This window comes from Thunnus maccoyii, chromosome 19, assembly GCF_910596095.1.
Source record: "Thunnus maccoyii chromosome 19, fThuMac1.1, whole genome shotgun sequence".
NCBI lineage: Eukaryota > Metazoa > Chordata > Actinopteri > Scombriformes > Scombridae > Thunnus > Thunnus maccoyii.
This window is the reverse complement of record NC_056551.1, coordinates 29,483,332-29,555,420: the sequence shown is the minus strand read 5'-3', so window position 1 is coordinate 29,555,420 and position 72,089 is coordinate 29,483,332. Positions and strand designations below refer to the sequence as shown.

General features: G+C 43.7%; 3 protein-coding genes across 10 annotated transcripts in view; 1 reads left to right on the top strand and 2 right to left on the bottom strand.

Annotated features, from left to right (window-relative positions):
- Window positions 1-1,433: 1,433 nt before the first annotated feature.
- Window positions 1,434-11,019, bottom strand: fsd1l (fibronectin type III and SPRY domain containing 1-like). 6 transcript variants are annotated; one of them, XM_042396250.1, is made up of 13 exons: window positions 9,778-9,837; window positions 8,883-8,978; window positions 8,647-8,778; window positions 8,372-8,473; window positions 8,246-8,268; window positions 7,741-7,862; window positions 7,012-7,272; window positions 6,621-6,719; window positions 5,473-5,602; window positions 4,680-4,768; window positions 3,936-4,190; window positions 2,974-3,062; window positions 1,434-2,646 (listed from the first exon to the last, which is right to left on the bottom strand). In XM_042396250.1, exons 1-13 carry the CDS (start codon window positions 9,778-9,780, stop codon window positions 2,545-2,547), a joined length of 1,503 nt encoding a protein of 500 aa, XP_042252184.1. In that variant the 5' UTR covers window positions 9,781-9,837; the 3' UTR covers window positions 1,434-2,544. The 6 variants fall into 6 exon arrangements, with proteins under 6 accessions (XP_042252184.1, XP_042252185.1, XP_042252186.1 ...); XM_042396251.1 differs by having other exon boundaries at window positions 9,752-9,813; XM_042396252.1 differs by lacking the exon at window positions 9,778-9,837 and adding an exon at window positions 9,596-9,633.
- A 5,149-nt stretch (window positions 11,020-16,168) lies between these two features.
- On the bottom strand, window positions 16,169-60,677 carry apc (APC regulator of WNT signaling pathway). Of its 3 annotated transcripts, none has more exons than XM_042394609.1 (17): window positions 60,430-60,677; window positions 42,398-42,553; window positions 38,258-38,345; window positions 37,945-38,167; window positions 29,697-29,805; window positions 29,287-29,400; window positions 25,825-25,887; window positions 25,660-25,710; window positions 24,875-24,961; window positions 24,091-24,268; window positions 23,763-23,963; window positions 23,505-23,600; window positions 23,252-23,391; window positions 23,084-23,161; window positions 22,585-22,701; window positions 22,277-22,491; window positions 16,169-22,189 (listed from the first exon to the last, which is right to left on the bottom strand). In XM_042394609.1, the coding sequence occupies exons 2-17, from the start codon at window positions 42,530-42,532 to the stop codon at window positions 17,209-17,211; spliced, it is 6,876 nt and encodes a 2,291-aa protein (XP_042250543.1). In that variant the 5' UTR covers window positions 42,533-42,553; window positions 60,430-60,677; the 3' UTR covers window positions 16,169-17,208. The 3 variants fall into 3 exon arrangements, with proteins under 3 accessions (XP_042250543.1, XP_042250544.1, XP_042250545.1); XM_042394610.1 differs by having other exon boundaries at window positions 29,287-29,388; XM_042394611.1 differs by lacking the exon at window positions 42,398-42,553.
- Window positions 60,678-67,059: 6,382 nt separating this feature from the next.
- LOC121886186 (NACHT, LRR and PYD domains-containing protein 12-like) overlaps window positions 67,060-72,089 on the top strand; it is a 281,314-nt gene continuing 276,284 nt past the window's right edge. Inside the window, exons 1-6 of the mRNA XM_042396122.1 lie at window positions 67,060-67,322; window positions 67,488-67,589; window positions 67,673-67,807; window positions 67,917-68,030; window positions 70,528-70,606; window positions 70,768-70,996. Coding sequence (XP_042252056.1) covers window positions 67,501-67,589; window positions 67,673-67,807; window positions 67,917-68,030; window positions 70,528-70,606; window positions 70,768-70,996 — 646 coding nt within the window. The 5' untranslated portion in view covers window positions 67,060-67,322; window positions 67,488-67,500. The remainder of the gene's footprint in view (window positions 67,323-67,487; window positions 67,590-67,672; window positions 67,808-67,916; window positions 68,031-70,527; window positions 70,607-70,767; window positions 70,997-72,089) is intronic.

Below are 72,089 nucleotides of genomic sequence, written 5' to 3'. Positions count from 1 at the left end.
TATACAGAACATCAGAATATCAATCCAGACTGTTCATGTCTGTTTTATATTTTAATATCAAATGATGAAAACATGAATAATTGCAGGAAAAGGACGAGTTGACAGTGAAACATGTTTTCTTGCTGGTTGGATCATGTGACCAGAACAAAGCGTCTTGTTGCTCCTCGTCTGATAAACATAAAGAAATCACTAAGATTGTCTTTTTATGTCTTTACTCTTCATAGTTGACACACAAACTCTAATAAATGTATTTCTGATCTAGTTGGTACTAAAAGTCTAACGAGAACATTTGATTTATTATTTATTGTATTTAACAGTTTACATGTCACCAGGTTATAGTTTAAAGCTAATTTACATCTGCGGTCAAAGAAACAACACAGAGTAAAAACAACATACAGAGTTGTACAAAAAGATGAAATATGAAACTACACAGTTTAACATCACAGCTGAGCAGCTTTAACAGACTGTAAGTTGGTTTTAAACACAGCAGTGAGACAGTCTGATCTATATAATAATAATAATATATAATAATCTGCTGCAGAAGATATTCTGGATCTAATAAAACTCACTGAGCGAGTGAACACAGAGTCACATAGTGGAGGACAAAACATTTAACATCTGAGAATAAACTAAAGTTCATCACACCTGTCTGATCTTCATCATCACACCTGCCTGATCTTCATCATCACACCTGTCTGATCTTCATCATCACACCCGTCTGATCTTCATCATCACACCTGTCTGATCTTCATCATCACACCTGTCTGATCTCCTTTCCTGAGGTTTTGGATCTGGTTCTTCATCCTGTCTCTCTCTGAATGACGTCTTTATCCTTCTCCTGTGTGTGTGTGATGGCGTGGTGTGTTGTCTGTCCTCCTGCCAGGTCTCCATGGTGATGGAGGTCACATGACTCAGGTCCTATTCTGTTGTGGTGGCACCTGGAAGCTGCTCTTCATCCTCCTCATCACATTCTTCATATATATTATAAATCCATTTCATAAAACATGTAGTTAAGAGCTCACAATCTGATTGGTTGATGATGAGGATGAAGTTAATCTGTACAAATAAAACTGACTTGACTTCAATCACTTGAAAATATATAAACTGTTTTTTAAATGTCAACAAAATGTATAAATTGTATAAAACATAAATGATACAAATATATAAAATACATTATAATAAAGGAACTGTACTGAAAATATCTACAGTATATATAAATTGTATACAGAATACATAAATGAAACATAAAATGTATTTTAAACATCTTACAAAATCTACAAAAACTGTGTTTTTAATATTTCTGTGATTCTTGATGAATAAAGATGAAAAGCTGACGGACACTTTGCAAACATTTTGTTTATTTCACAGTTCATCTAAAAAATGTTTCTTTTATTTTCACAGTTTATCAAAATGTTCACGTCAATGTAAAACATTTGATATGACATAAATACAAGATTGATAAATATAATTATGTTTAAATTCTTTTATTTTCAGTCACAGATTATCGTCTTTATAAAAACTGATGAGACATTTCATCCTGATTCTCAAAAACATAAATATTTTTTTTCTGATTCACATTTATATCTTTAAAGGTGCAATATGTAAGAGTTCATCCTCCACATGCTACGCTACGTTAGCGCCGTATCAACAGTGCATTATCAGAGCTCTGTTAGCTAGCAAACTAGGTAGCTAGGACTTTGACTAAGTATGGTAGCAACATCAATTCAGTGCTAATGTTGAGCTAACGTTGAGCTTGAACAAACCTAAACTAGAAGAGGAAGCGCTACTTCTTCTTCCTGTCATGTTGGACTGAGGCAGACTGGACGCTACAGTGACTCACTGTCACCTCTCGGGGTACAAAGTGGTATTACGGGACAGGACGGGCCAGGGCTAGCCAGTTAGCATGCTAACTTCAGTAGATATCTCTGCAATAAAATACACAAAGTAATGTCTAAACTGTTATTTCTTCACATTCTGTCGATCGGTTTAGTTCATCACTGAATGTTTTAAACTGAAATTCTTACAAAATTATACGTATTGCACCTTTAAAATAAAAGTCATGACAGGAAGTTCTGTCCACACCTTCACAATAAAATCCAGTAAGAATGCACAACACTATTTGTAATGAGGTATTTCAAAATAAAAGCCATTCCCACAAATTAAGTTCTTTGTAAACTTCAAAATAAAAGTCAAAGCTAAGAAATAACATTAGTAATTTTTCAAAATAAGAGCAGGTAAGAATAATCAATTTCCACAATCGATCAATAATGTTTCAGATCAAATTAGTTTTGTTATCAATAAGTTCTATGTGTAATTAATAAATATATTAACATAAATTAATGATACTCAATAGAAACTGATCATTAGACAAGTTACTGAGGCTCTGATTGGTCGATCTACTGCGACAAGTTACTGAGGCTCTGATTGGTCGATCTACTGCGACAAGTTACTGAAGCTCTGATTGGTCGATCTACTGCGACAAGTTACTGAGGCTCTGATTGGTCGATCTACTGCGACAAGTTACTGAGGCTCTGATTGGTCGATCTACTGCGACAAGTTACTGAGGCTCCGATTGGTGGAGAGAAACTTTCCCATGAAGCTTGGCACCTGCAGGCCGGTTGTCACGGAGATACCGCCACACCAAACCTGCAACAAAGTTTTACTGCTGTTAGTACTGCGACAAGAAGTACTGCAAAGTACTGCTCCAAACACTAGAGGAAATATAAACAGTAAAACTTACTACCTGGAGTACTAATACACAGAAGTATCACTTGATATATAGTATTTACTTTATATGTGTTTGTGTGTCGTAGTATTGGTTGTAGTGTTAGTAGTATTAGTGGTATTAGTAGTAGAATTAGTAGTATTAGTAGTATTAGCAGTAGTATTAGTAGTATTAGTAGTAGTATTAGTAGTATTAGCAGTAGTATTAGTAGTATTTGTAGTATTACTGCAGTGTTGTGTAGTACTGACAGTGAAGGCGGGGACGAGCGTCTGGCTGAACTTTGTTTTGAAAGAGTGAAGAAGACGAAGACGATCCACGTCGATGAAGGACAAATCACCTGAAACACATCAGATGAAAACAGTGACCCACCAACAGAAAGTTCCGGTCGCTCCTTACACTGAAAACATGACAGACATTAGCGTGAGATACTGTGACGAGCAGTTAAACTGGTAACAGACCAGTCAGCCAGCGTCGGAGCTGAAAGCAGTTAAACTGGTAACAGACCAGTCAGCGAGCGTTAGAGCTGACAGCAGTTAAACTGGTAACAGACCAGTCAGCGAGCGTCGGAGCTGAAAGCAGTTAAACTGGTAACAGACCAGTCAGCCAGCGTCGGAGCTGAAAGCAGTTAAACTGGTAACAGACCAGTCAGTGAGTGTTGGAGCTGAAAGCAGTTAAACTGGTAACAGACCAGTCAGCGAGCGTCGGAGCTGAAAACAGTTAAACTGGTAATAGACCAGTCAGCGAGCGTTGGAGCTGACAGCAGTTAAACTGGTAACAGACCAGTCAGCCAGCGTCGGAGCTGAAAGCAGTTAAACTGGTAACAGACCAGTCAGCGAGCGTTGGAGCTGAAAGCAGTTAAACTGGTAACAGACCAGTCAGTGAGTGTTGGAGCTGAAAGCAGTTAAACTGGTAACAGACCAGTCAGCCAGCGTCGGAGCTGAAAGCAGTTAAACTGGTAACAGACCAGTCAGCCAGCGTTGGAGCTGACAGCAGTTAAACTGGTAACAGACCAGTCAGCGAGCGTGTAACAGTAAAACGTGTTGACAGCATGTAAAATGGCCGCCGGCAGGAAGACGAGTCAGAGCTGCGACAGTCGGCAGCAGCAAAGCAGTGAAAAGTGTAAAAATAAAAATAAATCAGGATGTCAGACTGTGCAATAAACAGGAAAAAACTAATAAAAATAATAATAATAATAATATTTTCTTCGTACCGTTGTCATAGTTACAGTAGATTCCGATTCGCTGAGGCAACGGCCAATCCAGCGCCTTGGCTCGGTTGTTGTGCTTTGCAGCGAGCGAGCTCTGAAGCCATTGGCTGGCGTGGAGACACCACGAGCCAGCGTTCTTCCCTAATTGGTCGAAGCGGCCCAGGCTGGCCCGGTAGGCCACGCCCACACTGAATGACTTCCAGTCAGCCAGGGGGCGGAGCTCCCAGTAGTGACAGCCGCCACTCATTTCCTGGTCGCCTAGGAGACAAAAAAATAAATAAAAATACATTTTAAAAAAATGTTTCAAGGAGAAAATATATTTTACAACAAAATATTACTTCATTTAAATCAAATATTTCCAAAATAAAAGCCAGAGGAAACTGCTGCAGACTTCAAAATAAAAGTCTGCCATTTCTATGGAGCAATGGGACTTCCTGTTACAACTGTCAAAATAAAATCCAGTGATAAAAAATAGCATAGATCTTTTTCAGTATAAATACTGCGTGTATACAGTATAAATACTGCGTATATATATACAGTATATATATACAGTATATATACAGTATATATACGCAGTATTTATACTGTATATATACAGTATATATATACTGTACATACGCAGTATATATATACAGTATATATACAGTATATATATACTGTATATATACTGTATATATATACTGCGTATGTACAGTATATATACAGTATATATACAGTATATATATGTATATGTATGTGTATTAGTACCCAGCACTGTGTACGACTCTCCAGCGAATCGGTCGCGTCCTGCTCGACTTCCTGCGGTCTTATTGGGTGACGGTGTGGCGCTTCTACTGCTAACAAATAATGAAAACAACACATCAAAGGTCAAAGGTCAAAGAGAGAAACAAAGAACCTGCCAGAGGACAAACGACGAGGTGAAACAGCCAATGAGGTCGAGCCACAGTGACGGGATGAAACGACAGCTGATATTTATTATTATTATTATTATTATTGTCTCATCAAATAAAAACACAAAGTCTTTGTTTTCTTTATTTTCTAAATATTATGAACCTGAACGAGAAAACAACAAACTATAAAAACTATAAACATGAAGATCTGACAACTTTATTAAAAATCATCAAAAAAACGCTGACGTGATGTGAACAGTGATGTCAGCAGTGATGTCAGCAGTGATGTCAGCAGTGATGTCAGCAGTGATGTCACTGGCTGCATGAAGCAGGAAATGGATGAGGAAAGTGATTGGTGACACAGTAGTTGCTAGGCAACCAGGCAGTGACGACTGTTTCTACCTGAGAGTCTCGAGGAGGACGCAGTACGGAGACAGCAGAGGGACAAAAGGTCAAAACACACAGCAGAAAGAAAATGAGAATAAACAATCATCAGACGTCGCTATGCTAGTCAGTTCAGTCTCTGCCATTTAGCAGCTTTGCTGGAGCTTTTGATTGTATGACATGATCTTCCTCAGCAGTCATGTTCAGAGGAAGTCCTTCGTTTCATTTAAACACCTGATGACATCATCTGTGACACGTTTCCTCACCTGCTTTTATTCTCTTTGCCCTTCAGTCGGGGGTCATGACCTTTGACCCCCTGTGGCTCCCAGGTCACCGTGTCGCCCTGCACCTTCAGCTCCGGGTGAGCCGTCGCCGCATCGAAGCCAAAGTTATACGCTGGAATAAAACATGAAGAAGAATTCAGAATTTATGATTGGTTGTTTATACAGCAGTCACATGACACACATAATCAATAATAACATCACATGACACACATAATCAATAATAACATCACATGACACACATAATCAATAATAACATCACATGACTTACACACATAATCAATAATTACATCACATGACTTACACACATAATCAATAATAACATCACATGACTCACACACATAATCAATAATAACATCACATGACTTACACACATAATCAATAATTACATCACATGACTTACACATATAATCAATAATTACATCACATGACTTACACACATAATCAATAATAACATCACATGACACACATAATCAATAATAACATCACATGACTCACACACATAATCAATAATAACATCACATGACACACATAATCAATAATAACATCACATGACTTACACACATAATCAATAATAACATCACATGACTTACACACATAATCAATAATAACATCACATGACTTACACACATAATCAATAATTACATCACATGACTTACACATATAATCAATAATTACATCACATGACTTACACACATAATCAATAATAACATCACATGACTTACGCACATAATCAATAATTACATCACATGACTTACACACATAATCAATATTGATTTGTATTGATATGTATTGATTTGTATTGATATGTATTGATTAGTATTGATATGTATTGATTAGTATTGATTAGTATTGATATGTATTGATTAGTATTGATATGTATTGATTAGTATTGATTAGTATTGATATGTATTGATTTATATTGATTAGTATTGATTAGTATTGATATGTATTGATTAGTATTGATTAGTATTGATATGTATTGATTAGTATTGATATGTATTGATTAGTATTGATATGTATTGATTAGTATTAATATGTATTGATATGTATTGATTTGTATTGTTAGTTATATTTACTTTTATGAACGATCTACTAAATAAACAATAAACAACATTCACTCGTTTGTTTACCTATGGTTTCTATGGCGACAGGCTCAGAGAACTCGCCGGCGGCGGCTTTGTTTCTCGCTCGAACACGAACGACGACGAAGCGAGAATCAAACTTCAGACCTGAAACACAAAAACAGACTTTATATTTTATTATTTCAATAAATTACAATAAAAAATAAAATAAATTAAATTAACGATTTTATCTCATAAATAAAAAACAGATTCAAACTGAAGAAGCCACAGAGAACACCTGCTTCACAGTGACCTTTGACCTCTCACCTGTGACAGTGACCTTTGACCTCTCACCTGTGACAGTGACCTTTGACCTCTCACCTGTGACGGTGACCTTTTACCTCTCACCTGTGACATGACCTTTGACCTCTCCCCTGTGACATGACCTTTGACCTCTCACCTGTGACGGTGACCTGTGTCTCTCGGATGTCGTGGATTTTTTCCCAGCATGCCTCTCCTGCAGCTCTCAGCGAGCTGTCCTTGTTTGTTTTTCGGTATTCGAGTTCGTAGCGTTCGATTCGCCCGCCGCCGCCACCGCCGCCGCCGCCGCCGCTGCCACTGTCACCGTCGACAATAACCTCACTGGACGGTTGCCAGGCAACTGTGACAGCGTTGTCACGGACGACACAGCTGGAGGCGTCGATCTCTGGAGCTCTGGGAACTGTGAAAAACATACACCTCAAATCAAGGTACACTTACTCGTACCTTACCATCAATAATTTGTTCAGGAGCTTTTGACTGTGTCACATGGTCCTCCTCAGCAGATGGAGTTAACTCAGTTGCCATGGAAACTGTAGATCTTTGAACTTTCCTTAATTCTGAGAACATTTGGACTAAAAGACACTAAACAAGAGTCTGGAAAGACCATGGAGTCGAAAGCTCTGGAACAACAGAGTAAGTGGACCTTGAGTTCAGATTCTTTGACAAATTTAAAACAAAAGGAGAAGAAGAAGAGTGACGAGATGAAAAACAATGAAAACATAAAAACAAACACGTTAAAGAATAAAATAAAAAAAAAATAACAAAATGTTAAAAAGTAAACAAACATTTTATAAACAACAACAAAACAAACACGTTAAAAACAAACAAACAATCAGAAAACTTTAATAAACACCTGAAGACGACTCACCTGGCAGGAAGTGAAGTCGCTGAAGCCCCGCCCTCTCCACGCTGAAGTCGACGGTAAACTGCGACATGTTCTCCGACACCGCCGGACGAGTCGTCAGCCGGAACGCCGGCGCCATGGTTACCCTGGTAACAAGGGGGGGCGGGAAGTCCAGCGGGTGGGCGGGGTTGAAGTGTTAATTCCAGGGGGCGGAGTTAGGAATGTTAAAGGGGCGGGGTTTATAACTGTTAACTTTTTATTTGTTAGTTTAAATTTGTGTTAATGTTTCAAAATAAATCAACAAAAAATAAAAATAAAAATAAAAATAAAAATAAAAATATGATCAAATGATAAAATACAAAAACAGAAAGAAAAATAAATAAAATATAAAGACAAACATGTGACGTCATTAATACAAATAAAAACAACAAAGAATGAAAAACAGAAAAAAAACATTAAAAACATGAAAATGTGAAAAAACTCAACAGTGAATTATTGAATAAATAATAATCAATAAATAAAAACAAACCTTTCTTTGATTTGTTTTGCAGCCTGAAAGAAAAGATTGAAAGGAAATAAAAACATGTTAATGTTTAGTTAAACTGGAACTGATCACTTTCATTGATTTATTGATGATTTTCACATCCGTTTTAACCTTCAGGAATTCTTCTTCGTTGGTGATGTTCAGTGTTTGATTTGCGAACTCGAGCAGTTCTTCACACGACAGCAGAGCGAACTTTCCCTCCGACAGCTGCTTCTGCAAAACAACAAACGACTCAGAAACACAAACAAACTGGAACATTTATCAGAAAACGATCAATAACTGACAGGAACGACGTCACAAAGTATTTGGACATAAAAATGTTTTAAACAGTTTAAAAGATTTATTTGTTTATTGTTTGTATGTTTACAGAATATTAAATTCTCTACCTGGAGCTCCGCCTCCTTCCTCTGCTTCTCCTCTTTGATGGCGCCGCGAAGCTCCACCCCCTTCTCCTCGAGGGCGGAGCTTAGTCGTTCAAGCTCCGCCTCCAGCTCTGATGTCACCTTCCATGACTCCTCCTGATTGGACAGGCAGAGTTTATTTAAATTATTTTTAATTGTCGCCCCTCCCCCTCTCTAAGCCCCTCCCACCTCCGTTCCCTCTCAGCCTATCAGCTGCTGACCTGCAGTCCCGTTAGCGTGGTGTCAACTGTTTCCAGGAAGGTTTGGAGCTCTTCGTTCTTATTGGCTAACGTGCTGATGATCCTGCGCAGAGCTTCCTGTTTACCACAACAACAATAAAATGTTTATAAACAGAAAAAAATGAATTAAAACTAATTTTACAGACACATCGATTAAAAAACGTGAAACAAAACACACGTTTTTAGTCAAGAACAAACTGCGTCCAGTTTCTGATCCGTTCTGTTGGATCTCAGGCCGACAGGACGAAGTGTTTGACCAGTTCAATCATTTACAGGTTGACATTTGATTCCTACAAGAAACTCATCAATCAGCTCGGTACAGTCAGATGTTCTCATCTGTTCATAAAACCACCACAGCCGACGCTGCAGGGCGCTTTATTATCATTAATATCTCCACTGACAATAACTCAGATGACCTCGGAGGGCTGATGGTCTTTCTGCTCCGCCATCACTAATCTGAGCCATCGCCCAGTAATAATAATAATAATAATAATAATAATAATAATAATAATAATAATAATAATAATAATAACCATCAATAGATTCTGATGACCTGGAAATACACTTCAACTGTAAAACACTTCATGACTGATTATAGTCCTGCTGACAGCAAGCAGCACAGAAAACCCTCTAATATCTAATACTGCACTCATCAATACACCTGATTACCATCACTCATCAATACACCCGATTACCATCGATCATCAATACACCCGATTACCATTGATCATCAATACACCCGATTACCATTGATCATCAATACACCCGATTACCATTGATCATCAATACACCCGATTACCATTGATCATCAATACACCCGATTACCATTGATCATCAATACACCCGATTACCATCGATCATCAATACACCCGATTACCATTGATCATCAGGCCTGTTACAGTTCTGGACATGAACGAGTCGTCGCGTCTCTTCTGTGGGAAACCGGAAACAGAAATATTCACCTTGAAACCTTGGAAACATCACCATGGCAACAGATGAAACGCAGGAACGTTTTCAACGTGGCCATAAATCTGGTGAATATTTGGCAAATCAAATCAAAGCTCCGTCACTTCCTGCAATAAACCAGCTGATCCATTAACTCATCAACCTGCCCGAAACTCACAATCAATAAAAAAATATATTAGTCAATATCTAATATCTATATCTAACAACTAATCACTCGGTCCAGACGATCAATCAGAGCAATAAGGACCAAACTTTACCACCAAGTTACCGATCAATCTCATTAATCAATATACGAAAATCATGGCCACAGGTTATAAACATCCATGATCGATCCAGACCGAACCGGGTTAAAGGCCTCCGGTAACACGCAGAGTATCTAACATCATGTATGTAATAACACACCCTCAACATTCGCGCCAAACCTCTGCTCACTACTGCAACATCCAGTCTGTACCAGGGCCACGGTGGGGCTCCCCCCCCCTGCCCCCCCGGGACAGAACAAACAACCAACCCAGCATCTAACGGGTCCGCAGTGACGTCAGCAGACGGTTACCTGATGTTTAAGGTGAGCAGCTAATTAGCATCTCGCTGCTAACTGATGGTGAATGTTTCAAGCTGCGGGTGTTTAAAGGAGGAAGGTTTCAGGCTTCATATTGTAATTTAATTTAACAAATGAGCTTTGAATGTTTTATATCTTCTAAGATTTTATTTAAACATTGAATGTTGAATGTTGGGCAAAAGTTCCTTGTTGTGTTTTACCGGATAAACAAAGTTTTATTTGTCTTCCGGTGTTTTATTTGCTGATCTGGAACCGAACCGACAGTTCTGAGATCCTCAAACATGTCAATAAAGTTTGTTTGAATGAACAGCTGATCCTCGCTGATGCTAACAGCTAGCAGCTAGCTAACCCTCTCTCTGTGTGCTCTGAGAGTCTCCTGCCCTCGGCACACTGATCAGATGTGATTATTGATCATCGATCGATCAGGTTCAGATTCTTACCTTCTGAGTGTCCATCACCTGAGAGAGAGAGACACAGAGACAGAGAGAGAGAGAGAGAGAGCGAGAGAGGGAGGGGGGGACGGAGACACCGATAGGAAGTGTCTATGTGACACTATGACTTCCTGTGTGGAGTGTCAAAATAAGAGTCTGAATCTTTGCGATGTTTTCCTGATTAATAATAATCAATAATAAAAAACAATAATCTTATTTCATAAATAAAGACAAAGTGTTCAGATGATATTAAAACATGAAAAACAGATAAAGCACATATCCAACAACGTTATTGATTCATTCTAATCATTTTAGACAGTTTCTATAAAGCTTTGACTTGTTTTGGACATTAATGTAGAAAAGTTGTTCTTACATGCTAATAATAACTCTCCATCTATTAATAACAGCTCTATTAATTAAACTATGATGTAAAACGACTGAGAGGAAGCTGCCCGATGTCTCCTCACCTCTTCCTCTTCCTCTTCATCACGCAGCTTTAAACCAATCATATTACAACGAGCACACTGACAGATATTCCTGTCGCAGAGCAAGAGATGATCATTAGCCGGCGAGCACACGACTCTGCTCTTCTTTTAAAAGACTTGATATCATTCATGTGTTCTTGAAACTTTACCTGAATGTAAACAAATGTGAATTATTGATTATTAAAAGACTTGATTGGTTGGTCGATCAGTTTCAAACATACAGTCACATACTTTATCAATAAAGATCAAAAACTACACGTACTTTAACTTTTAGTCTGAAATGTGACCAGTTTCTTTAAAAGGAGTTTAAATAAACACAGCAGAGCGTTGACTAGTGCTGCTCTGCTGCATATTAATGATAAAACAATCAAAGACATAAAGCAGCAGAGAATCATAAACACATATGAGAAGGAGGCCTCAGGTTCAGTAATAACATTGATTAGGTGAGTCAATCATTCAGCAGTTTTATTTAGTGATCAGTAACAGTTTGTTACAGTTTGTCTGTTATTTAACTTTCAGCGTCTGTTCTTCTTCTGACGGAACCGACTCACCTGTTTAACAAAATAAAAGCCGTCGGAGGAATCGCAGGTGTTGCGGCTCCCCTGCTGGACAGGTGACGTAACTGACTCTCCGGCTATGAAGAACTTTATTCTGAAAGAGTTTGCACTCGGCAGGTCAGGTCTTTCTTTGTTAAATTTAGAAATGATTTTACTTTGAAATGAGCGTTGTGTGATTCTCTCACTGAGAATCTGGGAATATATAAACAGCTATAAACTGTGGAAGACGATGAAGATGAAGATCTGCAGGTTTATGTTGATAATATTATCTGTAACTTACTGACTGTCTTTAAGATCAACACAACATATATAAACCAGTATTTCATAATTAATCTCATTATATTCTAAGTTTTACATTCATGATGCAAATTTACTAAAATAAAACCAGTAAAAGGAGACAAATATTCAGACAATAACTGTTAAAGCTGTGAGACTCTTTTTATATTCAACTATATTTATATTCAACTATATTTATATTTATTCATATTTATATTAATTCATATTTATATTCAACTATATTTATATTCAACTATATTTATATTAATTCATATTTATATTCATCTATATTTCATGTTTACACTAAAATTACAAACTTTTTTTAATTTATTTTTCTTTAATTTACTTGTTTATCTTTTATTTTAGCTATTTGTGTTTGTTTATATTTCTGTTTAATCTGATATCTTATTGTTTAATTATATCTTTGTATTATTATAAGAACTAATAGAGGTAAAAACAATTGTTTTTATTGATTTCTGATCAGTTACAGATAAAGTTGATCATATACAAACTAAATGTTCCAACAAAATAAAAGCCTCCATGGAATCTAGCTGACTTTCAGAATAAAAGCTTCAAAGGAAACAAAGAGGCCTTCAAAATAAACTGTTTTTTTCTTTTATTTAATAATACGTGAGCTGATTCAATTGTAGACAATCGATCAATCAATAAATCAAAGGTTTGGTTGATAATCTGAGCTGAACGAGGAATCGGAGGTGTTGCGGCTCCTCTGCTGGACAGGTGACGTCACTGAAGCTCCGATCTCAACTTCCTGTCTCAGCAAAAATCCCACAATCATTGATCAGTTAGTTAGTTTACAACTACGCACTTTTATTGATTCACTAAACTCACCACAGTCACAACAACACGACACCAGCTGCAGCGTCAGTCATTGATTATATCGTCTCCCTGGATATAAAACAGTGTTGTGCTGCTGTCTTCATTGATCTCTCAAAAGCATCGATACTGTCAATCACCAGCATCGCTACTGTCAATCACCAGCATCGATACTGTCAATCACCAGCATCGCTACTGTCAATCACCAGATGCTGCTGATCAATCAAACCCTCTTCCATCAGAGACGGGGTTCCACAGGGGTCTGTCCTCGGTCCACTGCTGTTTACATTATACATAAATAACAGAATTCCTCATAATCAATACATCAATGTCCATTTTTTGCAGATGATACGGTTTTATATGCCCCCCCCCCCCCCAGCTCAGACCCCGACTCGTCTCCAGTCTGATGGTTTCCAGTTATGACTCAAACTGGTTTTAAATGGAGCCATGAACCTCCAACCGCAGCCTCACAGGTTTACTGTCCTCCCTCACCGTGAATCAGGACCCGCGTCTCCTCCGCAGGACGCCAGTCAGGTGAGGAACCAGGTCATTATTCGGTGAGATACTTGGACGTCCTCCGTGTCCGTTAGAGATCCGGTCCCGGACCCCGGACCATCAAGTCCATCAACAGTCACTCTCATTTCATCTCTTGACCCAAACTTGACACTTTAACTATAAACTTTATTCAGCGGAGGCCACGTCTGAGCAGTAACACCCTAACCCCTAACCCTAACCCTGGTCCTGGTCCTGGTGCTGGTCCTGGTCCTGGTGCTGGTGCTGGTGCTGGGTGATAATGGGCTCATGGGTTAATTTGCATCTTTTCTCCTTTCTGTGTGTTTTTTGCAACCTGTGGACTGTTTGTTTGTTTTAATGCTTAAAGTTATTCTTTTTACTGAGATAACGAAGCTGCCTGATAATTAAACAAACCTTCATATGAAGCCTCGTTACACACATACAAATCACCTGAAAATGATTCAATCCAATAAGCATTCAGGTTTATATGGTTTGGAGCTAGAAATAATAATAAGTGAGCAGTGTAGTTCTGGTTCTCATTTCTCTTCCTCTGATAAAGTATCTGGATTTTATTGGTGTCAGGTGATCCTCGTCTGCTGGATTTGACTTTAAAACTACAAAATTTTCATATGAATTTACGAAACTCAAAACTCTTTTTTAACTTTATCATTTAGTGATAAGCAGCTGTTGAGACGGAGCAGCACGTATTTTAGAAGTGGACAGTTTCATCTTAATGTATATCGTCTGGTGATGAAGAGGAGTGGTCTCCATCTGTTAAACCCTGTCCCCTCCCATCTATACATGATCCACTACCAGGACTCTTCTACAGAGCTAAACCTGTTCATGAAGGCTTTCAGGTTCATATCAGTTCTATTTGCTGACCTGTTAAAGTCGTCTCTGAACAGTATTAACCAGCCAACCAGTATGTTCTCTTCAGAATAAAACTTCCTGTGTCGTCTCCATCAACATCGGCCTCCATGACGACTAGATCTTTACATTTAATACTTGGCACATAAAGCAAACAGGACGTCTCCATTCAACCTGTTTATAAGGCAGCCGCTCACTTCTCATGTCTTTTATTTTGGTAGGGATGATGAGGCTGACATCAGCGGGTCTCAGAGCAGAGTCGGTATTATGGACATGATGGCGAGCGACAGGAAACTCTTCTTCATAACACAAGCTGCTCTGCGTCCCGTTGTAGTTGTGATCGTTAGCATCGTTACCTCTCGGCTACTTTTTACCTCTCGGCTACTTTTTTACCTCTCGGCTACTTTTTACCTCTCGGCTACTTTTTAACCTCTCGGCTACTTTTTTACCTCTCGGCTACTTTTTAACCTCTCGGCTACTTTTTTACCTCTCGGCTACTTTTTAACCTCTCGGCTACTTTTTAACCTCTCGGCTACTTTTTTACCTCTCGGCTACTTTTTTACCTCTCGGCTACTTTTTACCTCTCCGCTAGGTTCACTCGGTCTTTTTTTAACAGACTTCTGCACTTTTTGTGCTACAAGTTCAGTTTCACGCCAGTAACAGTTCAGTGCAGAGAACTCGACGATGTTTTGACTTTTCACGCCGCCATCAATCAGTTTTACTGTCGTTCTGCATTCATCTTCATCTTCTTCATCCTGTGACATCACCAGTCTTCTTCTTCTCTTCTGTTGGTTTTAAAGCTGAACTCAGTCGGGAGTTTGAGACCAACGACAGACTGGGAATAATCTCCCAGCTTTTGTTGTTAAACTGGGTGGAAACCATTATAGAGTTTAGAATAAAACCTGCATTACAGAACAATCCCGAGTCTTTGCAGCCGCTTCATACTGGTGCAGCCTCATACTGGTGCAGCCTCATACTGGTGCGGCTTCATCCTGGTGCGGCTTCATACTGGTGCAGCCTCATACTGGTGCAGCTTCATACTGGTGCAGCCTCATACTGGTGCGGCTTCATACTGGTGCGGCTTCATACTGGTGCAGCCTCATACTGGTGCAGCCTCATACTGGTGCGGCTTCATACTGGTGCGGCCTCATACTGGTGCGGCTTCATACTGGTGCGGCTTCATACTGGTGCAGCCTCATACTGGTGCGGCTTCATACTGGTGCGGCTTCATACTGGTGCAGCCTCATACTGGTGCAGCCTCATACTGGTGCAGCCTCATACTGGTGCGGCTTCATACTGGTGCGGCGTCCATGACGACGTGTTGGGGGTGCAGGTTCGTTAGCAGCCGTTGCTTCAGTAGATGTGACGTCTGATTGACCAGAAACACCTGAACACACGTTCACTTCAACACAAACAGCGACGGGACAAAACGATGAGATTCTACAATTAAGTCAGAATATTAAAACAATATAAATTAATATTTTGAGGTAAAACTCAATCAGGAAAGAAAATGTTTATTCTGAGGAGAAAGAGGGAACGTCGTCACATTTAAAGGGTAAAGTTGATGTTTTATTCTCTTTATTTCACATGTTGAAAACTTATTTCTCACAATATTTCTGTTGTTTATGTTTATGTTGTTTATGTTTATTGTTTATGTTTAGTGGATGTGATGCAGCAGCAGCTTGTGTTCACATGAAAACCTTCATCATCCAGGTTTTTGTCCCTTCAGAGCCTCCGTACGGCTCTGATGTAACCGGAGAAACAAGAAGCAGCAGCCACGTTTGCACCTAAAATGTTTAGCTTTATTGTTCGTTATCTGTTTAACATTTCGACTCGTTTTCCTTCAGCTTCAACAGAGAAACAGTGAAAACCAACTGAACAAGAAAAGTTACAGCCGTGAATAAAACTGTGGAAACTTTTTGGCAAAAAAAAAAAATCACTTTTCTTTTTAAATTATGTGCTTTTAAAGTTAAAAGGTTTAAGGTTTTACAGCAATAACTTACGTTTTACAGTGTTATTTGTTTCCAAGGCGATACAGAGCGGGAAAGTTTCCGCCGGCGGACGACAAACAGAACGACTCGAACTCACGAACGAGTTTCAGTCGGCCGGCGGGAAACTTTCCTCCCCGGAATAAAAGCAGGTTGTGAGTCTGGAGGTCGGTTCAGGAACAGATTTCTGTCTTCAACGCACGAAACAAACGATTCGATTTAATCGTTTAATTAAGTTTTAGATTCCTGAACGCAGCCGAATCCAAACATACTCTGAATATTCCCGCTTTAATTTGTCTGGAGGAAACTTCTCTGATTGGTAGAAGCGACGGATCGAAGGATCGACGATCGTTTGAAACGTTTGAAACGTTTGAAGACAAAAATCTGTTTGGAACCGAAAACCTTCAAATAAGAAAAACTTCCAACAGAGCAGAAGGAGCTCAGACGCTACAGCTAGCAGAAACATCGTTATCATCATCATCATCATCATCATCGTCGTCATTATGTCACCATGGTAACTGTCATTGTTAAGGTAGGGGGCGGGGCCATGCAGGGACAAAGGCAGAGAGGGGCGGAGCTAAGCGCTACACATCATTTTAGTGGTATAAAAACATAAAAAGTTCATTTGTAAAGTTTTTTCTCGTCGATTAAAGAAGCTTGACTGACAGGTGAGAGGAGCCAATGACGGGAGGAGGGGAGGTGGGGGGGCGGGGCTAGCACTTAAATACAGACTCACTTCCTGTACAGTTCAGTTCACAAACACTTTGACGTTTCTCCTCCGTATTTACACGACTGTCTCAGCTTTGGCCGCCGTTTTGTGTCCCGTTTCTTTTCACACTGACGTCACGATGTACGAGCCGCGTTCACCGCCGCCGCCGCCGCCGCTACCGCCACCTTCTCCACCTTTCGGCTCCCGTTTCTTGGTGACGGGGGTGGGGATGAGTGAGGGCCGTGTGGGCGTGGTGGATGATGACGTGGTGGTGGTGGACGTGGCCGTGACGTCGGTGCTGCTCTTCCTGGGGCTCGGCGTGTAGTTGAAGGGGCTGACTCGGGCCGCCACGGCGCCGCTGCGCTGCTGACTGCGCTGCTGTTGTTGTTGTTGTTGTTGTTGGCGTTCAGGCGGCGGCGGCGGCGGCAGCTTGTCGTCGAGGCTCTCGCAGCTCCGGCGCAGGTTGAGGTTGGAGGAGGAGGAAGAGGAGGAGGAGGAGGGGATCTTGCTGGGGGCGGGGCTGTCGATGACGGGCGGGGCGTTGGCGGCGGTGGGAGAGCGAGCTGAACAGGAAGAGGAGGAACGCGGGTTGTTGACGGGACAGTCCTCCAGACGCACCCACACGTCCTCCGGTTGGTCGCCGCCGCTCCTGGCGGCCGACGAGTCGCCGCCGCTCTTCGCCTTCCTCCATGTTCCCTTCGACCTGGCGGCGCTCTCCTCCTCGCTCCGCCCCTTCTCGCTGGACTCCGACGAGGCCGACAGCACCGAGGACGAGCTTCCTGTCCGCTTCCACGTCCCGACGCGTGGTAACGACGTCGAGTGTTTGCCGCCGTTTCCTCCGCCGCCGCCACCGCCGTTCTCCCGCTTCCACGTGCCGGTGCGACTGAAGCGTGACGACGTCGCTTCCTGTGGGCGTGACGGGCTCTCGGAGTGCGAGCGGTTGACGTCGTGTCTCCTCGTCGTCGCCGGCAGCGGCGTGTCCGGGCTGGACGGAGACTCGAGCGCCGCCGCCGCCGCCGACTCCTCCAGCTTCCTCTTCAGCGTCGGACTCGGCGCTTCTTTGATGAAGGTCGACTGACGGACGAGCGTCGGCTTCTCAGGCTCCGCCTTCTGCTTCTTGGCCGCCGTGGAGCCGCCGACCCTCGACGCGGACTCGCTCCTCGGGATGCCGCCGCCGCCGCTCCTCGCCGCCGCGGCGCTCTGTTTGGCCGGTCTGGAGGCCGACGATGACGACGCGCTCCCCGGAGACGCCGTGCGGGGCAGCTGCGACAGCTTTCCTCCTTTCTGATTGGCCGCCGATGAAGAGCGAGACGGCGTGGAGTCCCGTGACGACCCGCCTCTGTCGGCGCCGTCGCCGCTTCCCGGAGCTTTCGCCACGGCCGCCGCTCTGGGTTTGCTCCGCCCCCTGGCTGCGGGCTCCGCCCTCGGCTTCCCGGTGATCAGACTCCTGTAAACCTTCTTCCCGCCTCGCAGCGCCTTCGTCTCCTCCTCTTCGTCGTCCTTCTTCTTCTTGGCCTCCAGCGTGCTGCGTTCTCCCGGCTTCAGGATCCTCGCTCCTCGCTTCGCCTCCTCCTTCTCCTCCGCTTCTTCTTCTTCTTCTGCGTTGTTGTTCGGCGCCGGCAGGCGGAACGGCGAGCCGACGGATTTGAGGGACAGAACCGAGTCCGAGTCTGATGAGGGTTGGCGGGACAGAGACGAGGCGGCGGCGGCGGCGGCGGCGTTGAGGCTGCTGACGATGGAGTTGGCGCCTTCTTGGATGGCCTTCCAATCAAACGACTCGGAGTCGGGGGAGGCGGGGCTTCTCGGCGCCTCTGAAGGCTCCTCTTCAGCCAGAATGCCTTCATCTATTTTGGGAACAGGAAGCTGCGTGGCGGCGGCGGCGGGGACGGCGGCGGCGGAGGCTTTCTTCTTCTTCTTGGGCATGGCGGAGCTGATGCACTCCTGCAGCAGGTCGTCCTCCGAGTCGATGCTCAGCGAGCTGAGCGACGAGTTCCTGGAGAAGCAGACGGGCGTGTCCTCCACGTGGAACGCTTTGGGGGCGTAGCCGCTGGCTGCGGGGGGGCGGGGCTTCGACTCCGCCTGTGGCGGCGGCGGCGGAGGAGGAGGAGACTTGGCTGCAGCTTTGCCTCCATCTTGTTTCTCCGGCGGCGGCGGCGGAGCGAACTCCTTGTTGTTGTTCTCCTGGTCGATGTCGCTCAGCGAGCTGAGGGACGAGTTCCTGGAGAAGCAGACGGGCGTGTCCTCGATGGCGAACTTCTGCTTCTCGTCCGGCGCCGGCGGGTTCGTCGCCAGTTTGGTTCGAGGGAAAACCGCCGCCGTCTGCTGTTTCCTCTTCCTGCCTTCTTCTTCTTTTGTTTTCTTTTCCTCTTCGTCCTTCTCGACTCCGCCGTCGTCTTCGTCGAAGTCGAGCGAGCTCAGCGAGTCGTTGCGTGAGAAGCAGCACGGCGTGCCCTCGATGGGCGTGTAGTGTCGCGGCGAGTCGAAGGCGAACCCCGGCTTCGCTTTGGCGGCCGTCGCCGCGGCGACGCTGTACGCCGCCCGCTGGGGCATCGGCTTCACCGGCGACGTCGGCTTCTTCTTCTGCTGCTGCGGGCCGAGAGGAGGCGGGACCGGAGGAGGGAGGGGAGGCGGGAGGGGCGGGGTTTGGAGGTGCTCGCCGTTGGCCGCCGCCGCTCTGACGGGCTTCCTGGGTTTAGCTTTGGGCATGGCGGCACTGATGCACTCGGCGAGGATGTCGTCGCCGTTCTCGCCCTCAGGAAGTCCTGCCCGCCTCCTCTGGGAGGAAGTGGGCGGGGCTACGGGTATGACCGCCGCTGCCTCCTCATTGGGCGGAGAGTCGATGGTGAGGTCGCTGAGCGAGGTGGCGGTGGAGAAGTTCAGCGGCGTTCCCTCCACGCAGTAGACTCTCGGCACCTCCTCCGGCGGCGGCGGCACGTCCTTCCTCTGCTGTGATTGGCCGCGGCTCTGAGGCGGGAAGAGCTTGTAGACGGGAAGCTGGCTGGGTTTCCGTGGCGCCGCTTGTTGCTGTTTCTTTGGTTTCCGTGACGACTTGGGCATGGCCATGTCGATGCACGCCGCCAGGATCTCGATGTCGTCGTCGTCGTCGGATTCGTCGAGGATCTGTTTGGCCTCCTCCTCCTTCCTCTCCTCGCCGCCTCCTTCCTCCTCCTCTTTCTTCTTCATCATCTCTGCCGCGATGTACGGCTCGTCCAGACTGAGCGCGCTCAGACTGGAGGCGCGGGAGAAGCCGTGCGGCGTGCTCTCGGTGGCGAAGTGCAGCAGGACGTCGGCGCTGCTCTCCTCCTCGTCCTTCTTCTTCGCCTTTTCCTCCTCTTTCGTCTTCTGAGTCGGCGGAGGGAGCGGCGGCGTCTTGGCGCGGCTCGGCGGCATGGTCTGTCCCGGGCTGTCGGGCAGGTCGCTGGGGCTGACCACGCCGCTCGGCACGCCGCTGCACGGCTCGCTGGAGCGCACGGAGCTGGCGATGGAGGAGGTGGAGAAGCTGTCGAGGGAGCTGACGGACGTGCAGCGGCTGAACATCAGCGGCGTCTCCTGAGCGTACGGCTGCTCCGGAGGACTTTTAGGAGTCCTGGCGCCCGACGAGGTCACGTGATGGTGGTGATGGTGGTGGGTGTGGCCGTGATGGTGGTGGTGACCTCGCCTTCCGCGTGTGGAGGGAACGGCGGCGGCGGCGGCGGTCGCCGTCTGGCTCTCCGCCTCCTTCTGCTGCCGCTGCTGCTGCTGCTCGTGCGCGTCCTTCTCGCTCACAGGAAGTGTCGGGTAGTCGTTGCCGCCGCCGCCGATGACGCTCCCGCCTCTCCTCTTCCTGCCGATGACGTCGCCGTCCTCCTCTTCCTCCTCCGAGGAGAGCGAGGACAGAGAGCTGCCTCTGGAGAAGCAGATGGGCGTGTCTTCCACGCAGTACGTCTGCGTCATCTCCTGGTTGCTTTTCGGCACCGCCCGATTGGCTGGGGGAGGGGGGCGGGGCTTGCTGGCGGAGGAGGACGGCGGAGGGGGCAGCGAGGCGGCGGCGCTCTCTTCCGGCTTGAACAAAGGCTTGCGAGGAGCGTCGGCGCCGTACTTCAGGCTGTAGTCGATCGGCTGCTCGCTCGCCGAGTCGCCGCCGTAGTTTGACGTTCCCGTGACGACGACGTAGCGCGACGGCGGTACAGACATCATGCGACCGCCGCTCGCCGCGGAGTCGCCGCCGTCGTTCCTCCTCCTCAGCCTGGCGTCCTGCTCGTCGTCGTCGTCGCTCTCGATGCCGCCGCGGTGACTCGGACTCTGTCTCCCAGAATTCAGCTGTTCGTCGGAGTACTTGAGGCTGTAGTTGATGGGCGTGTCCAGCTCCGCGCCGTCGTCGTCCGCCATGTGGTTGGCGCTGCGGATCTTGTGCGCCAGGTCGGCGGGGTACTTCCTGTAGACGCAGCACCTGTTGGCTCCGCTCTCGTCCGACGAGTAGAACGGCTCCGACGACGACGGTTTGGTTTTGCCGCGGTTTCCGTAGCCGTCGGCGCTCGTCACGCTGTTCAGGCTGTCGCTGGACGCTCGCACGCTGGGCGAGAACACCGGCCGAGCGTACGCCGCTTCCTCGCTCGTCCTCTTTGATCCGTCTCCGTTTTTAGGGCTCGACAGCACCGGGGTGTTGGCGTACGAGCGTGTCGTGCTTCCTCCTCCTCCGCTGGCGCCGTTGCAGCCCCGCCCCTTCCTGTGCGCCGCCTTGGGACTCAGGTTGTCGATGTTGTCAAAAGTCTCTGACAGCTGCTGGGCGTCCAGCTCCTCGATCAGCGCCTTCTGTTTGCGGGCGTGCAGCGAAGGGGCGCCGGCGCCCGGCGACACCACGCTGGCGTCCTTGTAGCGCGCCGGCCGGTTGGCCATCAGGTTGCGCAGGGCGGCGGCGCTGCCCATGGCGATCATCTTGTGCCGGGAGTGGATGAGGTTACGCAGCATGCCCACCGCGCCCAGCTCCCATAACGCCTCCTGGTCTTTGGCGTCTCGCGCCGACAGGTTCCAGAGCGTCCCGCAGGCGTTGGACACGATGGTCAGACTGTGAGACTTCAGGTGCTGCAGCAGCGTCGGCAGGCAGCCGTGTTCACGCAGGATCTGCCTGCAAGACGAGACGCAGGGAGAAGGTGAATGCTTTGAGTGTTTAAGGTGACGCAGCGAGTGTTACAGGCGAGAACGGCCGGCTCACCTGTGCGCCTCGTTGGTGGCGATGAGGCTGGAGACGTTGCGCAGGATGCCGCCGCCGCTCTCGATGATGGCGAGCGTGTTGGTGTGGCTGCGGTGCGTCAGCGTTCCCACCAGAAACGCCAGAGCGCCGTCCACCGCGCAGATGTCCGCCTTGTTCTCCGTGCAGTGAGCCGACAGGTTCCAGAGCGCGCTCAGTACGGACTTCAGAGTCGACTCCTGACAGAGAAGAAGAAACACGATGAAGACCGGGTTCTGGAGCGCGCTCAGTACAGACCGCAGCATAAAGTGAAACCAAACCGATTTATTTACCTTTTGGACCTCGAGAGCGCAGCCCATCAGCGCTCGCACACTGCCGACCTCACGCAGCGTCTTCTTACTGTTGACATCAGCACGCCACGACAAGTTCCTCAGAACGCTGGCGATCACCTGCAGACAACGACACAAGATTCAGGAAACAGGAAACAGCAAAGAGAACAAACAGAGGAAGCGTTGACGGTTTTATATAATGTTGCTGTCATGGCGGCAACCAAAGCAGCGGCCGCTGGAGCAGCGAACGAGTCCAGCAGGAAACAGCAACGTGACATCACAGTTATGACATCACAGCAACGTGACATCACAGTTATGACATCACAGTTATGACATCACAGCAACGTGACATCACAGTTATGACATCACAGTTATGACATCACAGCAATAAAATAAAAACATGAAACAGAAAAACGTCTAGAAAACAAAGATCAAAGACAAAAAAAAAATTTCAAGTTCCACAAACACGTTTCAGCCTGTTGCCGCAGCAACGCGATCGTACCTGCTGCAGGTCTTCACTCTCAGACTTCAGCTGGGCGACCATCGCTCTCATGCAGCCCTTCATGGAGCACAGCGTGGCCTGATGGGAAAACAACCGTCCCGTTATACGTTTTAAAGGACATGAAGGTTTGACACATGAATGACGAGCCTTTGTGTGTTTTCCTCTGACCTTATTGGCTACATCTCCAAAGGTGAGGTTAGTGAGCGCCATGCCGGCGTACCGCCGCAGCGTGACGCTGTAATGATCGCTGCTCAGACCGAACATCTCACAGTCCACCTGCAGCAGCTCCGCCACCGCCTGCAGACCGCCTGCAGGGACAGAAAGCCCACAGAGAGACAGATAGATAGAGACAGAAGCAGCACGTTGTTAACAAGTTGGTGAGATATTTATAAAACTTCAGTCAGTCTGTTGTCGGACTCACCGAGCTCGTTCATAGCGTGTCGATGTTCCTCGTCGAAGGAAAGCTTCATGAGGACGCAGACGGCCGGACAGATCTGATGCTCCACTGGAGACGGCACTGCACACAGAAACATACGCCACGTTAACATACAGAGAGGAGACGCCACCACGTTTAAACATTTAACAGGAGGAAACTTCTGATGCTTATTTTAATTAATTCTAATGTCAATAAAGTTTTGAACGTGTCTCCTGATTGGTCTGTGTCTATGACATCACTCACTGGGGTTGTCCTCCTGGTCGACGCCCCTCTCGTGGTTCTCTTGCCAGCTCCAACACGCCTCGCAGTAGTGACGCACCTGCTCCAGCAGGTGGAGCACTCTGATCTCCCGCCGCCCCCTCTTATCGTCTGGCTGACTGTGTACGATGTTGTGCAGCGCCGCTGACGCTCGTGCTCGCGCCTCTTTGCTGCCGCGAGAGTTACCTAGGTAACAGGAAACAACAGGAAACAACAGACAGCTGTGACAGTAACACGACCGACACATAACATCATGACATCTCTCCACTACGAGCTTTTATATCAGGTACAAACGAAGGCCCCACATGGTTACCTAGCAACAGGGAGTCTTTGTCGTTGCCATGCAACAGCTGGATGAGCAGCGGCAGGCAGCCGGACTGACGCATGGCGATGCACGAGTCCTGTGAGCTCGACATGGCGAGCAGTGTCCGCGACATGTCGTCCTTATCGTGAGTTCCCAGCATGGACAGAAGACTGTAGACCATCTCCACCTGCAGGGGGCGATATAGAGGTCATTATTTACAGTGTAGACCATCTCCACCTGCAGGGGGCGATATAGAGGTCATTATTTACAGTGTAGACCATCTCCACCTGCAGGGGGCGATATAGAGGTTATTATTTACAGTGTAGACCATCTCCACCTGCAGGGGGCGATATAGAGGTTATTATTTACAGTGTAGACCATCTCCACCTGCAGGGGGCGACACAGAGGTCATTATTTACAGTGTAGACCATCTCCACCTGCAGGGGGCGACACAGAGGTCATTATTTACAGTGTAGACCATCTCCACCTGCAGGGGGCGACACAGAGGTCATTATTTACAGTGTAGACCATCTCCACCTGCAGGGGGCGACACAGAGGTCATTATTTACAGTGTAGACCATCTCCACCTGCAGGGGGCGACACAGAGGTCATTATTTACAGTGTAGACCATCTCCACCTGCAGGGGGCGACATAGAGGTCATTATTTACAGTGTAGACCATCTCCACCTGCAGGGGGCGATACAGAGGTCATTATTTACAGTGTAGACCATCTCCACCTGCAGGGGGCGATACAGAGGTCAGTGTGGGGTTGTGAGCAGGTAGGATCACTCACCTTGGTTCCCAGGTGGCTGGTGATTCGTCGAGGCACAGAGTAACTCGTCTCATTGGCCGGCTCATGATCCAATCGGCTGCTGGAGCTCTGAAAGACAAACACAAAGAAAAGATTGAAATTAAAGCTGCAAGCAGCGATGATCAGGCCCTCGCACCTTCACACACGGCGGGATACGCCGCAGTCAAAGGGCTGTTACTGCGAGCATGCGGATGTGTTCAGGACTGGGCTCTTACTGGACGTTGCACGAAGAGTTAAATATCACTTCCTGTGTCCATTAGCTAGAGGTAGCCGCTAGCTAACATTAGCTAACAGTTATTTAATCAGTACAAGCAGCTGGACGCTGTACAGAATAAGAACTAATACACGTTGTGTTTTAAAGTGTACCAGTCACACACTCTCCTGCAGGCTCTTGGAAGAGAATGATTAAATGTTAGCATTAATACAACTTCCTGTTTGTCTTTATGAGCGGCTCATCGTCTGTCTCTGTATTTGGCAGTTTGATATATTCGGCAGTAGAGATGTCGGACGATGTTTTGGACTCGTCATCAGTTTATTTCCACATTTAACACGTTACAGGATCCTTCAGGAAGTCCTGCAGGTTAAACTGGACTCTAACACGCTCACTATGAACACACTTTAAGATGCTCGCTAGCCTAGCAACATTAACGCTACAAACAACCCATAATGCAACACTCCGTGTAGGAGTCAGTTTTACACATCTGATAATACATCCATGTCGTGAACACGTGATTAATGAACAACTAACACCTGAACGAGATGCTCACCTGAGCCCCGGCCAATCCGCTGCTGTCGCTTGGCCCCTGAGCTTCCTCTACCTGCAGAGAGAGAGAGAGAGAGGACAGGTGAGACCAGGTGAAGGTGAGTCGTGACGCTCACACTGCTGCAGGTGTGAACGGTCTGAAGGTAGAGGTGAGAACAGGTGAGGTTACCTGCAGACGAGCTCCCAGTCTCAGGATGTCTTTCTCTATCTGCTGAATACGAGACACCCGAGCCTGAAACACACACAGGTAGAGACAGGTGAGGGTGTGTGTGTGTGTGTGTGTGTGTGTGTGTTTAACAGGATTCAGCCTCACTGATCCTTCTTCTCTTGGGTTTAATAAAGTTGGAAACGCTTTGAGCACAACAGAGATCCTTTAAAATGTTGGAGCCATTTTCACTTCCAAGAATTATTATTGTTGGACTAATTGTCTGATGTGCATGAGATTATATTTGCCTGTTTACCAGCATCAAACAGTTTAGAACTGAAGTCTTCCTCTGCTGGCCTTTAATAGGCACTGTGATGTCACCTGTGTAGAAGCGATGGAGGTGATTGAGACACAGGCGGCCATGATTAGACGGGAGCGGCATCGTCTTTTGACCGCAAACACTGTTTTATTTTCTAGATGAAGTTTGTGTTGACTGCTAATGTTTGTGTGCTGCACACCTGCATTACAAAAACACAACAATCATCCAGCTAGAAGCTTTATTCTGTCAGAGCTGCTGAAACACGTCACCACGTTTTCCCCGTCAACACTTTCACGTTCCTGCAGGTCGTTCAGGTCGTCAAACTCAACTTCAGGTTCAAATCAAACACAGTTTAGACACACAGCAGCACATCATCTGCCAAAGGTTACACGGGTAACGTGACCTCTGCTAAAGGTTACACAGGTAACCTGACCTCTGCCAAAGGTTACACAGGTAACGTGACCTCTGCTAAAGGTTACACGGGTAACGTGACCTCTGCCAAAGGTTACACGGGTAACGTGACCTCTGCTAAAGGTTACACGGGTAACGTGACCTCTGCCAAAGGTTACACAGGTAACGTGACCTCTGCTAAAAGTTAAACCGGTAACGTGACCTCTGCTAAAGGTTACACGGGTAACGTGACCTCTGCTAAAGGTTACACAGGTAACATGACCTCTGCTAAAGGTTACACAGGTAACATGACCTCTGCTAAAGGTTACACAGGTAACATGACCTCTGCTAAAGGTTACACAGGTAACGTGACCTCTGCCAAAGGTTACACGGGTAACGTGACCTCTGCTAAAGGTTACACGGGTAACGTGACCTCTGCTAAAGGTTACACGGGTAACGTGACCTCTGCTAAAGGTTACACGGGTAACGTGACCTCTGCTAAAAGTTAAACCGGTAACGTGACCTCTGCTAAAGGTTACACAGGTAACGTGACCTCTGCTAAAGGTTACACAGGTAACGTGACCTCTGCCAAAGGTTACACAGGTAACGTGACCTCTGCTAAAGGTTACACAGGTAACGTGACCTCTGCCAAAGGTTACACAGGTAACGTGACCTCTGCTAAAAGTTAAACCGGTAACGTGACCTCTGCTAAAGGTTACACGGGTAACGTGACCTCTGCTAAAGGTTACACGGGTAACGTGACCTCTGCTAAAGGTTACACGGGTAACGTGACCTCTGCTAAAGGTTACACGGGTAACGTGACCTCTGCTAAAGGTTACACGGGTAACGTGACCTCTGCTAAAGGTTACACAGGTAACCTGTCCTCTGCTAAAGGTTACACAGGTAACCTGACCTCTGCTAAAGGTTACACAGGTAACCTGTCCTCTGCTAAAGGTTACACAGGTAACCTGACCTCTGCTAAAGGTTACACAGGTAACCTGTCCTCTGCTAAAGGTTACACAGGTAACCTGTCCTCTGCTAAAGGTTACACGGGTAACGTGACCTCTGCTAAAGGTTACACGGGTAACGTGACCTCTGCTAAAGGTTACACGGGTAACGTGACCTCTGCTAAAGGTTACACGGGTAACGTGATCTCTGCTAAAGGTTACACAGGTAACCTGACCTCTGCTAAAGGTTACACAGGTAACGTGACCTCTGCTAAAGGTTACACAGGTAACCTGTCCTCTGCTAAAGGTTACACGGGTAACGTGACCTCTGCTAAAGGTTACACAGGTAACGTGACCTCTGCTAAAGGTTACACGGGTAACGTGACCTCTGCTAAAGGTTACACAGGTAACATGACCTCTGCTAAAGGTTACACGGGTAACGTGACCTCTGCTAAAGGTTACACGGGTAACGTGACCTCTGCTAAAGGTTACACGGGTAACGTGACCTCTGCTAAAGGTTACACAGGTAACCTGTCCTCTCCTAAAGGTTACACGGGTAACGTGACCTCTGCTAAAGGTTACACAGGTAACGTGACCTCTGCTAAAGGTTACACGGGTAACGTGACCTCTGCTAAAGGTTACACAGGTAACGTGACCTCTGCTAAAGGTTACACAGGTAACGTGACCTCTGCTAAAGGTTACACGGGTAACGTGACCTCTGCTAAAGGTTACACGGGTAACGTGACCTCTGCTAAAGGTTACACGGGTAACGTGACCTCTGCTAAAGGTTACACAGGTAACCTGTCCTCTGCTAAAGGTTACACGGGTAACGTGACCTCTGCTAAAGGTTACACAGGTAACATGACCTCTGCTAAAGGTTACACAGGTAACCTGTCCTCTGCTAAAGGTTACACCGGTAACGTGTCCTCTGCTAAAGGTTACACAGGTAACCTGTCCTCTGCTAAAGGTTACACGGGTAACGTGACCTCTGCTAAAGGTTACACAGGTAACCTGACCTCTGCTAAAGGTTACACAGGTAACGTGACCTCTGCTAAAGGTTACACAGGTAACCTGTCCTCTGCTAAAGGTTACACGGGTAACGTGACCTCTGCTAAAGGTTACACAGGTAACGTGACCTCTGCTAAAGGTTACACGGGTAACGTGACCTCTGCTAAAGGTTACACAGGTAACATGACCTCTGCTAAAGGTTACACGGGTAACGTGACCTCTGCTAAAGGTTACACGGGTAACGTGACCTCTGCTAAAGGTTACACGGGTAACGTGACCTCTGCTAAAGGTTACACAGGTAACCTGTCCTCTCCTAAAGGTTACACGGGTAACGTGACCTCTGCTAAAGGTTACACAGGTAACGTGACCTCTGCTAAAGGTTACACGGGTAACGTGACCTCTGCTAAAGGTTACACAGGTAACGTGACCTCTGCTAAAGGTTACACAGGTAACGTGACCTCTGCTAAAGGTTACACGGGTAACGTGACCTCTGCTAAAGGTTACACAGGTAACGTGACCTCTGCTAAAGGTTACACGGGTAACGTGACCTCTGCTAAAGGTTACACAGGTAACCTGTCCTCTGCTAAAGGTTACACGGGTAACGTGACCTCTGCTAAAGGTTACACAGGTAACATGACCTCTGCTAAAGGTTACACAGGTAACCTGTCCTCTGCTAAAGGTTACACCGGTAACGTGTCCTCTGCTAAAGGTTACACAGGTAACCTGACCTCCGTCGAAGGTTATACGGGTCAAACTGAATGAAAGTCTGCTGCTGACAGAAAAGTGATATTGATCGTATTATTGATCTGATCAGGTGGGTACCTGAGCTCTCCTCTCCATCTCCTGACAGGAGCCAAGCTGCTCCTCCATCGCTGAACGAATCTGACGAGCCTCAAACTCCAGCTGACGGCGACTCATATCAGTCTGCAGAGTGAACTAACACACACACACACACACACACACACACACACACAACACACACACACACACACACACACAACACACACACACACGCACACGCACACGCACACACACACACACACACACGTTAGAAATAATCTGGTTCTTTGATAAAAAGTCGAAGCTAACAGGAGAACTTCGACTCCCATGGTGCATTTCACTAACAAACATCCAATCACAGAGCATCATGTTCTTTGAGCTGAAGATCAAAGCAGCAAATAAACAGACGTCGAGTGTAAAATGTTTGGTGTCAAAACAAACTGTATCTGTACATTTTCAGTGAGCGGCAGACTGTCGATCCTCTTGGTGAGATTCTGCAGCTGAGCATAGTACCAGTCCTTCTCCTTCTCCTCCTTCTCCAGCTCAGCCAATAGCAGAGACCTGTCAGCAGCAGCAGCCAATCACAGAGCAGAAAACAGAGAGAGGGAAAAATTAAACACAACATCAGACAAAAACTTCAAACAGTACACATAAAAGAATAAATCCAGTACTGTTTTAACTCTGTAACAGTAGATGAAGCAGTATTGATACTGACACAGATTTGTGTTTTTGGTATTTGTTGTATTACAGTCAGTATTTCCTCTGTATTCATTCAGCAGCGGCGCACCGTCGCCACAAAATCATGAGTGTCACTGCTAAAATTTCACACGATCATTAATATCAATGAGTTACTAATGATTTTCACTCGCACACTGTGCAACACAATAACCCTCGACGTTATTGTGGAATTGTTTTGAGTCGTCCTTCCTCTCTTCATTCTTCAAGACGTCGTCTACGTCAAAGTTACGAGAGCAGTGTCGCTCCGTCAAAGTAATAAGGCAGCGCGTAATGTGTGTGAACGTAGCATAACGAGCGGCTACGAGAAAGAGCGAGCAGCAGAAAAGTGACGGTGAATGTGAGCGGAGCGGGGAAAGGTTAACAGGAAATTGTCAATTTGTCAGTAGATGTGCAGTACAGACTACAGCGTGTCAGTTCATGTGCAGTACAGACTACAGCGTGTCAGTTCATGTGCAGTACAGACTACAGCGTGTCAGTAATAACGGTAGTTCAGCAGTAATAGCGGTGGTACAGTAGTAATAACGGTAGTACAGTAGTAATAGCGGTAGTTCAGCAGTAATAGCGGTGGTTCAGTAGTAATAGCGGTAGTACAGTAGTAATAGCGGTAGTTCAGCAGTAATAGCGGTGGTTCAGCAGTAATAACGGTGGTTCAGTAGTAATAGCGGTAGTTCAGCAGTAATAGCGGTGGTTCAGCAGTAATAGCGGTGGTTCAGTAGTAATAGCGGTAGTTCAGCAGTAATAGCGGTAGTTCAGCAGTAATAGCGGTGGTTCAGCAGTAATAGCGGTGGTTCAGCAGTAATAGCGGTGGTTCAGCAGTAATAACGGTGGTTCAGTAGTAATAGCGGTGGTTCAGTAGTAATAGCGGTAGTTCAGTAGTAATAACGGTGGTTCAGTAGTAATAGCGGTGGTTCAGTAGTAATAGCGGTGGTTCAGTAGTAATAACGGTGGTTCAGTAGTAATAGCGGTGGTTCAGTAGTAATAGCGGTGGTTCAGTAGTAATAACGGTGGTACAGTAGTAATAGCGGTGGTTCAGTAGTAATAGCGGTGGTACAGTAGTAATAGCGGTGGTTCAGTAGTAATAACGGTGGTACAGTAGTAATAGCGGTGGTTCAGTAGTAATAACGGTGGTACAGTAGTAATAGCGGTGGTACAGTAGTAATAGCGGTGGTTCAGTAGTAATAACGGTGGTACAGTAGTAATAACGGTGGTTCAGTAGTAATAACGGTGGTTCAGTAGTAATAGCGGTGGTTCAGTAGTAATAACGGTGGTACAGTAGTAATAGTGGTAGTTCAGCAGTAATAGCGGTGGTACAGTAGTAATAGTAGTAGTACAGTAGTAATAGCAGTAGTTCAGTAGTAATAGTAGTAGTACAGCAGTAATAGCGATGGTACAGCAGTAATAGCGGTAGTTCAGCAGTAATAGCGGTAGTTCAGTAGTAATAACGGTGGTACAGTAGTAATAGCAGTAGTAATAGCAGTAATAGTAGTAGTACAGTAGTAATAGCGGTAGTTCAGTAGTAATAGCAGTAGTACAGTAGTAATAGCGGTAGTTCAGCAGTAATAGCGGTAGTTCAGTAGTAATAACGGTGGTACAGTAGTAATAGCAGTAGTACAGCAGTAATAGTAGTAGTACAGTAGTAATAGCGGTAGTTCAGTAGTAATAGCAGTAGTACAGTAGTAATAGCGGTAGTTCAGTAGTAATAGCGGTAGTTCAGTAGTAATAACGGTGGTTCAGTAGTAATAGCGGTGGTTCAGCAGTAATAGCGGTAGTACAGTAGTAATAGCGGTGGTTCAGCAGTAATAGCGGTAGTACAGCAGTAATAGCGGTAGTTCAGCAGTATTAGCGGTAGTTCAGCAGTAATAGCGGTAGTTCAGCAGTAATAGCGGTAGTTCAGCAGTAATAGCGGTAGTTCAGTAGTAATAGCGATGGTTCAGTAGTAATAACGGTGGTTCAGTAGTAATAGCGGTGGTTCAGTAGTAATAGCGGTGATACAGTGGTAATAGCGGTGGTTCAGTGGTAATAGCGGTGGTTCAGTAGTAACGGTGGTACAGTAGTAATAACGGTGGTTCAGTAGTAATAACGGTGGTTCAGTAGTAATAACGGTGGTTCAGTAGTAATAACGGTGGTCCAGTAGTAATAACGGTGGTCCAGTAGTAATAGCGGTGGTTCAGTAGTAACGGTGGTACAGCAGTAATAACGGTGGTACAGCAGTAATAGCGGTAGTTCAGCAGTAATAGCGGTAGTTCAGTAGTAATAACGGTGGTTCAGTAGTAATAACGGTGGTACAGTAGTAATAACGGTGGTTCACTAGTAATAGCGGTGGTTCAGTAGTAATAGCGGTAGTTCAGTAGTAATAACGGTGGTACAGTAGTAATAACGGTGGTACAGCAGTAATAACGGTGGTTCAGTAGTAATAACGGTGGTTCAGTAGTAATAACGGTGGTACAGTAGTAATAGCGGTGGTACAGTAGTAATAGCGGTGGTTCAGTAGTAATAGCGGTGGTTCAGTAGCAATAGCGGTGGTTCAGTAGCAATAGCGGTGGTTCAGTAGTAATAACGGTGGTTCAGCAGTAATAGCGGTGGTTCAGTAGTAATAGCGGTAGTTCAGTAGTAATAACGGTGGTTCAGTAGTAATAGCGGTGGTTCAGTAGTAATAGCGGTGGTTCAGTAGTAATAACGGTGGTTCAGCAGTAATAGCGGTGGTTCAGTAGTAATAGCGGTGGTTCAGTAGTAATAACGGTGGTTCAGTAGTAATAGCGGTGGTTCAATAGTAATAACGGTGGTTCAGTAGTAATAGCGGTGGTTCAGCAGTAATAGCGGTAGTACAGTAGTAATAGCGGTGGTACAGTAGTAATAGCGGTGGTTCAGTAGTAATAGCGGTGGTTCAGTAGTAATAACGGTGGTTCAGCAGTAATAGCGGTGGTTCAGCAGTAATAGCGGTGGTTCAGCAGTAATAGCGGTAGTTCAGCAGTAATAGCGGTAGTACAGTAGTAATAACGGTAGTTCAGCAGTAATAGCGGTAGTACAGTAGTAATAACGGTAGTTCAGCAGTAATAGCGGTAGTTCAGCAGTAATAGCGGTAGTTCAGCAGTAATAGCGGTAGTTCAGCAGTAATAGCGGTAGTTCAGTAGTAATAACGGTGGTTCAGTAGTAATAGCGGTGGTTCAGTAGTAATAGCGGTGGTACAGTAGTAATAGCGGTGGTTCAGTGGTAATAGCGGTGGTTCAGTAGTAATAGCGGTGGTTCAGTAGTAACGGTGGTACAGTAGTAATAACGGTGGTTCAGTAGTAATAGCGGTGGTTCAGTAGTAATAACGGTGGTTCAGTAGTAATAGCGGTGGTTCAGTAGTAATAGCGGTGGTACAGCAGTAATAACGGTGGTACAGCAGTAATAGCGGTAGTTCAGCAGTAATAGCGGTAGTTCAGTAGTAATAACGGTGGTTCAGTAGTAATAACGGTGGTACAGTAGTAATAACGGTGGTTCACTAGTAATAGCGGTGGTTCAGTAGTAATAGCGGTGGTACAGCAGTAATAGCGGTAGTTCAGTAGTAATAACGGTGGTTCAGTAGTAATAACGGTGGTACAGCAGTAATAGCGGTAGTTCAGCAGTAATAGCGGTAGTTCAGTAGTAATAACGGTGGTTCAGTAGTAATAACGGTGGTACAGTAGTAATAACGGTGGTTCAGTAGTAATAACGGTGGTTCAGTAGTAATAGCGGTGGTTCAGTAGTAATAACGGTGGTTCAGTAGTAATAACGGTGGTACAGTAGTAATAGCGGTGGTTCAGTAGTAATAGCGGTGGTACAGTAGTAATAGCGGTGGTTCAGTAGTAATAGCGGTGGTTCAGTAGTAATAACGGTGGTTCAGTAGTAATAGCGGTGGTTCAGTAGTAATAGCGGTGGTACAGTAGTAATAGCGGTGGTTCAGTAGTAATAACGGTGGTACAGTAGTAATAGCGGTGGTTCAGTAGTAATAACGGTGGTACAGTAGTAATAGCGGTGGTACAGTAGTAATAGCGGTGGTTCAGTAGTAATAACGGTGGTACAGTAGTAATAGTGGTAGTTCAGCAGTAATAGCGGTGGTACAGTAGTAATAGTAGTAGTACAGTAGTAATAGCAGTAGTTCAGTAGTAATAGTAGTAGTACAGCAGTAATAGCGATGGTACAGCAGTAATAGCGGTAGTTCAGCAGTAATAGCGGTAGTTCAGTAGTAATAACGGTGGTACAGTAGTAATAGCAGTAGTAATAGCAGTAGTACAGCAGTAATAGTAGTAGTACAGTAGTAATAGCGGTAGTTCAGTAGTAATAGTAGTAGTACAGTAGTAATAGCGGTAGTTCAGTAGTAATAGCGGTGGTTCAGTAGTAATAACGGTGGTTCAGTAGTAATAGCGGTAGTTCAGTAGTAATAACGGTGGTTCAGTAGTAATAGCGGTGGTTCAGCAGTAATAGCGGTAGTACAGTAGTAATAGCGGTGGTTCAGCAGTAATAGCGGTAGTACAGCAGTAATAGCGGTAGTTCAGCAGTATTAGCGGTAGTTCAGCAGTATTAGCGGTAGTTCAGCAGTAATAGCGGTAGTTCAGCAGTAATAGCGGTAGTTCAGTAGTAATAGCGATGGTTCAGTAGTAATAACGGTGGTTCAGTAGTAATAGCGGTGGTTCAGTAGTAATAGCGGTGGTACAGTAGTAATAGCGGTGGTTCAGTGGTAATAGCGGTGGTTCAGTGGTAATAGCGGTGCTTCAGTAGTAACGGTGGTACAGTAGTAATAACGGTGGTTCAGTAGTAATAACGGTGGTTCAGTAGTAATAGCGGTGGTTCAGTAGTAATAGCGGTGGTACAGTAGTAATAACGGTGGTACAGCAGTAATAGCGGTAGTTCAGCAGTAATAGCGGTAGTTCAGTAGTAATAACGGTGGTTCAGTAGTAATAACGGTGGTACAGTAGTAATAACGGTGGTTCACTAGTAATAGCGGTGGTTCAGTAGTAATAGCGGTGGTACAGCAGTAATAGCGGTAGTTCAGTAGTAATAACGGTGGTTCAGTAGTAATAACGGTGGTACAGCAGTAATAGCGGTAGTTCAGCAGTAATAGCGGTAGTTCAGTAGTAATAACGGTGGTACAGTAGTAATAACGGTGGTACAGTAGTAATAACGGTGGTTCAGTAGTAATAACGGTGGTTCAGTAGTAATAGCGGTGGTTCAGTAGTAATAACGGTGGTTCAGTAGTAATAACGGTGGTACAGTAGTAATAGCGGTGGTACAGTAGTAATAGCGGTGGTTCAGTAGTAATAGCGGTGGTACAGTAGTAATAGCGGTGGTTCAGTAGTAATAGCGGTGGTTCAGTAGTAATAACGGTGGTTCAGTAGTAATAGCGGTGGTTCAGTAGTAATAGCGGTGGTACAGTAGTAATAGCGGTGGTTCAGTAGTAATAACGGTGGTACAGTAGTAATAGCGGTGGTTCAGTAGTAATAACGGTGGTACAGTAGTAATAGCGGTGGTACAGTAGTAATAGCGGTGGTTCAGTAGTAATAACGGTGGTACAGTAGTAATAGTGGTAGTTCAGCAGTAATAGCGGTGGTACAGTAGTAATAGTAGTAGTACAGTAGTAATAGCAGTAGTTCAGTAGTAATAGTAGTAGTACAGCAGTAATAGCGATGGTACAGCAGTAATAGCGGTAGTTCAGCAGTAATAGCGGTAGTTCAGTAGTAATAACGGTGGTACAGTAGTAATAGCAGTAGTAATAGCAGTAGTACAGCAGTAATAGTAGTAGTACAGTAGTAATAGCGGTAGTTCAGTAGTAATAGTAGTAGTACAGTAGTAATAGCGGTAGTTCAGTAGTAATAGCGGTGGTTCAGTAGTAATAACGGTGGTTCAGTAGTAATAGCGGTAGTTCAGTAGTAATAACGGTGGTTCAGTAGTAATAGCGGTGGTTCAGCAGTAATAGCGGTAGTACAGTAGTAATAGCGGTGGTTCAGCAGTAATAGCGGTAGTACAGCAGTAATAGCGGTAGTTCAGCAGTATTAGCGGTAGTTCAGCAGTAATAGCGGTAGTTCAGCAGTAATAGCGGTAGTTCAGCAGTAATAGCGGTAGTTCAGTAGTAATAGCGATGGTTCAGTAGTAATAACGGTGGTTCAGTAGTAATAGCGGTGGTTCAGTAGTAATAGCGGTGGTACAGTAGTAATAGCGGTGGTTCAGTGGTAATAGCGGTGGTTCAGTAGTAACGGTGGTACAGTAGTAATAACGGTGGTTCAGTAGTAATAGCGGTGGTTCAGTAGTAATAACGGTGGTTCAGTAGTAATAGCGGTGGTTCAGTAGTAACGGTGGTACAGTAGTAATAACGGTGGTACAGCAGTAATAGCGGTAGTTCAGCAGTAATAGCGTAATTCAGTAGTAATAACGGTGGTTCAGTAGTAATAACGGTGGTACAGTAGTAATAACGGTGGTTCACTAGTAATAGCGGTGGTTCACTAGTAATAGCGGTAGTTCAGTAGTAATAACGGTGGTACAGTAGTAATAACGGTGGTTCAGTAGTAATAACGGTGGTACAGCAGTAATAGCGGTAGTTCAGTAGTAATAACGGTGGTTCAGTAGTAATAACGGTGGTACAGTAGTAATAGCGGTAGTTCAGCAGTAATAGCGGTAGTTCAGTAGTAATAACGGTGGTTCAGTAGTAATAACGGTGGTACAGTAGTAATAACGGTGGTTCAGTAGTAATAACGGTGGTTCAGTAGTAATAACGGTGGTACAGTAGTAATAGCGGTGGTACAGTAGTAATAGCGGTGGTTCAGTAGTAATAGCGGTGGTACAGTAGTAATAGAGGTGGTTCAGTAGTAATAGCGGTGGTTCAGTAGTAATAACGGTGGTTCAGTAGTAATAGCGGTGGTTCAGTAGTAATAACGGTGGTACAGTAGTAATAACGGTGGTACAGTAGTAATAGCGGTGGTTCAGTAGTAATAACGGTGGTACAGTAGTAATAGCGGTGGTACAGTAGTAATAGCGGTGGTTCAGTAGTAATAGCGGTGGTACAGTAGTAATAGTGGTGGTACAGTAGTAATAACGGTGGTTCAGTAGTAATAGCGGTGGTTCAGTAGTAATAGCGGTGGTACAGTAGTAATAGCGGTGGTTCAGTAGTAATAACGGTGGTACAGTAGTAATAGCGGTGGTTCAGTAGTAATAACGGTGGTACAGTAGTAATAGCGGTGGTACAGTAGTAATAGCGGTGGTTCAGTAGTAATAACGGTGGTACAGTAGTAATAGTGGTAGTTCAGCAGTAATAGCGGTGGTACAGTAGTAATAGTAGTAGTACAGTAGTAATAGCAGTAGTTCAGTAGTAATAGTAGTAGTACAGCAGTAATAGCGATGGTACAGCAGTAATAGCGGTAGTTCAGCAGTAATAGCGGTAGTTCAGTAGTAATAACGGTGGTACAGTAGTAATAGCAGTAGTAATAGCAGTAGTACAGCAGTAATAGTAGTAGTACAGTAGTAATAGCGGTAGTTCAGTAGTAATAGTAGTAGTACAGTAGTAATAGCGGTAGTTCAGTAGTAATAGCGGTGGTACAGTAGTAATAGTAGTAGTACAGTAGTAATAGCAGTAGTTCAGTAGTAATAGTAGTAGTACAGCAGTAATAGCGATGGTACAGCAGTAATAGCGGTAGTTCAGCAGTAATAGCGGTAGTTCAGTAGTAATAACGGTGGTACAGTAGTAATAGCAGTAGTAATAGCAGTAGTACAGCAGTAATAGTAGTAGTACAGTAGTAATAGCGGTAGTTCAGTAGTAATAGTAGTAGTACAGTAGTAATAGCGGTAGTTCAGTAGTAATAGCGGTGGTACAGTAGTAATAGTAGTAGTACAGTAGTAATAGCAGTAGTTCAGTAGTAATAGCGGTAGTTCAGTAGTAATAGTAGTAGTACAGTAGTAACAGCAGTAGTAATAGCAGTAGTTCAGTAGTAATAGTAGTATAGTCTGCAGTACCTCTCCTTCTCCAGCTCCTCCAGGCACCGGTCATGGCTGTCTCTGCCTGCAGACGGCAGCCCTCTCCTGGGGAAGGGGGCGGCTGTCGGGGGCCCTGGAGCTCCAGAGCCTCCAGCGGCTCCTCCAGGAGTTCCAGAGCCAGAAGAGGCAGAGCTAGACGAGGACGAGGGGGGCAGAGGAGGCCTTGATCTGGGCTTAAAACCTGCAGACTCCAGGCTCATCTCTGGAGGAGGAGGGAAGGATGGACATCAGATAACAGTGTGTTTGTTTGTGTGTGTGCGTGTGTGTGTTTGTGTTTGTTGTTTTTTCCCACCTTTCAGTCTCTCGATGAGCTCCATCTGAGAGCCGGACGTCTCCCCAGACTCTTCTTCTATGGTGCCCTGCAGCTGCTTCAGCACTTCCTGTTAAACAAGGGGGGGGGGGGGTAACAGTGTTAGAGCAGTCTGATGTGACCATTAAGTTCTTTAATAATTTTAATAACACCACACAAGAGTCTAATAACAGAAGGTTATATCAGAACATTATGAACAGAAATAACGAGCTAAACGTTGACGAGTAACGACATAAAAAACAGAAACTCATCTAGAACCAGAAACTCTCTGCATGTCTCTCTCTCTCTCTCTCTCTGATGTTCCCGGTGTCTCTCGCCCGGTGTTCACAGTAAATATCGAGGCGTCGTTCACTCACCACGATGAGCCGGCAGCGTTCATACAGCGACATGATGGAAACTAAGAACAACACGCTAACAACACGCAGCCTGCCGACGTGTTCTGCTCACTGACAGAAAACAGGAAGCAGGAAACAGGAAATGGGAAGTGAGTGTGTTTGGAGAGGAAGAAGCAGGAGAGGACAACACTGCTTTACTGACAAGCAGAACAATAAAACTGGAAAACATCTGAGACAAATATAAACTGAACACAAACTCACGACTGTCTGCTGAAGAAACACAGAAACTGATTTAAAGCCAGAAACATGAAATAAACAAAGATCAATGATTCAAAACAGAATCAAATAATCAAATAAAATGATATGAAAAAAAGAAAAAACAGAAGACAAACAGAAGAATAAAGGAAAAGAACAAAATAATTAAATTACAGTTAAAGACTGATGGAATAAAAAATGACAGAAATGAAGAACTAGAAGATAAATGACTAAAAACAAACGTGAGGAGAGAAGAAAGATAAAAAACTACAAATGTAAAAACCAGGACGAACTGAGAAAAAGAAGAAAACAAGAAAAACTAACGAAAGAAAGAAAAGAAGAGAAAGAAGAAGAAAAGCGAGCAGCAGAGACGACAGACAGCTCACTCTGATGGGTTTCCTGAATCCTCTCTATCAAACCAAAGATCCTCAAACACACAGACATCTCACTCTGAGCAACAACAACGAGCCCATTCTGACGCACAGAGCAGCGCGTGATTGGTGGAAAATACCACAGGTCTATTCTGGGCTGAAGGGCGAGAGACACTGAGTTTATATGACAGAGAGAGAGAGTGAGAGAGAGAGAGGGGCGAGAGACACTGAGTTTATATGACAGAGAGAGAGAGTGAGAGAGAGAGAGGGGCGAGAGACACTGAGTTTATATGACAGAGAGAGAGAGTGAGAGAGAGAGGGGCGAGAGACACTGAGTTTATATGACAGAGAGAGAGAGTGAGAGAGAGAGAGGGGCGAGAGACACTGAGTTTATATGACAGAGAGAGAGAGGGGCGAGAGACATACACTTCATATAACAGAGAGAGAGAGAGGGGCGAGAGACATACACTTCATATAACAGAGAGAGAGATGTCAGGAGAACAAATACCAGTTTACCATAATAATCCCATCACTGGACATAGTTCAGAGTTACATAAAACCAGAACAACATCAGGCAGTGAATTCACTACAAGAAAAAGCTCAAAGAGCTCTAAATTCCAGTAATGATCTGGTTTATGATGCGTGTCGTCCTGCTCGCCGCGCCGTCTGGTGGTGAAGGCTGGCGTCCAGTCTGGCGTCCAGTCGGTCATCATAACGAATCCCGTCTTTACAAACGCCAACAGACGCCTGAAGACCGCGTCTGTCCCCAAAACCACATAGAGACCGTGTCTGTCCCCAAAACCACATAGAGACCGTGTCTGTCCCCAAAACCACATAGAGACTGTGTCTGTCCCCCAAAACCACATAGAGACTGTGTCTGTCCCCCAAAACCACATAGAGACTGTATCTGTCCCCAAAACCACATAGAGACTGTGTCTGTCCCCAAAACCACATAGAGACTGTGTCTGATCCCAAAACCACATAGAGACCGCGTCAGTCCCCCAAAACCACATAGAGACCGTGTCTGTCCCCAAAACCACATAGAGACCGTGTCTGTCCCCAAAACCACATAGAGACCGCGTCAGTCCCCCAAAACCACATAGAGACTGTGTCTGTCCCCAAAACCACATAGAGACCGTGTCTGTCCCCAAAACCACATAGAGACTGTGTCTGTCCCCAAAACCACAGAGAGACTGTGTCTGTCCCCAAAACCACAGAGAGACTGTGTCTGATCCCAAAACCACATAGAGACTGTGTCTGTCCCCCAAAACAACAGAGAGACTGTGTCTGATCCCAAAACCACAGAGAGACTGTGTCTGATCCCAAAACCACATAGAGACTGTGTCTGTCCCCCAAAACCACATAGAGACTGTGTCTGTCCCCCAAAACCACATAGAGACCGTGTCTGTCCCCAAAACCACATAGAGACCGTGTCTGTCCCCAAAACCACATAGAGACTGTGTCTGTCCCCCAAACCACATAGAGACTGTGTCTGTCCCCAAAACCACATAGAGACCGTGTCTGTCCCCAAAACCACATAGAGACCGCGTCTGTCCCCAAAACCACAGAGACTGTGTCTCTTTAAGAGAATTAAATGTGGACTCTTGAACATTAGATCTCTGTCATCTGAAGCTGTTTTAGTAAACGATTTAATCTCAGATCATCATATTGATTGATTGTCTTACTGAAACCTGGCTGTGTCATGAAGAACATGTCAGTCTAAATGAATCCAGTCCTCCCAGTCATATTAATACTCACATTCCTCCAGACACTGGCCGAGGAGGAGGAGTCACAGCCTCATTATCAACTCTAGACCTGAACTTCATTATAACTCATTAGAAAGTCTTGTTCTTAGTCTCTCAGCCAACCTGGAAAACTTTACAGCCAGTTCTATGTGTTATAGTGAACCGTCCTCCTGGTCCGTACTCTGAACTCTGATCTGAATCTCAGAGTTTTTATCAAACTTAGTCCTTAGTACAGATAAAGTAGTTATAGTAGGTGATTTAATATTCATGTGGACGTTGACAGTGACAGTCTCAGTACTGTGTTTATCTCATTATTAGACTCAACTGGCTTCTCTCAGAGTGTAAATAATCCCACTCACTGTCTCATTATGTCCTTTAACTTACACATAACACTAATCTCAAGGACGGCCTTTTCACACTCACATCATATCTTCCTCAGGCTGTTGTGCCTTGTTCACCACCTGCCTCCAACAACACTGAGATCATCTGCTGCTGCATTATTCACCAGAGATTCACCAGCTGAAAGAAAACGCAGCCTTCATCAGTGACGCTCTAAACTACTGATAGATGTCAGAGAAGAAGCTCACTGGACGTCTCTCAAAGAAAACTAAAAACTTATTTCTTAACTTTAACCTTTAACGAGCTTTCATCTCCGTCTGCGTCACACTTGAACACTGCTGCACCTCATTTTATACATTCTGTGTTTTAACTTTGTTTTTATTTATTTTATTATGTATTCTATTTTCTTCTATTTTATTTTAATTCCTGATTATCAGGCTGAGTCTCTACAGACTCTCCAGCTTCTCCAGAATGCAGCTGTTCTGACTGAAACTAGGAAAACGGATCATATTTCTCCCATTTTATCTCCGCTGCATCGGCTTCCTGTAAAATCCAGAATCCATGTTATGGACGGCGTGGTCCTGCCTCGACACGGCGCCTGCTATTATTATTATTATTATTATTCTTAGTTATATCTCTGTTGTTATTATTATTGTTGTTATTATGTCTCTCCCTCCCCAACCGGTCGAGGCTGATGGCGTCCACCTAGAGTCCGGTTCTGCTGGAGGTTTCATGGAGGAATGTTGGGTCTCTGTAGATCACAGAGTTCGGTCTAGACCTGCTCTATGAGGACAGAGTCCTGAGTGCTTCACAAATAACACTGACTTGAAATTTAATTGAACTCTACATATGTGTCTCAGTACTCAGTAGTACTCAGCAGTACTCAGTAGTACTCAGCAGTGCTCAGCAGTACTCAGTAGTACTCAGTAGTACTCAGCAGTACTCAGCAGTACTCAGTAGTACTCAGTAGTACTTAGCAGTGCTCAGCAGTGCTCAGCAGTACTCAGCAGTACTCAGCAGTGCTCAGCAGTACTCAACAGTACTCAGCAGTACTCAGCAGTACTCAGCAGTACTGACCTTCATGTTGGAGGCCTCTGTCTCCAGCTTGGTCAGGTGGTTGGAGTTGTCCTGCAGTTCCTGTCGCAGGTTCGAGTTCTCCATCTTTAACACCTCCACCTGCCTCAGCAGCTGGTCGTACGACGCTGCCGCCATCTTGGAACACTGACGTCTGACCTGCAGAGACACCAAGAAAAGGAAGCATCACAGACCGCACCACAGACCTCACCACAGACCTCATCAGACCGCACCACAGACCTCATCAGACCGCACCACAGACCTCATCAGACCACACCACAGACCTCATCAGACCTCACCACAGACCTCATCACAGACCTCACCTTAACCCTGCAGTACCAACACTATTGTTGAGTGTTTAACACGATCAATCAGTTGTATGTTGAGATGAATGAATGAATGTGTGTGTGTGTGTGAGTGTGTATGTGTGAGTGTGTGTGTGAGCGTGTGAGTGTGTGTGTGTGTAGAAGCATCATGTGATGTTTCTTCTGTTCATCACAAACACTGATGTTAATGTGTGACGGTCACATGTTTCATACAAACACCAGCTGATCTCACACATCTAACACACTCACTCACTAATAACACTCACACACCCGCTAATAACACTCACACTCACTAATAACACACACACTCACTAATAACACTCACACTCACTAATAACACTCACACACCCGCTAATAACACTCACACTCACTAATAACACACACACTCACTAATAACACTCACACTCACTAATAACACTCACACTCACTAATAACACTCACACACCCGCTAATAACACTCACACTCACTAATAACACACACACTCACTAATAACACTCACACTCACTAATAACACTCACACTCACTAATAACACACACACTCACTAATAACACTCACACTCACTAATAACACACTCACTCACTAATAACACTCACACACCCGCTAATAACACTCACACTCACTAATAACACACACACTCACTAATAACACTCACACTCACTAATAACACTCACACTCACTAATAACACACACACTCACTAATAACACTCACACTCACTAATAACACTCACACTCACTAATAACACACACACTCACTAATAACACTCACACTCACTAATAACACTCACACTCACTAATAACACATACACACACTAATAACACTCACACTCACTAATAACACATACACACACTAATAACACTCACACTCACTAATAACACACACACACACTAATAACACTCACACTCACTAATAACACATACACACACTAATAACACTCACACTCACTCACTAATAACACTCACACTCACTAATAACACACACACTCACTAATAACACACACACTCACTAATAACACATACACACACTAATAACACTCACACTCACTAATAACACACACACACACTAATAACACTCACACTCACTCACTAATAACACTCACACCCGCTAATAACACACACACTCACTAATAACACACACACTCACTAATAACACACACACACTAATAACACACACTCACTAATAACACACACTCACTAATAACACACACTCACTAATAACACACACACACTAATAACACACACTCACTAATAACACACACTCACTAATAACACACACTCACTAATAACACATACACACTCACTAATAACACTCACACTCACTCACTAATAACACTCACACTCACTCACTAATAACACACACACTCACTCACTAATAACACTCACACTCACTCACTAATAACACTCACACTCACACTAATAACACACACATACTAATAACACACACACTCACTCACTAATAACACTCACACTCACTCACAAATAACACACACACTCACTAATAACACACACACTCACTAATAACACTCACACTCACTAATAACACTCACACTCACTAATAACACTCACACTCACTAATAACACACACACTCACTAATAACACTCACACTCACTAATAACACTCACACTCACTAATAACACTCAAACTCACTAATAACACATACACACACTAATAACACTCACACTCACTAATAACACATACACACACTAATAACACTCACACTCACTAATAACACACACACACTAATAACACTCACACTCACTAATAACACATACACACACTAATAACACTCACACTCACTCACTAATAACACTCACACTCACTAATAACACACACACTCACTAATAACACATACACACACTAATAACACTCACACTCACTAATAACACACACACACACTAATAACACTCACACTCACTCACTAATAACACTCACACCCGCTAATAACACACACACTCACTAATAACACACACACTCACTAATAACACACACACACTAATAACACACACTCACTAATAACACACACACACTCACTAATAACACACACTCACTAATAACACTCACACTCACTCACTAATAACACTCACACTCACTCACTAATAACACACACACTCACTCACTAATAACACTCACACTCACTCACAAATAACACACACACACACACACTAATAACACACACTCACTAATAACACTCACACTTACTAATAACACATACACACTCACTAATAACACACACTCACTAATAACACACACACTCTCACTAATAACACACACACACTAATAACACACACATACTAATAACACACACACACACACACACACTAATAACACACACTCACTAATAACACATACACACTCACTAATAACACTCACACTCACTAATAACACTCACACTCACTCACTAATAACACACACACTCACTCACTAATAACACTCACACTCACTCACTAATAACACACACACACTCACTCACTAATAACACTCACTCACTCACTAATAACACACACACTCACTCACTAATAACACTCACACTCACTCACTAATAACACACACACACTCACTCACTAATAACACACACACACTCACTCACTAATAACACTCACTCACTCACTAATAACACACACACTCACTCACTAATAACACACGCACACTCACTCACTAATAACACTCACACACTCACTAATAACACACACACACTCACTAATAACACACACATACTAATAACACACACACTCACTCACTAATAACACACACACTCACTCACTAATAACACACACACTCACTCACTAATAACACACACATACTAATAACACACACACTCACTCACTAATAACACACACACTCACTCACTAATAACACACACTCACTCACTAATAACACACACACACTCACTCACTAATAACACACACACTCACTCACTAATAACACACACACTCACTCACTAATAACACTCACACACTCACTAATAACACACACACACTCACTAATAACACACACATACTAATAACACACACACTCACTCACTAATAACACACACACTCACTCACTAATAACACACACACTCACTCACTAATAACACACACACTCACTCACTAATAACACACACATACTAATAACACACACACTCACTCACTAATAACACACACACTCACTCACTAATAACACTCACACTCACTCACTAATAACACACACACTCACTCACTAATAACACACACACTCACTCACTAATAACACACACACTCACTCACTAATAACACACACATACTAATAACACACACACTCACTCACTAATAACACACACACTCACTCACTAATAACACTCACACTCACTCACTAATAACACACACACACTCACTCACTAATAACACACACACACTCACTCACTAATAACACTCACTCACTCACTAATAACACACACACTCACTCACTAATAACACACGCACACTCACTCACTAATAACACTCACACACTCACTAATAACACACACACACTCACTAATAACACACACATACTAATAACACACACTCACACTCACTAATAACACACACACTCACTCACTAATAACACTCACACTCACTCACTAATAACACACACACACACTCACTCACTAATAACACACACACTCACTCACTAATAACACACACACTCACTCACTAATAACACACACACTCACTCACTAATAACACACACTCACTCACTAATAACACACACATACTAATAACACACACACTCACTCACTAATAACACACACACTCACTCACTAATAACACTCACACTCACTCACTAATAACACACACACACTCACTCACTAATAACACACACACACTCACTCACTAATAACACTCACTCACTCACTAATAACACACACACTCACTCACTAATAACACACACACTCACTCACTAATAACACTCACACACTCACTAATAACACACACACACACTCACTAATAACACACACACTCTCACTAATAACACACACACACTAATAACACACACATACTAATAACACACACACACACCCACTAATAACACTCACACTTACTAATAACACATACACACTCACTAATAACACACACTCACTAATAACACACACACACTCACTAATAAAACACACTCACTAATAACACACACTAATAACACACACACACTCACTAATAACACACACTCACACACTCACTAATAACACATTCACTAAATAACACACACTCACTCACTAATAACACACACTCACACACTCACTAATAACACATTCACTAAATAACACACACTCACTCACTAATAACACACACTCACTCAATAATAACACACACTCACACACTCACTCAATAATAACACACACTCACACATTCAATGACACACTCAATCACTAATAACACATTCACTCACTAATAACACACACTCACTCAATAATAACACACTCACACACTCAATGACACACTCACTCACTAATAACACACACACTCACTAATATACACACACACAATAATACACACGCACACAATAATACACACACTCACTCACTAATATACACACACACTCAATAATAATACACACACACTCAATAGTACACACACACACTCAATAATAATACACACACACTCACTCTCTAATAATACACACACTCACTCTCTAATAATACACACACACTCATTAATATACACACACTCACTAATAATACACACACACACACACACACACTCACTAATAATACACACACACACTCACTAATATAAACACACACACTCACTAATAATACACACACACTCATTAATAATACACACACACTCACTAATAAACACACACACACACACTAATAAACACACACACACTCACTAATAATACACACACACTCACTAATAATACACACACACACACACTCACTAATAATACACACACACACTCAATAATACACACACACTCAATAATACACACACACACACTCACTAATAATACACACACACACACTCACTCACTAATAATACACACACACACACACACTCACTAATAATACACACACACACACTCACTAATAATACACACACACTCACTAACATACACACACACACACACACTCATTAATAATACACACACACACACTCACTAATAATACACACACACTCACTAACATACACACACACACACACTCACTAATAATACACACACACACACTCACTAATAATACACACACACACACTCACTAATAATACACACACACTCACTAACATACACACACACACTCACTAATAATACACACACACTCACTAATAATACACACACACACTCACTAATAATACACACACACACTCACTAATAATACACACACACTCACTAATAATACACACACACTCACTAATAATACACACACACTCATTAATAAACACACACACACTCACTAATAAACACACACACACTCACTAATAAACACACACACACTCACTAATAAACACACACACTCACTAATACACACACACACACACACACACACACACACACACTCACTAATATACACACACACACTCACTAATATACACACACACACTCACTAATAATACACACACACTCACTAATATATACACACACACTCACTAATAATACACACACACTCACTAATATATACACACACACACACACACTCACTAATATACACACACACACACTCACTCACTAATAATACACACACTCACTAATAATACACACACACTCACTAATATATACACACACACACACTCACTAATATATACACACACACACTCACTCACTAATATATACACACACACACTCACTCACTAATATACACACACACACTCAATAATAATACTCACTCACTAATAATACACACACACACTCACTAATAATACACACACACTCACTAATAATACACACACACTCACTAATAACACTCACACTCACTAATAACACTCACACTCACTAGTAACACACACCGGGGTGCAACCGTCTCAGACCACCAGTGAAGTCATTAATTTATTATCATCAGCTGAGCAGTTTGAGTCAAAGTTGAGCTTCAGAGAGTCTCAGTTGTTTTTCTGCTTCGCTGCTGCAGCCGTTCATCAAACTGACTGTTCGGCCTCCAGCTTAATGCAGCTGATGTGAGGTGTGAACGAGTAGAAACACCAACAACGTGAAAGAAACTAACAGTCTATCAGGCACAGATGTTATCAATAATAAGTACTATAATACTAAATAAATGTTCTTTTCTCATTTCGAGTAAAATAAGGGCTGCATTCCAAAATAAAGTGGATCGATCATATTGAGCTCTTAGATTGTTTATTTTCTGTCTTCAGTTCTGATGTCTAGTGTCGCTTCACAATCACCAGTCTCAGAGCAGATGAGACTAACTGGTTTTGAGCTGCATGTGTAAGTATTTCCTCTGTTTCATGTGTGTAACGACAGTCATTATGTGTTGGGCTCTGAGCGCTTCCAAAACACGGGTGACCGACGCTCAACAATGCACCTGAACGCCTCGTGTGGAGTCACTCGCTGCTGATCTGCTAAACACGCAGCTAACGCTACGCTACGTGTCTAGACACGAGCTCAGAGTGTCCGTTCCCGATTAAAGGCTCTGTTTTCTGTTTTTAGAGCACTTTTCTCAGACTCGTCTCGTCTCTGCTGTCTCTGACATGCTGGAGTCAGTCGGCAGAGCCCTGAAGCTCCTCCCTGCACAGAGCAGAGCAGCTCATTGATCGCTGGTTTATTCAAAGTTTATTAATATTAACCGTATCGCGTGTCCAAACTGCCCCAAATTGGACAGTGCACTCCCTTTGTTCCCCAGCCATACACCTGCCAAGTCTGGAGTTGATCTGATGGACATTTCAAGAGATCCGTGAAGGACATACAAACAGAGATTCCTTCCTTTAGTAGACAGATGACAGCGGCACTCCACAAGTTTGTATAAACCTGGACTCCACAAGTTTGTATAAACCTGATGAGCAGTGTTATCCCAGCAGGATGTTCCACAGAGCTTCCTGTGTTGAGGTCAGGTGACTGTGGAGGGAAGTCCAGGACAGTCAGGACTCCTCGGTCTTCTTTGGTCTTCAGTAGTTGTTGCAGAGCTTTGAGGTGTGATGAATCCTTCCAGCATGAAGATGCAAACCAGAGGGTCCAGCATGTCTCTGAAGAACAGAGCGCTGCTCACTTCACTGTCCAACAGGTGAACACCGGCTGCAGGTTGAGTTATTGAACGAGCCTCTGATGAGTCAATCAAAGCCGGCTGATTGACATCTGAACGCTTCAATGGAAGACACACAACTCAAGGAAATCTGACTTTTGGTACAAAGCAGTTAAGTTGGTCAATCCACAAATTTGCTTATATTTGATTGCTGACCTAGAGATGAGCCAACGCACGGCTCGACTCGACTGTTCCGGTTTCCATCAGGCAGCAGGTACCTGGTACTGGTTTTGGTATCACCTCCGTGGACATTCCAAGTCTTCTCTCATCTTTTTTAAAATGAGTTCAACTTCACTTTTAACGCTATCAAATTATATATATATTATATATAGACACACATACACACACACACACACAACTAGAAATGACAAACGTACGCTTGATGAATTAAAAGTAAGATTATGTGCGTACATGAGAAGACACTGAGATAAAGTGTAGAGTCAGTTAATCTGGATTTACAGCTCTTCGTGTGGTCAGCAGGATGTTCAGTAACGGCTCTTCTAGGAGGATTTTATAGAGTTCACTGAGTGAAAACAGTTACATAACGGAGGAGGCCAAACCATGTAAAATGTTAGAAATGTGACAGTCACAGTAAACTGTAACACATGACGGTCTATCAGTCGTGCAGAACATAGTGTGGAGTCAGGTTATCTGCAGACTTTAGTTTATTAAGCTGAAGCTAAAAGCAGCTCTGGATCTGTTACAGTAACAACAGATGACTCGTTCTCACAGCCACATTTTACTCTGCAAATGTCTTTAAATACTGAATATGTTCAATAAATATGAGTCAGTCATGATGTTTCATTTCTGTTTATTTTCTGAGACAACAGGTTTAAACTCTACTGGACCAAAGTAGAGCTGCAGAGATTAGTCGATTAATCGATTAGCTGTCAACTATTACATTATCACCAAATATGTTGATAATTGATTCATTGTTTTGAGTCATTTCTGTAAGAAAAAAAAATCAAAGTTCTCTGATTTCAGCTTCTGAAATGTGAATATTTTCTTTAGTGTCTATGACAGTAAACTGAATCTGACATTGGAGGACGTCGTCTTTGGTAGTAAACAGTAAACTGAGACTGTTCCAGCTGTTCTCAGTCATTATTTACACGTTACTGATGACCATTCATCATAAATCTCACTGTGGAAATATTATGTGAAAGCACCGATAGTCACCCCGATAACACTGTCATAATATTAATATCGAGGTATTTGGTCAAAGACGTTGTGATATGTGATTGTGTCCGTGTGGCCCATCGTTAGCTGCAGCTCTAACACAAAACAACATGTTTACGTCTCAGTGACGGCGCCCTCTAGCTGCCGTAGTGATGATGACCCACAAAGCCGTCATGTGACGTCATTACTAGAGATGTCAACAGTTAACTGTTAATCAGTTTACACATGTTGGTCTGTAGGTTTACATACATGTATGTATACATACACACACACACACACACACACACACACACACTATATATAGTATCGGTGTGAAACTACTGACTTCTGCACAGAGTGTTGCATTATGGGCTGTTTGTAGCATTAATGTTGCTAGGCTACATGCTTATAGTGAGTGTCTTAGAGTCACTGTTTGGTTAGTCCAGTTTAACCTGCAGGAGTTTCTGAGGGATCCTGTAACGTGTTTTTCTGCCGCGGAGTCCAAAACGTCTCCTGACGTCTCTACTGCACAAACTGAATATATCAAGCTGCCAAATACACTGAGACAGACAACGAGCCGCTCAAAAACACAAACAGGAAGTCATAGTAATGCTAACTGCCAGAGAACATCATTATAGATCACCTCCAGGAGCCTGCAGGAGAGTGTACGAGTATGTAACTATACTATGATGTAAGTTATATTCACGTTATAACGTTATTTTTCCATAAACAGCTGTTGGAAAAGGGGGGGGGGGGGGGGTCGCCTTATAGTCACATGTTTATTTATATTGGTACCTCGAGCCTGAGTATGTTACGCCATCGAGAGCTGCTGTGACTAAACACACTGGAAGACTTTGAGAATAAGAAGCTAAAAGTCAAGCTAACGTAGCTCTGACCACCGACTGCTGGACCCGGTTAGTCATCGATCGGTTAACGGGAGTAGAAACTGACATCAATAATCAATACAGAGCAACAAACTCCACGAAGGAAGCTGGTCAACCAAACATCAGATCGCTGTTCACTTCCTGTTTACAACCAATAGCCAACACTATCGTCCTCTAACCGAAACCACCTGCTTGTTACTGTTGCCATGACAACGAAGGTCTCCTAACTTTAAAACACCTGTTTTTGAGATGCTCGACTGTGACGTTGTTACGTAACGTCGTGTTTATTGTTTCTACTTTCGAAAATAAAATCTGCATTAAATGTCCAAAAATCCTGAAGCAGTTCTAATCTGTAACTGGGATTATACCTCGGAGAGTATTTGGGTACTGCATAACATGTACACAGTACTACATATACACAGTACTGCAACTGAACCCCACTGTACTGCAGTACTGCATCACATGTGCACAGTACTACATATACACAGTACTGCAACTGAACCCCACTGTACTGCAGTACTGCATCACATGTGCACAGTACTACATATACACAGTACTGCAACTGAACCCCACTGTACTGCATAACATGTACACAGTACTACATATACACAGTACTGCAACTGAACCCCACTGTACTGCATAACATGTACACAGTACTGCATATACACAGTACTGCAACTGAACCCCACTGTACTGCAGTACTGCATCACATGTGCACAGTACTACATATACACAGTACTGCAACTGAACCCCACTGTACTGCAGTACTGCATCACATGTGCACAGTACTACATATACACAGTACTGCAACTGAACCCCACTGTACTGCAGTACTGCATCACTCATACACAGTATTACATATACACAGTACTGCAACTGAACCCCACTGTACTGCAGTACTGCATCACTCATACACAGTATTACATATACACAGTACTGCAACTGAACCCTACTGTACTGCGTCACATGTCCACAGTACTACATGTACACAGTACTGCAACTGAACCCCACTGTACTGCAGTACTGCATCACTCATACACAGTACTACATGTACACAGTACTGCAACTGAACCCCACTGTACTGCAGTACTGCATCACATGTTCGCTGTACTACAACTCAACCACACTGTACTGCAGAATCACATGTCAACAACACTGTACAATAAAGAGCTACCCAAAACTACAGTACTACATCACATCTACAGAGTACTGCAGTACTACATCACATCTACAGAGTACTACATCACATCTACAGAGTACTACATCACTACATCACATCTACAGAGTACTACATCACTACGTCACATCTACAGAGTACTACATCACTACATCACATCTACAGAGTACTGCAGTACTAAATAACATCTACAGAGTACTACATCACATCTACAGAGTACTGCAGTACTAAATCACATCTACAGAGTACTACATCACATCTACAGAGTACTACATCACATCTACAGAGTACTACATCACATCCACAGAGTACTGCAGTACTAAATCACATCTACAGAGTACTACATCACATCTACAGAGTACTGCAGTACTAAATCACATCTACAGAGTACTACATCACTACATCACATCTACAGAGTACTGCAGTACTAAATCACCTCTACAGAGTACTACATCACATCTACAGAGTACTACATCACATCTACAGAGTACTGCAGTACTACATCACATCTACAGAGTACTACATCACATCTATAGAGTACTACATCACATCTACAGAGTACTACATCACATCTACAGAGTACTGCAGTACTACATCACATCTACAGAGTACTACATCACATCTACAGAGTACTACACAGAGTACTACAGAGACTCCTCAGTTAAACAGTTACTGCGTCATCAGTTATTGATCCATCACTGATCAATGGAAACGATCAGATCTGTCCTTCTTCTCTCCTCCCTCTGTCTCCTTCATCCATCCTCCATCACCGGTCGGCCATTTTCTCTCCCTCCATCTCCATCCCCTCCCTCCCTCCCTCCCTCCCCCCCTCTATTCTCTCTTTCTGTTACACAAATTTAATCCAGCAAAGAAGAAAAGCAGCAGAGAACAACAGACAATGACAGAGGAAAAAAAACGACCCCCCCACCCTTCCTGCCCCCCCCCCCCCACAGGGAGGGGAGGGGAGGGGGGGGGGACAGGGGGGGGGGGGTGGGGTCGTCTTGACACAAACACACACAATAGAAATAATAAAAACATTAGAAATAAATAGAAGCAGACAGAGAGAAAGAGGATAAATGTGCAGAGAAAATGGCAGCTCACCCCATCGCTGCCTCCATCACCTCCTCCTCGCTCCGACTGTCTGACAGAGAGCAGTCAGCTGGGCCGGCCAGCAGCCAATCAGGAGCCAGACACACACAGAGAGGGGGGAGGGAGGCCCCCTCCCCTCCTCCTGCTCCCAGCATGCTTTGCTGCTGCTGCTGCTGCTGCTGCAGGCAGACTGACCGGGTTACTGATGTTCACACATACACACACACACACACACACACACACACACAGATATATATACACACAGATACACACACACACACAGATACACACACACACACACATACACACACACACACACAGATACACACACACACACACACACACACACACACACAGATACACACACACACACAGATACACACACACACACACAGATATATATACACACACACACAAACACACACAGATACACACACACACACACAGATATATATACACACACACACAAACACACACAGATACACAAACACACACAGATATACACACACACACACACACAGATATATATACACACACACACAAACACACACAGATACACAAACACACACAGATATACACACACACACACACAGATACACACACACACAGATATACATACACACACACACACACACACACTGCAGTCTGATCAATACTTTGATCTATTTTCTATGTACAGTTGAGGTTATTTTACTTTTTGATCTGTCTGATGATTTGAATCATTAATGGATCAATAACATAAGCAGTGAAAGATGTTCATTCCACTTTCCTGTCAGCGGAGTTATTGATCCATCTGTCAATCAGCTAATCAATCAGAATGATGTCATATCATGAATCTTTGTTTATGGATCAAATCAGATCAGTTATGACGTCATGGAGAAAATAAAATAATGTAACAACTGATCACTGTGAAAATATGCAGGCTGATACACTTATTGATCTGAAAACATATTGATCAGGATGACAACATGATTGATAAAGTTCCTCTGTAAAAACAAACCATCACTAAGAGATTATTATTAATAAATGGTGATCAATAATAATAATTATTATTATTATTGATTTCTTCACTTCCTGCACTCAGAGTATTGGTGTGTACTGTGTATTACAGTAGTGGTACTAGCTGTAGGTATATTCATAGTATTTGTGTGTACTGTGTATTACAGTAGTGGTACTAGCTGTAGGTGTATTCATAGTATTGGTGTGTACTGTGTATTACAGTAGTGGTACTAGCTGTAGGTATATTCATAGTATTTGTGTGTACTGTGTATTACAGTAGTGGTACTAGCTGTAGGTATGTTCATAGTATTGGTGTGTACTGTGTATTACAGTAGTGGTACTAGCTGTAGGTATGTTCATAGTATTGGTGTGTACTGTGTATTACAGTAGTGGTACTAGCTGTAGGTATATTCATAGTATTTGTGTGTACTGTGTATTACAGTAGTGGTACTAGCTGTAGGTATGTTCATAGTATTGGTGTGTACTGTGTATTACAGTAGTGGTACTAGCTGTAGGTATATTCATAGTATTTGTGTGTACTGTGTATTACACTAGCGGTACTAGCTGTAGGTATATTCATAGTATTTGTGTGTACTGTGTATTACACTAGTGGTACTAGCTGTAGGTATATTCATAGTATTTGTGTGTACTGTGTATTACACTAGTGGTACTAGCTGTAGGTATATTCATAGTATTTGTGTGTACTGTGTATTACACTAGTGGTACTAGCTGTAGGTATATTCATAGTATTTGTGTGTACTGTGTATTACAGTAGTGGTACTAGCTGTAGGTATATTCATAGTATTTGTGCGTACTGTGTATTACACTAGTGGTACTAGCTGTAGGTATATTCATAGTATTTGTGTGTACTGTGTATTACAGTAGTGGTACTAGCTGTAGGTATATTCATAGTATTTGTGCGTACTGTGTATTACAGTAGTGGTACTAGCTGTAGGTGTATTCATAGTATTTGTGTGTACTGTGTATTACACTAGTGGTACTAGCTGTAGGTATATTCATAGTATTTGTGTGTACTGTGTATTACAGTAGTGGTACTAGCTGTAGGTATATTCATAGTATTTGTGTGTACTGTGTATTACACTAGTGGTACTAGCTGTAGGTATATTCATAGTATTTGTGTGTACTGTGTATTATATATTCTGTGGTTTTACATGAAAACAACATTCAACAACACGTCCACAGTTTAAATCAAATCTTACAAAATAAAAGTATCGATACTCAGTTGTTAAAGTGCAACATGAGGCACGATTCCTTCTTCCTTTAAACATGAGTGAATCAGAACACACAAACACGTCTGTCCTGCAGCTTGTTGATCGAACCACAAACAAACATTCAGCAAGGAACCAGCAGACGTACGAGCAGATCGTACAAACAGAGACGTACGAGCAGAGACGCACGAGCAGATCGTACGAGCAGAGACGCACGAGCAGTGTCCGACCCACAACTTCAAGGCTTTCATTTTTTATTTAAAATTCAAACTTTTGTACAGTACAGACTACAGCGTGTCAGTAAATGTGCAGTACAGACTGCAGCGTGTCAGTAAATGTGCAGTACAGACTGCAGCGTGTCAGTAAATGTGCAGTACAGACTGCAGCGTGTCAGTAAATGTGCAGTACAGACTGCAGCGTTTCAGTAAATGTGCAGTACAGACTACAGTGTGTCAGTAAATGTGCAGTACAGACTACAGCGTGTCAGTAAATGTGCAGTACAGACTGCAGCGTGTCAGTAAATGTGCAGTACAGACTGCAGCGTGTCAGTAAATGTGCAGTACAGACTACAGTGTGTCAGTAAATGTGCAGTACAGACTGCAGCGTGTCAGTAAATGTGCAGTACAGACTGCAGCGTGTCAGTAAATGTGCAGTACAGACTACAGTGTGTCAGTAAATGTGCAGCAGACTGCAGCGTTTCAGTAAATGTACAATACAGACTACAGTGTGTCAGTAAATGTGCAGTACAGACTGCAGCGTGTCAGTAGATGTACAGAACAGACTGCAGCGTGTCAGTAAATGTGCAGTACAGACTACAGCGTGTCAGTAAATGTGCAGCAGACTGCAGCGTGTCAGTAAATGTGCAGTACAGACTGCAGCGTGTCAGTAAATGTGCAGTACAGACTACAGCGTGTCAGTAAATGTGCAGCAGACTGCAGCGTGTCAGTAAATGTGCAGTACAGACTGCAGCGTGTCAGTAAATGTGCAGTACAGACTACAGGGTGTCAGTAAATGTGCAGCAGACTGCAGCGTGTCAGTAAATGTACAGCACAGACTACAGGGTGTCAGTAGATGTACAGCACAGACTGCAGCGTGTCAGTAAATGTGCAGTACAGACTACAGCGTGTCAGTAAATGTGCAGCAGACTGCAGCGTGTCAGTAAATGTGCAGTACAGACTGCAGCGTGTCAGTAAATGTGCAGTACAGACTACAGGGTGTCAGTAGATGTACAGCACAGACTGCAGCGTGTCAGTAAATGTACAGCACAGACTACAGGGTGTCAGTAGATGTACAGCACAGACTGCAGCGTGTCAGTAAATGTGCAGTACAGACTACAGCGTGTCAGTACATGTGCAGTACAGACTGCAGCGTGCCAGTACATGTGCAGTACAGACTACAGCGTGTCAGTACATGTGCAGTACAGACTGCAGCGTGTCAGTAAATGTGCAGCAGAATGCAGCGTGTCAGCAAATGTACAGAACAGACTACAGTGTGTCAGTACATGTGCAGTACAGACTACAGCGTGTCAGTAAATGTACAATACAGACTTCAGTGTGTCAGTAAATGTACAATACAGACTTCAGCGTGTCAGTAAATGTACAGAACAGACTACAGTGTGTCAGTACATGTGCAGTACAGACTACAGCGTGTCAGTAAATGTACAATACAGACTACAGCGTGTCAGTAAATGTACAATACAGACTGCAGCGTGTCAGTAAATGTACAGAACAGACTACAGCGTGTCAGTAAATGTGCAGTACAGACTACAGCGTGTCAGTAAATGTACAATACAGACTACAGCGTGTCAGTAAATGTACAATACAGACTTCAGCGTGTCAGTAAATGTACAGTACAGACTGCAGCGTGTCAGTAAATGTGCAGTACAGACTGCAGCGTGTCAGTAAATGTGCAGTACAGACTGCAGCGTGTCAGTAGATGTACAGAACAGACTGCAGCATTTCAGTAAATGTGCAGTACAGACTACAGCGTGTCAGTAGATGTACAGAACAGACTACAGCGTGTCAGTAAATGTGCAGTACAGACTGCAGCGTGTCAGTAGATGTACAGAACAGACTGCAGCGTTTCAGTAAATGTGCAGTACAGACTGCAGCGTGTCAGTAGATGTACAGAACAGACTACAGCGTGTCAGTAAATGTGCAGTACAGACTACAGTGTGTCAGTAAATGTGCAGTACAGACTACAGCGTGTCAGTAAATGTACAGAACAGACTACAGCGTGTCAGTAAATGTGCAGTACAGAGGACAGCGTGTCAGTAAATGTACAGAACAGACTACAGCGTGTCAGTAAATGTGCAGTACAGACTACAGCGTGTCAGTAAATGTACAGAACAGACTACAGCGTGTCAGTAAATGTGCAGTACAGACTACAGCGTGTCAGTAGATGTACAGAACAGACTGCAGCGTGTCAGTAAATGTGCAGTACAGACTACAGCGTGTCGGTAGATGTACAGAACAGACTGCAGCGTGTCAGTAAATGTGCAGTACAGACTACAGCGTGTCAGTAAATGTGCAGTACAGACTACAGCGTGTCAGTAGATGTACAGAACAGACTACAGCGTGTCAGTAAATGTGCAGTACAGACTGCAGCGTGTCAGTAGATGTACAGAACAGACTACAGCGTGTCAGTAGATGTACAGAACAGACTACAGCGTGTCAGTAGATGTGCAGTACAGACTACAGCGTGTCAGTAGATGTACAGAACAGACTACAGCGTGTCAGTAAATGTGCAGTACAGACTACAGCGTGTCAGTAAATGTGCAGTACAGACTACAGCGTGTCAGTAAATGTACAGAACAGACTACAGCGTGTCAGTAAATGTGCAGTACAGACTACAGCGTGTCAGTAAATGTGCAGTACAGACTACAGCGTGTCAGTAAATGTACAGAACAGACTTCAGCGTGTCAGTAAATGTGCAGTACAGACTACAGCGTGTCAGTAAATGTACAGAACAGACTACAGCGTGTCAGTAAATGTGCAGTACAGACTACAGCGTGTCAGTAGATGTACAGAACAGACTGCAGCGTGTCAGTAAATGTACAGTACAGACTACAGCGTGTCAGTAAATGTGCAGTACAGACTACAGCGTGTCAGTAGATGTACAGAACAGACTGCAGCGTGTCAGTAAATGTGCAGTACAGACTACAGTGTGTCAGTAGATGTACAGAACAGACTGCAGCGTGTCAGTAAATGTGCAGTACAGACTACAGTGTGTCAGTAAATGTACAATACAGACTACAGTGTGTCAGTAAATGTACAATACAGACTACAGTGTGTCAGTAAATGTACAATACAGACTACAGTGTGTCAGTAAATGTGCAGTACAGACTACAGTGTGTCAGTAAATGTACAATACAGACTACAGTGTGTCAGTAAATGTGCAGTACAGACTACAGCGTGTCAGTAGATGTACAGAACAGACTGCAGCGTGTCAGTAGATGTACAGAACAGACTGCAGCGTGTCAGTAAATGTACAGTACAGACTACAGCGTGTCAGTAGATGTGCAGTACAGACTGCAGCGTGTCAGTAAATGTGCTCACAGTAAAGTCTGTGTGTACTTCTACTTTTTCATCCAGCTTCGTAGTAAAGTGTAGTACTTGCTCACTCTGAGTAGAAGTATTGTGCTGTAAGTATTATTAGTAGTGAAGTACCAGCGGCTGTAGTCTCAGTGGTACTAGTGGTAACCCTGCAATAGTAGTATTAGTAGTACTGCAGTAGTATTGCAGTTGCACTGTACAGTAACAATAGCAGCAGCTCTGCTAGCTAGCTTCACCTGCTAACGGTACTTTCCCGTCATTTTAACGCTGCACACACAAACCGGTCCAGTTACTAAACACCCGCCGCAGCTGTCCGGTCCCGGTAATCCCGGTAACCGTCCCCGGGCCGTCCTGGGCCCGGCCGAACCGCCCGAACACCGACAGCCCGACCAAAACAAACGGTTAGCAACAGCTAGGCTAACGGGACGGCCGCTCTTACCTCCCGGTTCAGAGAAAAGTCCTCTTCAGACGGAGCAGCTTCACGGGAACATCACCGGGAAACACTCAGCCGTTAGACGAGCCGGCAGCGGCGGCGGGAGCCTCTCATGTCTCCGGTCAGAGCGGGAAAACAGTTCAACAAAGTCCGGGAGAAGTTGAACTAACTCGGCCTCTCTGTTGTGGAGCTGCGGCCGGCCGCCATCTTGTGTGTGTGTGTGCGTGCGCGTGTGTGTGTATGTGTGTGTGTGTGTGTGTGTTTGTGTGCGTGTGTGTGTGTGTGTGTGTGTGTGTGTGTGTGTGTGTGTGTGTGAATCATTAATTTCAGGGTGAAAACTTGGTTTAACTTTAAAGGACGAGTTCACAGTTTTTCAGACTGATGAAGCTGAATAGAAGCTTCACACAGACTTTAAACGACTGTGTGGACACACTGTGGATTTTATCCTCCATCACTTCCATTAAAACATATTTGAAGGATCTTTTAATATCCAGTATGAACAGGAGGAATGATTACAGACACCTGACTGCTGGTTTAACTGGGAACACTGGGAACTGGTACTTTAACGATCTCCAGACGTGTTCAGACAGATAATCAATCAGACTCCACATGCAGAGCAAAACCTTTAAATGTGTTTCATCCCCTAAATAAATCACAAGCACATACAGATCAATTCACAGCTGAACTGACCTTTATAAGTATTGATGTCAACATTCATGACTTTAATGTTTTAATTTGATGTTTTTACTGTTTTATTGTTACGTTTGTCTGATTGAGTTTCCGTTACTATGCAACAGACAATAAACAAACCTTGAATCTGAATAAAGATATTAGAACAGTGTGAGTCTGATCTGGTATTTCCATCGTCCTCCACACAGAGGATCCAGTGCTTTATTTTCACCTTTTCTCTAACTGGGAACATTGGTATTAAAGTGAAAGAGAAGAATTATCAGCACAATGTTCTCATATTTACTCAACATCTGTTCAAGGTGGAGTTTTAATTCTTATATAACGCTGATAGTTTAATGAATGATAACACGTCACATTTTAACTGTTATATGTTGTGAATCTGCAGTAACATTTATCTGTCAGTGTTTTCCTCTGAAATACACAATTATGTATTTTTAAGAACTTTTGTTTGTTATTTCAGTGTTTAATAAGTTAGAACAGTAACATAATTGAATATTTTTCACATCTAAACATCATAATAATAATCATAATAGATCTGTTTGTGGTCTCAGGCAGTAACTGCCCGTCTTACCTGATGCTAAAGTCTTTGTTCACTGGAGGCTTCAAGGCTCCACATCACACATGACTGATGTATTTATATATGACAGGCTTTATTTATCGATTACAGACACGAACAAGATCCAACTGATGGCATGTTAAAGTGAAAACACTGATTTCCAGCATGGTCCCAAGATTAAAAGACAAAGAGACATAAAGAAAAACATTCAACAAGTCAGTTTAATTTGTATATCATGAATCACACATTAAGCTACGACTTCCTGTCCCCTAAAAACACTTTAACAGGGAAAAGTGTAAGAAAGCTCAGGAAGAACAGACAGGAAATAGATTATAATGGATCTATAATATACATGAAGAATGTGATGAAGAGGATGAAGAGCAGCTTCCAGGTGAGTCATGTGACCTCCATCACCATGGAGACCTGGCAGGAGGACAGACAAGAGAAGAGACAAGAGATGCAATGATGATCAATACAGTTCCAATAAACGGCGGCGCTGAGGTACGTGAAGATTCCGTCCGTCGTGGCCGAACATCCGCTTGTCCCGGATGTTTTAGTTCACAATGGCTGCACTGACATTTCAAGTCAGTCCTCTGAACCACTGAAACAGGACTTCATGAAGCTCATTGACTCCTTCACAGTTCATGGCAGACGGCTATTTATTAGCGGACCCATCCCGGGTCGTTTTAGCCTCCACACCTGGCTGCAGTCAACCTGCGCAGCCCTCAACGTAGCTTTTATTGACAATTTTAACCTCTTCTGGAAACGCCCTGGCTTTTTCCGCCCTGATGGCCCAGGTTCACGCACTCTTACTGACAATATTCTCTACTCGATCTGGAACTCTCCCCGACTATCACCGATCACATGACCTCACCTGCTCACTTCCAGTCCGCTACCATCCTAGTTTTTGTGTCTGCTTCTAAACCTCCACTCCCACGCCCATGGACATCCCAGTTAGAACCACAGACAGACCCGACCATCTTCTGCTTATAATAGCATTAAAAATTGCAGAAATCCAAATAACTTAATTCCAGTAACACCTGTTATCATATCTGAGCATCATCATCATCATCATCATCATCCGTATGCTCCAAACATAGCATGCTCTCCTCATCGCCCCATCCCAGTCATTACAAACCACAGACCTTGTAGACAGCGAGCATCAGAGAGCAGCTCTCACATTGACCCAGATCCTGTTTACACCAGGCTGGTACCTGTTGTTGTTGGCCTGGATAAGGGGATCCAGATCCCCCGCCTGCAGTCACCCTGTCTCCGCAGAGGAGGGGTGAACCCCCGAAACCTTCAGCCGCTGGGTCGGGCACCCGGGACGGCAAGCGGGCCGACTCCAACCGAGACGGCCCTGATAAATGCTAGATTGCTAGAAAATAAGACATTCATTCTAAATGTTTTTTTTTTGTTTTTAGATTTTCTGTGTGTGACTGAAACCTGGCTGAATGTCAGAGAGTTAAACTCCTTTTCAGAACTTTTACCGCTGGATTGCACATATTTTAACTCCAGGGGAAAGACGGGGGGAGGGGGAGGAATAGTTTTTAAGAAAAGTTTTAACTGCAGACAACTACAGTCGCACTTTTACTCCAGTTTTGAACTGAATATGTTTGAGTTGGACCAATCGCATCTAGTACTGTGTGCTGTGATATATCGACCACCTAAATATAATATATAATAAGGACTTTCTCAATGACTTTTCTGATTTCTTGGCTGGTCTTATGACAGATTATGACAAGATTTTAATATTCATGTCTGAGAAGCCGTTGGTTAAAGACTTTCTTAATCTCATTGACTCCTTCAGTCTAGTACAGTCTGTGACAGGTCCTGTACAAGAGCATGGACACACACTGGATCTGGATTTGAAGTATGTGATGCAGTTTTCTCTGATCACATGCCTGTTTTATCTGAGAACTCCAGCAACACTTGTAGTGTGAAGAACAACTTTATTAGTTGACCGACGCGTTTCAGCTTGTGGCCTTTATCAGGGTCATCATAGAACACATTACAAACAACATTTGAATAAAGTAAGTTCAGTATGAAAAAAGGTAAAAAAAATTTTTTTTTAAAGTTCAAAAAATATAAAAGACAACCAATCATATACATCAAGACACATATCAGCCAATGGGGCATCTACAGAGATGGGTTTGATATATGGTCATGTGGTTTCAGGCCAATCAATCTGATTGGCCTTTATTTAAATATTGCTTTAAATAAAGTTTTTCTGGCCAATGAAATGCTCTTACAGAAAAACTGGGACAATGTCTTAGAAAAGGTCAAAGGTCGGCTCATGAAATGGAAATGGCTTCTACCTAAAATGTCCTACAGAGGTCGTGTTCTCGTGATTAACAATCTGGTCTCTTCTGCTCTGTTGCACCGGTTGGCCTGCGTTGATCCTCCAGCTTCTCTTTTATCACAGATCCAAAGGGTTTTGGTTGATTTTTTTGGGACAGGTTGCACTGGGTACCTCAGAGTGTGCTGTTTCTTCCTAAGGAGGAGGGTGGACAAGGTCTGGTCCATCTGGCCAGCAGGGGCGCTGCCTTCCGCCTTCAGTTCATTCAGAGACTGCTCACTGGGCCCACAGACCTGGTGTGGAGGACTTAATCCTGCTGCATCCTGCAGCGGTTTGGTGGTCTGGGACTGGGTTTGTCTCTGTTTCTAATGGACTCCAAGAGGTTGGACGCTTCGTCCCTGCCGGCCTTTTATAGAAGCGTCTTCTCAGTGTGGACTTTGCTGAGGAAGCAGAGGCAGGAGCAGGATGACTCTCTGTACTGGCTCCTACAGGAACCTGTACTGTTTGGAGGACTTTTGGATTGTCCCAGCTGGGGTGGACCTACTCTATCCAGACTCCTTCACACTGCAGGAGTTTCTACTCTGGGGCAGGTGGTGGAGCTGGCGGGACCTCGGTTGGATGATCCTGTTGGACTAGCTGCTCGGATGGGAGTGAGATCTACGCGAGTCATAAACCAGTTACTGAAACATTGGAAACAGAAGCTGACAGGACATCAATGCCTTCTGTTAACTGACTTTTGTGATGGCGCACTGCTGCCAAACTGTACGGACCCCTATCCCACCATTGGACTGTTTCCGGATTTCAAAAACTGTTCCAGTCCTTTACTTGAGCCTGTCGACCCTGTGGGAGCTTCTTTGGAGGACGCCTCAGGAAAGACTCTGTATAAGTTGATGGTTAAAACCTTGAACCAGAACAAACTGAATGGACGCAGTGACACCCCGTGGAGGACGTATCTGGACTTAGACCCTGACGTCAAACCTGCATGGAGGTCTTTGTATAAACCTCCTTTAACAAAGAAACATGCAGACCTGCAGTGGAGGATCCTACATGGCATTGTAGCAGTGAACTCTTTTATCTCTGTTATTAATGCTGCTGTGGAGGAGAAATGCCCCTTCTGCAGCCAAAGAGAGACGGTGTTTCACTGTTTCTCAGAGTGCTCTCGTCTGACGGCTCTGTTTGTGTTGTTGGAAACCATTTTTAGCAGATATGGAGAAATTTTTATGAAGCAGGTTTTTATTTGTGGTTTTAAATACACTCGCCAACAGAAGAACAAGTGTCAGATATTGAACTTTGTTTTGGGACAGGCAAAGATGGCGGTGTATGTGAGCCGCAGGAGGAAGGTGGAGGAAGAGCTGAATGTTGATGTGGTTCCTGTTTTTGTCAGAATGGTGAAGTCCAGACTGCTGGTAGAGTTTAGTTTTTACAGAGCTGCTCATGACCTGGAGACTTTCCAGCTGATTTGGGGTTATGGGGGGGTGCTCTGCTCTGTAATAGATGGACAGTTGAGTTTTGGACATGTGCTGATGTAACTTTGATACCTGATATGTAATTATATTATGTATGTGTTAATGTAGTGTATTACGTTTTTTTTTACAGTGTACATAGTGGATAATAAATGTTGAGTTTAAAAATCAAATCTCTATGTCTCTCTCTCTCTCTCTGGTTATTCCCTGTTGGAAGTTTACGCCCTCTTTCTGTTCTCGTTGTGTTGCAGCTTCTTTTCTCCGTCTAAAGGTATTTATTGTGACTTTATTGTGACAGTTTTCCCTGTTTGACTCTTGAATGACTCTTTGTTCATCTTGTTAGTTTAGTTCCAGTAGAAACAGCAGAAATCTGTAGTTCAGAACTCTACTAACAGTCAACACAAATCAACACGGTGGAAGTTTTCCTTCATTTTAGCGTCACTGTTCAAAGTGTCCAATAACAGCTGACAGTACTGAGTCAGTGTTCACAGATCAATAACTTCCAACATTTGTCTAATTTGTGGAGAAAAACAACAAGCTGCTCTGTCTGTATTAGTGACAGCTTCAAGTTCAAATAACTTTATTTGTTATTTACAAGGAGAAACACAGAGAACATGTGGGTCACATGCTGAGTAAAAACAGAGTTACAGTCCATAAAAAGTACAAACATAGAAGTAAAAACAGGTAAAATATCTTAATATTAGTGGTGCAACGGATCGTAGATGGTCCGTGATCCGTACGGATCGACGAGGCTGATCTTGGCTTCCGGGTGGAATTTTCCGGCATAACGCCTGTAGATGCCGGTGTTCAGTCATTTTCGAGCTAATTCATGAAATGAAAAAATGAACAAATACGGGGAAGATGAAATGAGAATGATCAGTAGAGTGCAGTTGTCCTAAATTTTGAGCATTTTAACTGTATCATATTTTTTTACAGATTATAAACTGATTTTCAGTCTTATTGTTATTTCTGCCTGTTTGCTGACGTCCCCCCCCCCCCCCCCCCCCCTAGACCCGTCCCAATCGGAGGCTGTGAATCGGATGCCAACTTCAGCCCCGTTACGGATCGCCCCCGCACAGTTCGGCACGCATGTGAACTGCAAAATTTGATGTGTCATTTAAGACAAACAGCTGTAACTGCTGTAAGTACAAGTCATGGGCAGACAACGTGTCGCTAACAGGGATTTTGAAGAACAACGATCAAACCAGCATCTAACGGGTCTGAAGTGACGTCTGCAGGTTTGTTTACATGATGTTTGATGTGCTGCAGCTGAGCAGCTGATTAGCATCTAGCTGCTAACTGACGTTAGCGGTGAATGTTTGGTGGCTCGTTCAACAAGCTGCAGGACGAGACGTGTGTTCATGTTTCTAAGTTATCATCAAGGTTTGATGACGTGGACAGAAGCTGTTTCATTCACTAACGTGTTTAAAAGAGGAAGGTATCAGGCCTCATATTGCAATTTAATTTAACAACTGACCATTGAACATTTTATATATTTTAAGATTTTATTTAAACATTGGACATCTCGAATGTTGTTTTCATTTAAGACCATGCGCAGAAGGTCCTTGATGTAAGTGTTTTACAGAATAAGGAAAGCAAAGTTTTATTTGTCCCTTTTTTTTCTTTTTTGCTGATCCGTAAAATGATCCGATCCGTGACTGAAATCCGTGATACGATCCGAACCGTGAGTTTTGTGATCCTAGTTAATCTACAACATAGAGACTGGGTGTGGCAGTGGTGGAGGAAGGGGTTAAATCTGGCCGGAGCTTTCAGACTCTGTGTGATGCTGATAGATGTGTAATGTAACTCCTTTCCTCTGACTTTAATGAACAGCTGTGGCTGTCACACAGCAGCAGCATCCATACCAGTGTCTCCAGACTGGGAGACAGCGGTAAGTATTGATTAGCACAAATACTTAGTGTCATTATATTTAGATGGATTATTAGATCACATGTTGGTTGTATGAAGGGTGGAGGATATTAGAAACAGCTGTGTGTGTTTGTCATGTGACTGAGAGGAATGATGAGAAATAATGTGTTGTTGTGTTTGTGTGAAGGTGTTTCTCTGCTATGGATCAGTGTGAGGACAGAGAGGAGGGAGTCCCTCCCTCTAAAAGCTCTCTGTGTGGGGAACATGACAGCCAGACCAAAGCTCAGAGGTGAGATGAGGATCTCTAACTGTCCATCACTGTTCTCCACCATCATTATTCACACTCAAAGCTCTGTGTGTGTTGTGTTGAAGAACAAAGAAGCAGCACAGACCAGAACCTGGACTCAGACCTGAACCTGGACCTGGACCCAGTTGTTTGTCCTTCAGGAGCGACCGGTCAAAGGATGCTGTTGTTCATTTTAAACAAGATCCTTTATCTGATAAAAAGTATGTTGTTGTCAATATTAAAACTATAAATTGTGCAGTATGTTAATCACAGGAAATGTAACTGAATATGTGACCTTTAATAAATGTATCATTGCTGTTTTTGGATCAGGATCCATCAGAGACCAGAATCTCCTGGACCTCCATCCAGCTGTGTGTCCTTCAGGAGCGACAACTCAAAGGATCTTATTATTAACTTTAAAGGACGACGTCCTGCTGGTCAGAAGTAAGCTGTCAGTCAAACGTCTGTGATTCATGTCTGAATGTATGTTGTGACTGTTGAACACGCTGTTTCTGGGGCTTCACTTATCAAAGCCTGTGATCCAGTTCAAACCAACAAGAACATGTGAGCTGATCAAACGTACTCGTTCAGACTAATTTACATACAGACGAGCCCCCAGATTGCCACATATGGTCAACACCTCCCTCTGAAAGGAGCTTTAATGTAGAGTTACTGTTTATGGACTAAAGCTGCAAAGCAGAAAAATAAAGACGAAGGACGTAATGAGGTTCAGATACTGTAGCGTCCAGGAGGTGTGTGGGAAAGCTTCCCAGCATGCACCAGGGCAACAGGTTTATGGACATAAGTTTCATTTTATGTAGATTCACTGGACACTTTATTAGGAACACCAGTTCAACCTAATGCAACAACTTTATGATCAATTCTACTTTATGTTTATTATTGAGCTCGCAGTGCTGCTGGTGAACTGGACTGTATTATATTGATTAGTGTTCCTAATATTTTGTCCACCTCATTAACATACATGAAGGAACAAAATCAGTTAAACCAAACAGCTTTTTTTACATTTCTATAATCCACAATGACAGATCAATAAATGAAGATACAGTTTGGGGTCAGGTGGTCAACTCATTCACTTTATATGATGATCAATAACAGAACAGACACTGGGAACAGCACCACTTTAACTGAGGTCATTGATTATAAATTAACTTTTAATTGTTGCACTTTTAAACAGCAGAACAGATAATAAACCTCAGTAATGTAAAGTATATTAGAAACCTTAGTAGTCTTAGTTAAATCCATTAAAATGATTGGTATATTAACACAACAGTTGATCATTAATGCAGATTGATTACAGTTGAATGTCATGAACAGTGATCAGTGACAGTAGAGTTGCTTTATGTTGCTGTAATCAGTGTTAGCAAAGCTTACAATAACTTAAGCTGTCTGTCCACCGCTTTGACTACAACCTGGAGGATCTTTGATGCATCGTCCTCAAACTGCAGCACGTCTTGCACTCGCTGGCTGAACTGAACCCAGACTTATTCTACTGCTCTGCTTGGGGCCGGAGCTTCTGGCATGTTGGAGGTTCAGGGCTCTCAGGGGCCTCTCTAGGACTAGTAAAGCTTTACCACTGCAGGGCTCATCTGGGTCTCTGTTCACATCCAAACATCACTTGAAGGACCTTCAGCTTGTGATCGTCTCTGTGTGGAGACATAATGGGCTCTATTTTTCACAGGCTCAGGGCCAGCTGGTCCAAACAGTCTTTATGCAGTTTTCCTGAGGAGCAAGTCTTCTTTTTGTGCGTCTGTGCACAAAAATCTTCTGACGAGGCGACAGGATCGATCAGGATCTAAGGTGATTAATGTTCTGCATTTTCTAAACATCAGACTGGAAAACTGTTGCTCACAGATTCCGAGTTTAACAATAAATCGTTTAAAGTACCGCGGCGGTCCTCAGGATGCGTCCTGAGCTCCATCAGATCTGTCCAAACATTTTTATTAAATAAAAGTTCAAACTCAGTTCAGAGAATCAAAATATTTCTTCTGTCATGCCAGGAGGATCTTTACAGTGAGCTTTCAGTTTTACCACTTACAGTAAAGTAAATATTAGCAGTAATCAGTTCTGCGTGTGGACGTGTGTCCATATAATCAGTGTGTAAAATAGCCAAACAAACAGAGTAGACCTACATCAACATCTTATATGCTGTGAACAAATAAAACATGTTGGTGAAAACATTTTAAAACAGGTTTAAACACAGTCCTGCTTACTTTACACAGCGTGGACACCTTCATTCATCATTTATATATTTGGACAAACTGATAGAACTTGTGCACTTTTCAAACACTAACCAGCTAATTTCCAAACCCAGTGTTGGATGTTTATTTATAGATATTGAAAGCATATATGAGGACTTTCAAATATAACGATGAGGATAAGAACTGTGGAGTTTAAATGTATTAATTATTCAGTATGAATTGTTTGCACCGGTTTTCCAGCAGCTGCAGCACATGAGAACACATCAGCTTTATTTTCATTCTACCACTGTCAGCATGTTTGGACTGATGTATATTAATATTTGAGGAGTCCTGAAGGTGTATTTTGGAGCTTCAGCTGCTTCACAGAGGTGAACTCTTCTCTCTCACTCAGCCTCTCTCACCGTTTCACCTGCTGCTGTGTTTAAAGGTGATGAGAGGAGCTCATGTGATTGGTCATTATTGAAGCCCACCTGACTCCACCTGCATATACTGCATTCCTCCACTATTCATGTATTCAGTCTCTCCTCCATGTTACGCCTGGCTGAGCTCAGAGTGAGCCAGTGCTGATGGTCGCAGAAATTGTAAAAATGTTTTGGTCACACGCCACACGCCAGGAATTAAGACCTGGATCTGGATCTGGATCTGGATCTGGATCTGGATCTGCGCCCTGTTTCAGGAAAATAGAGCCCAATGTGAGCTCATTCTTCATGATTCCTCCACAGAGTGTACCAGGAGAGCTCAGAGGTTCCCAGTGGTCAGTCTGCCCAGCAGCATCAAACACACCTGGACTCCATATTTATGGTCTGTACATGTACAACAACTACTTTTACATCTATTCTGTTCACAATCATCTCCAGGCTGCACTTTGTAGACCAGTGGATTGTCAGTCTGTCCAACATGGATCTGATGTTTGCTTCATATTTTCAGTTTGATTGTGTCATTCATATAGTATTCTGTTCCAGCTGCTGGAGGAGAACATCGTCACTTTTGTGAAGAATGAGCTGAAGAAGATGCAGAAGGTTCTGAGTCCAAATTACCCAGAATGCTTAGAGAGTCAGAGGGAGGATGAGGAGGTGTTGGACAGTAAGGAGGAAGAGCAGAGGAGGAGCAGCAGAGAGGCATTTCTGAAGATCACACTGCACTTCCTGAGGAGAATGAAGCAGGAGGAGCTGGCTGACCGTCTGCAGAGCGGTAAGACGATTTCTATAAAGATTTAACATGATGGATAAATGAGACATTTACTGACGTCTCAGGAGATGGAGGGAAATATGTTTATATACTCATTCTCTTAGTCCAGTCAATTTAATTGTAGAGCACAAGATCACTGTAGGAACAATTGAAAGTGTTTTATAGAGTGATAAAACAGTAAAACAGTAAAAATGAGGTTAGATACAGGCAGACATTACACACACACACGTTCACACACATACAGTCTAGTTAAAAGCTAAACAAAACAAACCACAAATCATCTGCAGACTGTTTCATACTTCAGGAGCGTCAGCAATAAATAATCTGTCACCTGATGGAATGAACTCTGGGAAAGAAGAAGACTGTCCTGGTTACCTGAGAGCTCTGCCTGGCTGATAAAATGGAAGCATGTCAGATACTTTATATATTCAGGGGCCATTTAGTGCTTTATAGACCAGTTCTATAATGGTCAGGTAGCCAGTGAAGCAGCTCTTTGGTTCTAGTCAAGATACAGACGGCTGCATTTTGGATAAACTGGAGGTGTTGAAGGGATTCAGCAGGACGAGCAGTAAAACAGACGTTACAGTAATCTAGTCTGCTGGTAACAAAGACATGGACAAGAGTCTCTGAATCTGCCTGAAAGATAAAACTACAGATTCTCAGGATATTTCTGAGATGTTGGAAAGATGTTTTGGTGATTTTACTAATGTGTGAGTCAAGATTTAGATCAGCATCAATAATAACTCTGAGGTTGTTGATTTGGTCAGTGATGGTAAATGACTTGGACTCCAAGTAGGTGCGGACCTGCTGCCTCTGTGCTCTCACACCAAACACTGATTTATGTTTGTATCTGTTCAGCTGCAGGAAGCTTTTTGACATTCAGAGATCAATATCTTTCCAGCAGTTGATCAGTAAATCTAATAGGTTAATGTTATCCAGAGACAGTGAGATGTACAGTTGGGTATCATCTGCATAACTATGATAACTGATCTTGTGTTTTCTGATGACAGAGCCAAGTGGACTCCATACAGCATGTCAGATCTGTTAGAGCTGAATTTACCCAGAGAAACTGTGACAGTCCAGTGACAGATTTGAA

Coding starts and splice junctions, on each gene's coding strand:
- fsd1l (XM_042396248.1), bottom strand. Junction 8,779..8,882: donor CCACGCTAACGGGACTGCAG/GTCAGCAGCTGA, acceptor CTGTCCAATCAG/GAGGAGTCATGGAAGGTGAC. Junction 8,474..8,646: donor GGAAGGAGGCGGAGCTCCAG/GTAGAGAATTTA, acceptor GTTGTTTTGCAG/AAGCAGCTGTCGGAGGGAAA.
- apc (XM_042394609.1), bottom strand. CDS start 42,532: ATGGCGGCAGCGTCGTACGACCAGCTGCTGAGGCAGGTGGAGGTGTTA. Junction 29,401..29,696: donor GTCTGCCGCTCACTGAAAAT/GTACAGATACAG, acceptor TGTGTGTGTTAG/TTCACTCTGCAGACTGATAT. Junction 23,392..23,504: donor ACACGCTATGAACGAGCTCG/GTGAGTCCGACA, acceptor CTGTCCCTGCAG/GCGGTCTGCAGGCGGTGGCG.